The sequence below is a fragment of the Mytilus trossulus genome, chromosome 11 (assembly GCF_036588685.1).
Source record: "Mytilus trossulus isolate FHL-02 chromosome 11, PNRI_Mtr1.1.1.hap1, whole genome shotgun sequence".
NCBI lineage: Eukaryota > Metazoa > Mollusca > Bivalvia > Mytilida > Mytilidae > Mytilus > Mytilus trossulus.
Window position 1 is genome coordinate 53,537,151 of NC_086383.1, and position 72,089 is coordinate 53,609,239.

A 72,089-nucleotide genomic window follows, 5' to 3' on the forward strand; every position below is an offset into this window, starting at 1 on the left:
TAACAAGATCGGCCAAATCAGCCCTATGGCACTTAGGAGGTTAAGTTTGCCTCAACCAAATGTTATGAAACTTAAAATGTATACACAAGAAGCTTCTGGCCTTTGTTAGTCTTGTATTATTTTTAATTCTAGTTTCTTGTGTACAATTTGGAGTTTAGACGGTGTTCATTATCACTGAGCTAGTATATATTTGTTTTGGGGCCAGCTGAAGGACGCCTCCGGGTGCGGGAATTCAAGACCTGTTGGTGACCTTCTGTTGTTGTCTTATCTATGGTCAGGTTGTCTCTTTGACACATTATCCATTTCCATTCTCAATTTTACATGACTTATTACTACAAAACACAGATTCCATGGAGATTATTTGGCCCTGCCCCCTTAGTAATGGTCTATTGACGTTAAAACTTTTGCTTAATTTACATGTATTTGTTTGTGATTTGGTCAGTTCAAGCGGACCCACAAGTGGTAGGCCAATGTTAATTGGTATGCATATATATAAGCGTAAGAACATCTCATTTTCATGGAGAATATTTTTTTTCAGCACAAACAAAATTTTTATGTTATTTAATATACTCAACTCAATATACATGATATACTCTTTTTTTTTTAGGTCTAAAAAGTAGTGAGCGCTGAAGAAAAGAGAATAGAAACATAACAACAATAATGTCCTGTTAGATATATACATGTGGCCTACATAAAAAGTTATATAGAAAGAAGGAAAGTGATTCAGGTAAATTGTGTCCTGTTAGATATATACATGTGGCCTACATAGATCTGTTATATATATAGAAAGGAGGAAAGTGATTCAGGTAAATTGTGCAGTTAATTCAGAGTATTATGAACCTTTATATAAACAGTATTTAGCTATAATGAAATCAGCGATTAATGATTTGATATACTACAAATCAGAGAAAAGTGGCATATATAAAAACTATTTAAGCCTTTGACCATGCAAAACCTTTTTAATGATAAATCTATTAGCTGTAATTGGGTTTTGTGTCGAGCATAAAGCAATAAACTATTGCATATCCATGTTGTTGAAATAATCATACACTGTAGCTATACACTCATAGTAGAGAAGCTATAAATGTGATGAATTACAAAATGTCAGAGTCTGAAAAGACCATATTTTTTGCTCAACCAATAATGTTGAGCACAGCCACAGATTGTACTTGACAAGCTCGGCATTATCTTGACAGTACCTAACTAGTCTTGACCTTAAAATTTAGTAGGGTTTCGACTGGCGTTCGCCATTTTTTGCATTTTGCGAAAAAGAATAATTGTGGCGATTAAAAATCATGATTGGCGACAGAATTAGGCGCAGTGCTTTTATTAATTCTTTAAGAACAGGATTAATATTTTTCACTCAGTAACTTTTGTGATGGTATACAATAGATAAAATGACACAATTACAAAATTAATTGCATTTAAGAGCTGAGACTAACAAAACATTGCAAACATTACAAATAGAGTTGTTAACTTAGAACATGTAGAAATCAACTCTGTTCTTTATAAATGTAAGATGGAAGGTCTATGTCAATGAGACAGCAACTAATCAACAAAAGAGGTCAACATTTTATTTAAAAATAGACCAGCTTTGTTTTTTCATTTAAATAGATTTCAGTTTGAAAATCTATAATGTTTAAATTATTTTCAGTTTTTATTTGATAATTTTCCAGTCCCTGTGAATTTTCCAGTCCAGACAATTTAATCCTTGTCCAGTTGAGTTGCTAGTATAGGTAAGTGTACATTGTATGTGAACTATATCATGTATATAGGATCAATTCCTGCTGAAATTTGTTTTTAAAGAGAGGCGAATGTACAATTAAAACTCTGACAGGGGGAGATCATTAACCAATATACATTCAAAATATCACAACACCTGTGTTTTTATACAATAAACAAGACACTAAAAACAAACAGTGTTTCTTGTAAAAGTGAAATATTGAAACAACACATTATTATTTCTTGCGTCCGAAGCGCTTTTCTGCATTTACCTTCATCAGGAACGCTCAAAGCCAAACATTTGAAATCCAAAGATGTATAAGTACCGAAACCGTTGAAGAGCTGTATCATGTGTATGTCAAAAATACCTAAAATAAATAGCCAAATTCATCTAAAACCAACTTTGCCTGAATGCCTGAGGGAGTTGAAACCTTAGTTTCTTAATAATTTATAAATTTATAAACGGACAAATTTTAGAAAAGTTTGTTAAATCATGTCAGTACTGAAATACTGACTACTGAGCTGATGATACACTCGGGAACTGATAGTCCACCAGCAGAGGTATCGACCCAGTGATGAAAAAAATATTGAAACAACACGTTATTAATTTCTTGCTTCCGAAGCGCTTTTCTGGATTTACCTTCATCAGGAACGCTCAAAGCCAAACATTTGAAATCCAAAGATGTATAAGTACCGAAACCGTTGAAGAGCTGTATGTCAAAAATACCTAAAATAAATAGCCAAATTCATCTAAAGCCAACTTTGCCTGAGGGAGTTGAAACCTTAGTTTTCTTAATAATTTATAAATTTATAAACGGACAAATTTTAGAAAAGTTTGTTAAATCATGTCAGTACCGAAATACTGACTACTGAGCTGATGATACCCTCGGGGACTGATAGTCCACCAGCAGAGGTATCAACCCAGTGATGTAAAATATTGAAACAACACGTTATTAATTTCTTGCGTCCGAAGCGCTTTTCTGGATTTACGTTCATCAGGAACGCTCAAAGACAAACATATGAAATCCAAAGATGTATAAGTACCGAAACCGTTGAAGAGCTGTATGTCAAAAATACCTAAAATAAATAGCCAAATTCATCTAAAGCCAACTTTGCCTGAGGGAGTTGAAACGTTTAGATATCTATATTAAGGCCAATTAAAATTAATTGATACATTTTCATCCCCGCCCGCCCTCTTCTTCGAGTAATTTAAAATGATTCTACAGATCTATGATGACATCATCTACCGAGAATAGAGATTGATTACGGGGAGGCATAACATATTCGGCTTACGATTAATACCGGTACGCTGTTTCCAAGAATGCAAATTGCTGCATGACACAAATTACTATGATTAGAAAACCGTGGATTTTTTTTTATTGATACTGTACAATGTCAATGACTTTGTGTCAGGAATTTTGGACTCAATTTCAGAATGATATCCAAAGCGAAAGAATCGTGGAACTCATTGGTACAAAAAATGACTGACTATAATAAATTGACTCAAGCATGAGTTCAAAAAGTCGGCAAACAGACTATGCGGTATGAGCTTTGCTCATTGTTGAAGGCCGTACGGTGACCTATAGTTGTTAGTGTCATTTTGGTCTCTTGTGGACAGTTGTCTCATTGGCAATCAAACCACATCTTCTGTTTTATATACACCTACATGTAGATTTACCCACGTATATTATTTTTGTTGACAAACAGCAAGCACCCTCTGTCCTTATACCCTTAATTAGGGTTATTAAACACTTCTTTTTGTTAAGTTCATGTTTTACAGTGTTGCTAGCCTATGTTTGCATCCTGCAGAAGAATCTTTAAAGCACAAACCCTTATATTTTCAACACTGTTCGTGGTTTCATTTTATTCTGTACTCATAATTCTTGTGTTGCATACCATGAATGCATATTTGCTTCATTTAATCATGTTTATAGGGACAACAAGAAAGCAAAATTAATTTGGTTTAGTAAGTCCAGCTGAAGAGAGCAATTCTACACATGGTTTTTCCATTTAATAAAATTAGGTTTCTAAAGCGACAATAACATCATATAGAACAATGGTTGCCAATAAGAGATATTTAAGAAATATGTATGATTCCTTTAATGCATGTACATACATGATATAAGCTTATTATTACGCTTGCATACATGTTTGTTAAGAACACGTCACAAAATTGTTTGATATGAAATAAAAAAAAATATCCTCTTACCCGCCCCATTTAAAAAAAATTTGGATGAAAATCTACTAATTAAATTTAGTTGGCCTAATGAGACATCAACCAATCAATAAAAGAGGTCAAATTTGTATCAAACAATAGACAAGCATCTTTATAACATGCATGATGTTATTATTTCAACCTGAAATAAAAACATTTATATTCTCATTTTATACATCTATTATCAGTATTTATTTGATCCCTGTCCAGTCAAGTTGATCCTTGTCCAGTCAAGTTGATCCTTGTCCAGTCAATTTGATCCCTGTCCAGTCAAGTTGATCCTTGTCCAGTCAAGTTGATCCTTGTCCAGTTGATTTGATCCCTGTCTAGTCAAGTTGATCCTTGTCCAGTCAAGTTGAACCTTGCTCAGTGGATTTGATCCATGTCCACTCAGGCTGTTGTTATAGGTAAGTACATCATATTTGAACTATATAGGATCATTTTTATACTTCTGAAATTTGTTTCTAATGTAAATATTCAAACTCTTAAAGGGCAGATAATCAACAAATAGTTTCAACATTAAAAATACCCAAGACCAATATTTTATAGTGAACAAGACACACAAATCAAATTGTATTGGAACATTTTATGATTTATTTAATCAAATAAAACTCAGAAATATATTGAAATTTTAATTGTGAAAATTGTTAAAGGGGAGATAATCCAGAGCTATTGGATTCATTCTAAATAGCATTAGACCAGTGTTTTTATACCCCATGCAACAAGTTGCGGAGGGTATAATGTTTTTGACCCGTCCGTCTGTCAGTCCGTCCGTCCGTCAGTCCGTCCGTCCGTCAGTCCGTCCGTCCGTCTGTCAGTCCTGTTTCTTGTCATCGCAACTCCTCTCAAACCACACAACAGAATTTCACGAAACCTTTTCAGATAGTAAGGACATACTATGTAGTTGTGCATATCGATGGAAAATTGCGATTCAATTTTTTTTCTAGGAGTTACGCCCCTTTGAACTTATTTACTATAATGTACTACTGCAACAGTTTGTCATCGCAACTCCTCTCAAACCACACAACAGAATTTCACGAAACCTTTTCAGATAATAAGGACATACTATGTAGTTGTGCATATCGTCGGGAAATTGGGATTCAATTTTTTTTCTAGGAGTTACGCCTCTTTGAACTTATTTACTATTTACTATAATGTACTACTGCAACAGTTTGTCATCTCAACTCCTCTCAAACCACACAACAGAATTTCATAAAACCTTTTCAGATAGTAAGGACATACTAGGTAGTTGTGCATATCGACAGGAAATTGTGATTCAATTTTTTTTCTAGGAGTTCTACCCCTTTGAACTTATTTACTATAATGTACTACTGCAACAGTTTGTCATCGCAACTCCTCTCAAACCACACAACAGAATTTCACAAAACCTTTTCAGATAGTAAGGACATACTATGTAGTTGTGCATATCGACGGGAAATTGGGATTCAATTTTTATCTAGGAGTTACACCCCTTTAAACTTATTTGCTTCAATGTACTTCTGCAACAGTTTGTCATCTCAACTCCTCTGAAACCACACAACAGAATTTCATGAAATTTTGTAGATAATAAGGACATACTATTAAGATGTGCATATTGGCAGGAAATTAATTTTTCTTATACAATTTTTTTTTCTTTCATTTATTTAATGTCTCCAATGACAATGTGGGGACGTGGGGTATGTGAGCGTGCTCACTAAGGTTCTTTAATTATTAATTCTTTTAGAACAAGGTTAACATTTTTGCACTTAGAAACTTTTGTGACGGGATACAAAAAATAAAATGACACAATTACAAAATTAATTGCATTTGGAAGTTGAAACTTATTAAACATTACAAGCATTACAAATAGAGATGTATTAAACATTACAAGCATTACAAATAGAGATGTATTAAACATTACAAGCATTACAAATAGAGATGTAAACTAAGAAATCAGATTGTGCTTTATGATTGTAAGATTGGAGGTCTATGTCAACGAGGCAGCAACCAATCAACAAAAGAGGTCAAAATGGTTTTTAACAATAGATAAGTGTCTCTATAAATTGTTGTGTTAATTGCATTTATATTTTCAGTTTGAACATCTATAATGTCTAAAATCAATATTTATTTGATAATTGTCCAGTCCTTTTGATCATTGTCCAGTCCTGGGGATCATTGACTGTCCAGTCAATTTAATGCTTGTCCATATAAAAAAGAAGATGTGGTATGATTGCCAATGAGACAACTATCCACAAAAAAAAAATGACACAAACATTAACAACTATAGGTCACCGTACGGCCTTCAACAATGAGCAAAGCCCATACCGCATAGTCAGCTATAAAAGGCCCTGATAAGACAATGTAAAACAATTCAAACGAGAAAAGTTGAGTTGTTATTATAGGTAAGTGTACATTGTATGTGAACTATGTAGGATCAAAAGAGTGAATGTGGAATTTTAATTGTAACGGGGGTAGATAATTAACAGATATAGTTCACATTCAAAATATCACAAGACCCGTGTTTTTAGCTCACCTGGCCCGAAGGGCCAAGTGAGCTTTTCCCATCACTTTGCGTCCGGCGTCCGTCGTCCGTCGTCCGTCGTCGTTGTTAACTTTTACAAAAATCTTCTCCTCTGAAACTACTGGGCCAAATTGAACCAAACTTGGCCACAATCATCATTGGGGTATCTAGTTTAAAAAATGTGTGGCGTGACCCGGTCAACCAACCAAGATGGCCGCCACGGCTAAAAATAGAACATAGGGGTAAAATGCAGTTTTTGGCTTATAACTCAAAAATCAAAGCATTTAGAGGAAATCTGACAGGGTAAAAATGTTTATCAGGTCAAGATCTATCTGCCCTGAAATTTTCAGATGAATCGGTCAACCCGTTGTTGGGTTGCTGCCCCTGAATTGGTAATTTTGTGGAAATTTTGCAGTTTTTGGTTATTATCTTGAATATTATTATAGATAGAGATAAACTGTAAACAGCAATAATGTTTAGTAAAGTAGGATTTACAAATAAGTCAACATGACCGAAATGGTCAGTTGATCCGTTTAGGAGTTATTGCCCTTTATAGTCAATTTTTAACCATTTTTCGTAAATCTTAGTTATCTTTTACAAAAATCTTCTCCTCTGAAACTACTGGGCCAAATTGAACCAAACTTGGCCACAATCATCATTGGGGTATCTAGTTTAAAAAATGTGTGGCGTGACCCGGTCAACCAACCAAGATGGCCGCCACGGCTAAAAATAGAACATAGGGGTAAACTGCAGTTTTTGGCTTATAACTCAAAAACCAAAGCATTTAGAGGAAATCTGACATGGGGTAAAAATGTTTATCAGGTCAAGATCTATCTGCCCTGAAATTTTCAGATGAATCGTTCAACCCGTTGTTGGGTTGCTGCCCCTGAATTGGTAATTTTGTGGAAATTTTGCAATTTTTGGTTATTATCTTGAATATTATTATAGATAGAGATAAACTGTAAACAGCAATAATGTTTAGTAAAGTAGGATTTACAAATAAGTCAACATGACCGAAATGGTCAGTTGATCCGTTTAGGAGTTATTGCCCTTTATAGTCAATTTTTAACCATTTTTCGTAAATCTTAGTTATCTTTTACAAAAATCTTCTCCTCTGAAACTACTGGGCCAAATTAATCCAGACTTGGCAATCATCATCTTTGGGGTATCTTGTTTTAAAAATGTGTCCGGTGACCCGACTATCAAATCAAGATGGCCGCCACAGCTAAAAATAGAACATAGGGGTAAAATGCAGTTTTTGGCTTATAACTCAAAAACCAAAGCATTTAGAGCAAATCCAACACGGGGTAAAATTATTAATCAGATCAAGATCTATCTGCCCTATAATTTTCAGATGAATCTGACAACCCATTGTTGGGTTGCTGCCCCTGAATCGGTAATTTTAAGGAAATTTTGCTGTTTTTGGTTATTATCTTAAATTTTATGATAGATAGAGATAAACTGTAAACAGCAATTATGTTCAGCAAAGTAAGATTTACAAATAAGTCAACATGACCGAAATTGTCAATTGACCCCCTAAGGAGTTATTGTCCTTTATAGTCAATTTTTAACAATTTTCATAAAATTTGTAAATTTTTATTAACATTTTCCACTGAAACTACTGGGCCAAGTTCATTATAGATAGAGATAAATGTAAGCAGCAAGACTAGTAAAGTAAGATTTACAAACACATCACCATCACCAAAACACAATTTTGTCATGAATCCATCTGCTTCCTTTGTTTAATATTCACATAGACCAAGGTGAGCGACACAGGCTCTTTGGAGCCTCTAGTTATATAGTAAATAAGACACTTAAAACAAAGAATGCATCCTGTATGAGTAAAGGTTTAGAGGTCTATATCAATGAGACAGCAACCAATCAATGAAAGAGGTCAAAATGGTATCAAACAATACACAAACATCTTTATAACATGTTATCATTATTTCAACCTGAAATAGAAACATTTATATTCTCATTTTATACATCAATTATCAGTATTTATTTGATCCCTGTCCAGTCAAGTTGATCCTTGACCAGTCGATTTGATCACTGTTAAGTCAAGCTGTTAAAGGTAAGTGTATATTATATGTAAACTATATTTTCATATAATATAGGATCATTTTCTATTGAATTTTTTAAAAAGAGAGGCGAATGTAGAATTTTAAACTCTTACAAGGGGAGATAATTAACAGATATATTTTACATTCAAAATATCAAAGCATTGGTATATCAATGAGACAGCAACCAATCAATGAAAGAGGTCAAACTGGTATCACACAATAGACAAGCATCTTTATAACATGTAATTATTATTTCAACCTGAAATAGAAACATTTATATTCTCATTTTATACATCTATTATTAGTATTTATTTGATTCCTGTCCAGTCAAGTTGATCCTTGTCCAGTGGATTTGTTCCCTGTCCAGACAAGTTGATCCTGTCCAGTGGATTTGTTCCCTGTCCAGTCAAGTTGATCCTTGTCCAGTGGATTTGTTCCCTGTCCAGTCAGGTTGATCCTTGTCCAGTGGGTTTGATCCCAGTCCAGTTAGTCTGTTGTTATAGGTAAGTACATCATATGTGAACTATATAGAATCATTTAAAACTGAAATTTGTTTCAAATGTAAAATATTCAAACTCTTAAAGGGGAGAAAATCAACAAATAGTTTTAACATTCTAAATACCCCAAACCAATATTTTATAGTAAACAAGACACTCACAAATCAAAGAACATGACATCATTTCGAAATTATTCTCCTCCAAAAATTGATTGGTTAAACTAAAGTGTGTACTTGGGTTAAAGGATAAAAAAAATTGGAGGTTTTTGCCGTAGCTAAATCAACTATCCTATTAAATAAAGAGTGCAGAAAACTCCCATACTGTTAAAAACGTTTACTTCATCTAAATTGAGTGCTTATTATATAAGGCTACATCCCACACTGACATTGACCCTGTATTAAAAGTAAAAAGCAACATCATAACTCACATGATATTTTCAACAGTATATGTCATTCATTAAATGTTTCAGAGATGCTTTAGATGGTGGCACTGTCTTACTGACAAATTTCGTTGACTTCAGATGTACTTTCATCAGTTTTAATCAATTAAGTATGTATTGTATAATATATGTTTTTAGCTCACCTGGCTTTTCTCATCACTTGGCGTCAGTTGTCCATGGTTGTAGTTGTTAACTTTTACAAAAATCTTCTCCTCCAAAACTACAGGGCCAAATTTAACAAATTTGGCCACAATCATAATAAGAGTATCTAGTTTAAAAAGTGATCAACTATATTTGGTGTATGTAATGAGTGTAGGATGTACATGTCTGTCTGGCTTGGTTTATCTGACCTTGACCTCATTTTCATGGATCATTGATAATGTTAAGTTTAAAATTTATTTTATTGTAGTAAAGCTTCATTCATCTTTATGTCATTATCAACATAAAGTAAATCATAAAAAGTAAAGCATGCAGGACATTTCAGCATGTGCATTCTTGCTGTATTAACAAAATCGTGTGTTTGAGGAGGGAAAGGGGTCAGCAGGGGGATAGTCATTTATTACATGAATTAATAATGTGATTCATATATGTATTCCTTTTAAATGCCCTACCGTATCAGAGGGGGCATTAAGTTTAACCCTTGTCCGTCTGTCCATCCTTACATCCATACGTCCAGAAATTAGTTTCCGTTCTCTAATTTTTGTTTGCCTCAAACAAATGTTATGAAATATACACAATGCTTATTACCACAAAACACAGATCAAGATTGAATTTTGGTGGCGTCACTTTTACCATTCTAGAGTTATGCCCCTTTACAATTGGAAAAATTGCTGAATTTTTCATTTCCTTTCACTAACTTAAGTTTGCCTCAAGTCTCAAAAAAATGTTAAACTTTTACACAATGCTTATTACCACAAAACACAGATCAAGTTTGAATTTTGGTGTCGTTACTTTTACCATTCTTGAGTTATGTCCCTTATAACATTGTATGCATGCAGGGGCATCATCTGTGTCCCTTGGACACATTCCCCAATTTTTTATTTTACTTATGCTAATAAATATAGATTAATGTTCAGTGCAATTAATAGTACCTATAAATATTAAACTATTTCTTGCAATTGTTTTGTTTGAAAATTTATAAAGATTGGTTCAACAGATTTTATTTCACTTTATTTTTGGTAAGTACATTTTTTATGTCTTTTTATGTTAAGTAAGTATGTTTGATTTAAGACTTAAATTATTTATTTATTAGCAAAGCAGTGAAACGTTTATTTTTACACTTCAGTGATCACACTTGTTTGAACTAGAATTTTATTAGTATACTCTTGCATTGAACTCTATTTAATAGCTATTTTCACTCTTGTTATTGGATATGTAAATTTTCTGGGTTGTAAAATTATTATTTATACTATTGCAAAGTTTGATCATTACCTTTTAGTCGGCTAACGACGAAGTTGAAGGGGACTTACGGTTTGCACTCTGTCTGTCTGTCTGTCCATCCGTCAGTCCGGCAAATCAGCTTTCCACACTTTTTTTCTTCGTTCTAAAATATATTGATTTGATATTTTTGTTATATGGTTTTATCAGGAAAAGTTACAGATCAAGTTCGAACTTTGTTTCATCCTGATGATTTAGTCTTGATCTATGGTCCATAACAAAAATCCATATCTAATGTAAGAGTACTATGTTAAACCATTTGTCTATACAAAGAGAGAAAACTCATTTTTTTAAAGATTTTTTTTAGTAAATTGTTTGAAACATTTGTGCCAGTTTGTGCGTTTGTTATTTTGTATTAACTAATTTTCTGAATGCTATATATATTAAAAAAATATTATTGAGTGATATTGATTGATAATTGGTATATAGTTTTAACATGACAAGTTCCAGATCAAGTTCAAATTTTTGTTTTGATCTGATAATTTTCTGCATGTTATGGTCCATGGACTTGAAAAATTCACTCATATAATCAGTTATTCACACTGTTTTTAGTCATGCTTAAATAAAATGACTTGATATTTACTTTTTGTTTACACCAAGACAAGTTATAGAACAAGTTAGAATTTTGTTCCATTATAATGTAATTTTTACCCAGTAGGGGACTATGTATTGCCATGCAATACTCTCAGAATGCTTGTTGAATTAAAAATGTAAGTATTGATTCAATAACAAGACTATGTGGTATGATTGCCAATGAGACAACTTTCTTACAGAAAAGTAAATGTCATGTATGACCTCCAGTCACAAAAATGAGGTTAAACATTACATATATATTATTATTCTTCACTTAATTCATAATTAGTCCCCTATCAAAAAAGTCAAATTTTGACGGGACGTATTATGGTATACAAATGTCCAGCGTCTGTCCGTCTTCAACATGTTGACTGTACCTTGAGAACGACTTATCCAAATTTCATGAAACTTGACATAGTTGTTTCTTATGATGGTCAAACGATCTGTATACTTTTTGGTGAAAATAAGATTAAAACTTTTTTAGTTACAGGACTTTGTAACTAAAACAGGGGGTGTTTTTTTTTACACGTAACGCTGTGTCTCAAAAACAATTTATGTTTATTGCTTAAGACTTTACACACTTTTTAGCTACATTAATCTAAAACTCTGTATACTTTTTGGTGATGATTCAAAATTTTATTTTAGAGTTGTTGAGTTTTTTGTAAAAAAAGGGATAGGGGTTACACATGTTGCGCCATATCCCAAAAACTAGTTTTGATTATTGCTTAAAACTTTACACACTTCTTAGTTATATTAATCTAAAGATCTGTATACTTTTTGGTGATGATTCTAATTTTTTTTTTAATTAAGAGTTATTGATTTTTTTATAAAAAAAGGGGGTTTTTCACATGTCGCACCGTAATTTCTGAAACTATTTATGATTATTGCTAAAAACCTCACACTCAAGATGACCGGCGTATCATGCGCTCCGGGCGCAGCTGTTTATTAGCTATTAGAATGTGGTCTTCTCAATTTGATTCCGACTTTTATGATTGTGAAAAGAATAGCCATCAAATAAAACTGGTTGAAATGATTTATTGTACATTACAGTGCAGTGTTTTTGATGCATGTGAGGCTATGCATCAAAGGTTTATATATAATGATTATGCAATAGTAGCACCTTCACTATGTTAACATTGGAAGCTTATTATAATGATGTAATGAATGAGAATGTCTAAAGTCAGGATCCCGTTATTCAGTGGTTGTTTATTGTTTTTGTATATATCATATTTCTTTTTCATGTATTTTTTGTACATAAATTTTGCAGTTAGTTTTCTCGTTTGAATTGGTTTACATTTGTTATTTCAGGGCTTTTTATAGCTAACTATGTTTTTAAATTTTTTTAAACATAGCATTGGTTAAGTTCCATTGACATTTATCCTCAAGAGTTATGTCCCTTTAGAGGATAACTATGCAGATATTGGTTGACGACATGATTTGGTTTTGTATATATCTGAAAAGATTGGGTCAGTAGTTACATGTTCAAAAACAGAATTTGTTTTTCAGTTGCATGTAACAGTAACAATAATTACTCTAGATTTGACAAAAGTTTATAAATATGTTTTTTTCTATTTTAGGAAATAATGGAAGATTGGAATCATGTAAGATTTTTTCTTCTTTAAAGTCAATACAGTCTAGTGCTTTTTGTTTATCTGATAGAAAATATAAGCATGTGATAATTTGTAGGGATGTCAACTAGTACTCAAATCAGGCGCGGATCCAGCCTTTTTAAAAAGGGGGGTTCCCAACCCAGAGTAAGGGGGGAGGGGGGTTCCAACTATATGCTCCCATTCAAATGCATTGATCGGCCAAAAAAAAGGGGGGTTCCATCCCCGGGGTTGATCCGCCACTGCAAATACTCCATACTTCAAAATGATACTCGATTAATCGGTTTCCTGGACCAGCACTTTTGGCTTATAGAAAAAAGAAGATGTGGTATGATTGCCAATGAGACAACTCTTCACAAGAGACCAACTGACACAAAAATAACAACTATGGGTCACCATACCGCCTTCAACAATGAGAAAAGCCCATACCACATAAGCAGATTGGAAGGCCCAAAAATTACAAAAGAAAAATAATTCAAACGAGAAAACTAACGGCTTAATTTATGTACAAAAAAATTAACGAAACACAAATATGTAACAACTGACAACCACTGAATTACAGGCTCCTAACTTGGGACAGGCACATACATACAGAATGTGTCTGGGTTAAACATACATCTGTTTTGTACGTTTCCGCAGCAAAGGTTAAGTCAGAGCAAAGTCAGAGCAAATAGTTTGGTTTGTATAGATATAGGAAGATGTGGTGTGAGTGCCAATGAGACAACTCTCCATCCAAATAACAATTTAAAAATTAAACCATTATAGGTTAAAGTACACGGAGCCTTGGCTCACACCGAACAACAAGCTATAAAGGGCCCCAAAATTACTAGTGTAAAACCATTCAAACAGGTAAACCAACGATCTAATCTATATAAACAAAACGAGAAGCGAGAAACATGGCTGTTTATTACAAAGTTGCAAAACAGAATTTCCCCTGAAAACTTTGACAAGATAATATTTTTGAATACACACAAAATGTAGCACTCTTTGATATCCCTCAGTGAATAATTGAAATATCTGTGACCTGTCTTTTGTTTACATTGAAAGTATAACATCTATAAGTTTGGTATTATTTCAAAAATGTCCTCTTCTTCAAATTGAAAATTGAAAGTAATTAACTATGATGTCATATACATAACATTGTTACAGTTATTTAAAAAAAAAAAAAAAAATGAAGCAAGATGTCTTTTTATACGACAGCAAATTTTTTTTTAGCGTTGTATAATGGTTTCATGTCGTCGTCGTCATCGTTCGAAGACACATATAGTTTCCGGACAATAACTTTAGATTTAGTGAATGGATTTCTATAAATTTTTACCAGAAGGTTTAATACCACTAAACGAAGGTTGGGATTGATTTTGGGGGTTATGGTCCCAATAGTTTAGGAATTAGGGGCCAAAAAAGGGGCCCAAAATAAGCATTTTTGAAGTTTTTAAACAATAACTCGTGTTTAAGTGGATGAATCTCTCTGAAATGACACCACATGTTTCCATACCATGAAGTGATGGTAATTAATGATTTGGGGGAGGTGGAGGGGTTATGACTCTAAATGTTATGGAATTGGGGGCTAAAAAAGGGATAAACTAGATTTTCCAGACTATCTCAGATTTGCTGAATGGATCTCTATTTATTTCTACCAGAAGGTTCAATACCACTTAAGGAAGGTTTAGATTGATTTTTGGGGTTATGGTCCTAAGAGTTTAGGATTTAGTGGCCAAAAAGGGTGTCCAAAATAAGCATTTTTGTAGTTTTCAAACAGTAACTTGTGTTTAAGTGAATGAATTTCTCTGAAATTATACCACAAGTTTCCATACCATTAAGAGATCGTTATTTATGACTTTTTCTTTTTTTTTTTGGGGGGGGGGGGGGTATTCTTAAAATGTTTTGGAATTAGGGGCAAACAAAAGGGGAATTAGGTGCCAAAAAAGGGGGAAACTAGGTTTTTCTGGTCAATGAACAATTCAGTTTGTTTTCTTTTAAATTATTGATGTTTGATTGATCTGCAGGAAAAAGTGACATTCAAAAAATGGTCCCCAGTTGAGCCATGGGATAGAGTAAAATGTCTCCCTTGTTTAAACCAATAAAAATCTGTAATTTTAAAGTGTCCGATAATTATTGTCTGTGAAAACCATTTCAGTTACTACACACTATACATTCTGTTATATGTAAAATCTATTTTTTACTTACAGAAACTTATTAAAGCTGCTAGAGATGGAAGCGTAGAGGACTTAAAGCTTTGCCTAGAGAATGGAGCAAACATTGAATTTAAAGTAGGTAAACTTGTAACATAAAATATCAAGTAAGTAAAGTTGTAACATTGAATATCAAGTAGGTGAACTTGTAACATTGAATATCAAGTAACTTGGTAAACTTGTAACATTGAATATCCAATAAGAAAACTTGTAACATTGAATATCAAATAGGTAAACTTTTAACATTGAATATCAAATAGGTAAACTTGTAACATTGAATATCAAGTAGGTAAACTTGTAACATTGAATATCAAGTAGGTGAACTTGTAAAATTGAATATAAAGTTGGTAAACTTGTAACATTGAATATCCAATAAGAAAACTTGTAACATTGAATATCAAATAGGTAAACTTATAACATTGAATATCAAATAGGTAAACTTGTAACATTGAATATCAAGTAGGTAAACTTGTAACATTGAATATCCAATAAGAAAACTTGTAACATTGAATATCAAATAGGAATACTTGTAACATTGAATATCAAGTTGGTGAACTTGTAACATTGAATATCAAATAGGTAAACTTGTAACATTGAATATCAAGTTGGTAAACTTGTGACATTGAATATCAAGAAGGTAAACTTGTAACATTTAGTATCAAATAAGTAAACTTGTAACATTGAATAGCAAATAGGTAAACTTCTAACATTGAATACCAAGAGGGTAAACTTGTAACATAGAATATCAAGTAGGTAAACTTGTAACATTTAATATCAAGTTGGTAAACTTGTGACATTGAATATCAAGAAGGTAAACTTGTAAAATTCAAGACAACTTTGAATAAGTACTACAAAACATCAGGTCAGACTATTTCTTTGTACATTTACAGTAAAAACAAACAACAATACAAACATAGAAGAATGTACATAGGCAGTATAAAACATGCAAATACAAGGTACTTCAAAACACAGCAGATTGTACATAAACAGTACATGACACACAAATGCAGGATACTTAAAAAAATAGCTAGGCTTGGTGAACGAGTTTTCATATCATGACAAAACACTGATGTTCAGCATGGAACATGAGACATACCATGAGATACATGACACAACACTGGTGTTCAACACAGAACACGAGTCATATCATGACACAACACTGATGTTCAACACAGAACATGAGACATATCATGACAAAACACTGATGTTCAGCATGGAACATGAGACATATTATGAGATACATGACACAACACTGACGTTCAACACAGGACATGAATCATATGACAGAACATTGATGTTCAACACAGAACATGATAGACAACAGGACACAACACTTATGTTCAACACAGAACAAAACACATATTGGGACACAAAACTGATGTTCAACACAGAACATGAATCAAATGACACACCACTGATGTTCAACACAGGACATGAGACATATCATGACAAAACACTGATGTTTCGCATGGAACATGAGACATACCATGCGATACATGACACAACACTGGTGTTCAACACAAAACATGAGACACATCATGACTTAACACTGATGATCAACACAGAACATGAGACATATCATGACAAAACACTGATGTTCATATTATGATGCGTCATTGACAACCAACACAGAACATGAGACACATCATGACTTCACACTGATGTTCAACACAGAATTTGAGTAACATCATGACAAAACACTGATGTTCAACACAGAACATGAGACATATCATGACACACCACTGATGTTCATCTCAACACATGAGCCACATCATGACACATCATTGATGCTCATCACAGAACTAGAAAAACATCATGACTTAACACTGATGTTCAACACAGAATTTGAGTAACATCATGACAAAACACTGATGATCAACACAGAACATGAGAATCATGACAAAACACTGATGTTCATATTATGATGCGTCATTGACAACCAACACAGAACATGAGACACATCATGACTTAACACTGATGTTAAACACAGAACATGAGACATATCATGACACAACACTTGTTTTCAATACATCATGAAACAACATGCATTTAAAAACAACATGTGACATATCATGACACAACACTGATGTTCAGCATGGAACATGAGACATATCATGAGATACATGACACAACACTGACGTTCAACACAGGACATGAATCATATGACAGAACATTAATGTTCAACACAGAACATGATAGACAACAGGACACAACTCTTATGTTCAACACAGAACAAGACACATATTAGGACACAAAACTGATGTTCAACACGGAACATGAATCACATGACACAACACTGGTGTTCAACACAGGACATAAATCATGACACAACACTGATGTTCAACACAGAAAATCAGACACATCATGACACACCACTGAAACATACTTGTAATCAGAGTACTGCACTAAATGTGAAACCTACCATTTTTTAAAACATAACACTGACAAAATAATACTAACATATGTTCTACACCTGACTACTCAGAGTAAATAGGCAAACAAATATAACAACCCACAACACATGGTCTGGACCTGACTACGTTTACTCAAGATTAAATAGACAAACAAATATAACAACACACAACACATGGTCTGGACCTGACAACATATACTCAGAGAAAATAGACAAACAAATATAACAACACACAACGCATGGTCTGGACCTGACTACTCAGAGTAAATAGACATACAAATACAACAACAAACAACACATGGTCTGGACCTGACTTCTCATTGTAAAAGACAAATAAATACAAAAGATAACAACGCATGGTCTGGACCTGACTACTCAGAGTAAATAGACATACAAATATAACAACACACAACACATGGTCTGGACCTGGTTGCTGAGAGTAAATAGACAAACAAATATAACAACACACAACACATGGACTTGACCTGACTACTCAGAGTGAATAGACAAACAAATACAACAACTAACAACGAATGGTCTGGACCTGACCTGACTACTCATAGTAAATAGACGAACAAATAAAACAACAAACAACACATGGTATGGACATGACTACTCGAGTAAATAGACAAATATAACAACACACACCACATGGTCTGGACCTAGCTGCTCAGAGTAAATAGACAAACAAATATAACAACTAACAACACAAGGTCTGGACCTGACCTGACTACTGAGAGTAAAAAGACAAACAAATATAACAACACACAACACATGGTCTGGATATGACTACTCATAGTAAATAGACATACAAATATAACAACTAACAACACATGGTCTGGACCTGACTACTCATAGTAAATAGACATACAAATATAACAACTAACAACACATGGTCTGGACCTGACTACTGTGAGTATATAGACAAACAAATATAACAACTAACAACACATGGCCTGGACCTGACTACTGTGAGTATATAGACAAACAAATATAACAACACACAACACATGGTCTGGACCTGACCTAACTACTCAGAATAAATAGACATACAAATATAACAACTAACAACACATGGTCTGGACCTGACTATTGTGAGTATATAGACAAACAAATATAACAACACACAACACATGGTCTGGACCTGACCTGACTACTCAGAATAAATAGACATACAAATATAACAACTAACAACACATGGCCTGGACCTGACCTGACTACTGAGAGTAAATAGACAAACAAATACAACAACACACAATACATGGACTTGACCTGACTACTCAGAGTAAATAGACAAACAAATATAACAACACACAACACATGGTCCGGACCTGACCTGACTACTCAGAGTAAATAAACATACAAATATAACAACAAACAACACATGGTCTGGACCTGACTACTGAGAGTAAATAGACAAATATTACAACAAACATCACATGGTCTGGACCTGACCTCTCAGAGTAATAGACAAACAAGTATAGCAACCAAACACATGGTCTGGACCTAGCTACTCAGAGTTAATAGACAAATATTACAACACACAACACATGGTCTGGTCCTGACTATATATATAGCTACTGAGAGTAAATAAACAAATATAACAACACACAACCAAGGTCTGGACCTGACCTGTCTACTCAGAGTAAATAGACATACAAATATAACAACTAACAACACAAGGTCTGGACCTGACCTGACTACTGAGAGTAAAAAGACAAACAACTATAACAAGAAACAACACATGGTCTGGACCTGACCTGACTACTCAGAGTAAATAGACAAACAAATACAACAACTAACAATGAATGGTCTGGACCTGACCTGACTACTCAGAGTAAATAGACAAACAAATATAACAACTAACAACACATGGCCTGGACCTGACCTGACTACTCAGTAAAAATAGACAAACAACTGTAATAACAAACAACACATGGTCTGGACCTGACTACTCAGAGAAAATAGACAAACAAATATAACAACACACAATACATGGACTTGACCTGACTACTCAGAGTAAATAGACAAACAAATATAACAACACACAACACATGGTCCGGACCTGACCTGACTACTCAGAGTAAATAAACATACAAATATAACAACAAACAACACATGGTCTGGCCCTGACTACTGAGAGTAAATAGACATATATTACAACAAACAACACATGGTCTGGACCTGACCTCTCAGAGTAATAGACATACAAATATAACAACATACAACACATGGCCTGGACCTGATCTGACCACTGAGAGTAAATAGACAAACAAATATAACAACACACAACACATGGTCTGGACCTGACCTGACTACTCAGAATAAATAGACATACAAATATAACAACTAACAACACATGGTCTGGACCTGACTACTGTGAGTATATAGACAAACAAATATAACAACACACAACCAGGGTCTGGACCTGACTACTCAGAGTAAATAGACAAATATAACAACAAACAATACATGGTCTGGGTTGTCTGATTTGGTACAGGCACAAAATTTGGAGAGATTAAACCATATTTGCTTTCGTACAATTCCCCCTTGGCCTATCTAGACCATTGGTATTAAAAATAAAACACAGAATAATAAACCCTGCACTGTTCAAATACCATTGGTCTGTATGTTAACTGATACTTAATTATTATACTGAATCAGCATTAAATCAAAATTCTAAATTTGAATTGACAGTTTTAATGGAAAAAAAATGTATGCAGGGTTTGATTTTAAAATATTTTTGTTTGTGTTTAAGTTATGGATAGTGAAGTTCTTATTTTGCTTCTTGACAAGAAACAATTGTTTACACTAAGGTTTTACTTGGTGTTGTGTTAACAACTTTGATCAGATAGTGATATGTATAAAGATCTAATGTAGAAACATCTTTTAAAAAGGACAAATAGTCGTTAGAGTCATTTAAATGTGTATTCTGTTTTACTCATATAATTGTTCTGAATCTGAAAATACTACTCTTTTATTTTTATTTTAAGATTAATGATTATTCTGAACCTGCACTAAATCCTGTTGTTAATTAGGCATATTTAATGAACAACAAATGTTTGTATGAATAATAATAATGATAATAATAATAATAATAATAATAATAATAATAATCTTTATTTAAAGAGGGTCTCATTTTCTTTATGTTGTACTAAATAAGGAAATAAAACTTGTTTCATGCTTTTTTGAATAATTTATTTTATTAACATTAATGATTAAATGGAATCTACACTAAATCCTTTTTACACACAAAATCATGTTATTAATTAGACAGGTTTAATGGACAACAAATATTTGTTAGAATCATATAAAGTGGGGTCTCATTTTACTCATAGTATTGTTCTGAATCAGAAAATATATCTTTTTTCATATTTTTTTGAAAAAAATATTTTTATTACAATTAATGATTTTACTGAATATACACTAAAATTCTAAATCCTGTTGTTAATCAGACAGTTTTAATTAATGTGACTATTTATTTTTGTTAATATTTATTACACAACATTGTCTAGTTTATCAGACAAGTTTTGATGTCAGTTGTATTATTCCAGTTTGGTGGATGGACAGCATTAATGTGGGCTGCCAGGGAAGGACATGTGGAAGTGTGTCAACTTCTCCTGGAGAACAGATGTAAAACAGATATCACAGATGTATGTTATCTACTAAATCTGATCACATTACTTTTAATCTACACAAAATCATGTTGTTAATTAGACAGGTTTAATGGACAACTAATGTTTGTAATAATTATATAAAGTGGGGTCTCATTTTACTCATAGTATTGATCTGAATCAGAAAATATAACTTTTTTTCATTTTTCTTTTAAAAAAAATATTTTCTTAAAATTGATGATTAAACTGAATCTACACTAAATCCTGTTGTGAATTAGACAGTTTTAATTAATGTGACTGGTCATTTCTGTTTATATTTATTACACAACATTGTCCAGTTTATCAGACAAGTTTTGATGTCAGTTGTATTATTCCAGGATAGAGGATGGACAGCATTAATGTGGGCTGCCGTGAGAGGACATGTGGAAGTGTGTCAACTTCTCCTGGAGAACAGATGTAACAAAGATATCACAGATGTATGTTATCTACTAAGTCTGATAACATTACTTTTAATAAACACAAAATCATGTTGTTAATTAGACAGTTTTAATGAACAAATATTTGTTATAATTATATAAAGTGGGGTCTCATTTTACTCATAGTATTGTTTTGAATCAGAAAATAAAACTTTTTTTCATTTTTCTAAAAAAAAATTGATTTTATTAGAATTAATGATCATACTGAATCTACACTAAATCCTGTTGTTAATCAGACAGTTTGAATTGATGTAACTACTTATTTTTGTTTATATTTATTACACAACATTGTCCAGTTTATCAGACAAGTTTTGATGTCAGTTGTATTATTCCAGGTGTTAGGATGGACAGCACTAATGTTGGCTGCCAGAGAAGGACGTGTGGAAGTGTGTCGACTTCTCCTGGAGAACAGATGTAAAACAGATATCAGAGATGTATGTTATCTACTAAATCTGATCACATTACTTTTAATCAACACAAAATCATGTTGTTAATTAGACAGTTTTAATGGACAAATATTTGTTATAATTATATAAAGTGGGGTCTCATTTTACTCATAGTATTGTTCTGAATCAGAAAATACAACTTTTTTTAATTTTTCTTTAAAAAAATTATTTTATTAGAATTAATGATTAATCTGAATCTGCACTAAATCCTGTTGTTAATCGGACAGTTTTAATTAATGCGACAGTTTATTTCTGTTTATATTTATTACACAACATTGTCAAGTTTATCAGACAAGTTTTGATGTCAGTTGCATTATTCCACACAAAATCATGTTGTTAATTAGACAGGTTTAATGGACAACAAATATTTGTCAGAATCATATTAAGTGGGGTCTCATTTTACTTGTCTCCTCGTACTTAATCAGGAAATGTAACTATTTTTCATATTTCTTTTAAAAAGTTATTTTTTTTTAAATTGATAATTATTCTGAACCATGTTGATCAGACAGATTTCATTATTATATCAACAAATACTTGCTAGAATTATATAAAGTGAGATCTCATTTATCTCTGTGCATTACACTGAATCAATTGATATAAATATTTTATGCATTTCATGAAAAATATTTTATTTTGTTAACATGACATTTCTGATGGAAGGTCTGACATCCCACAAAAAAACTTGTTGTTTATTTGTTGTTTATGTACAATATGAATACAAGTTTGACTGGTCATTTTGTTCAGTTTTGACCACTGATTCATGTGATATACATTTTGTTTATATTTATTACACAACATTATCCAGTTTATTAGACAAGTTTTAATGTCAGTTGTAGGATATGTTGTATATTATTGATATTGATAACAAAGAATGATCCACAATATTTACATGTTATTTGGTATTATTATAGGTAGATGGAAGAACAGCTTTACATCTGGCTGCTGAGTGGGGATATCTACAGACCACAAGATGTCTTGTAGAAGAAGGAGATATCAGTCCCTTGGTTAAAACACATCAGGTAATATTATATAGTAAATGCCTAATATTCAACTATTGCTACATGTAGTAAATAATGCATCATTAAAATGATGTTTAAGATATTTTTGGTCAAATGGATTTTTTTTCTCAAGGTTATAGTTACACATATGTCATATGATCCTTTAAATTGAACTAAAAATATTAAAGTGTTTTATAGACTTGGATGGCTTAGTTTTACTATAAAACACGTGAACATAGATGATCATATAAAAGAAATCCAGTATTTGTTTTCAAAATCTTCAAAAATAAAACGATTTTGTGTATAGACCACTAACACTTTTTGGGTAATTAGTTATACTAAAAGGAGATTATTTTATTATTCCATAATTTGTTAGCCAAATTATGTGAATATCTCAGTTTTAGGGAAAAGAAGCAATAGTAATAACCTATAAGTAAATGGATAAAATAGTTTTTGATATCAAAAATAATCATTTGTATTGATTCAAAATTAGACCTCGCAATATCCTGAATATGACACTTGTTGTCATTAAACCCAATGTAAACAAACAAACTGTCAAAAGACACACACACCAATCTGTTGTTGTGACAATGATAACAAAGTTATTAGATAGTATCAAAATAGTCTTAAGCAATACATTAAAATAAGTTCATCGTATATTGATAATTAAATAATTAAAAAATCATTCTATTGTAAAAGTTACTTTCTCTGAGTTATCTCCCCTTATATGGCAAAGTTTTAAATAAATTATTAAAACAACACTAATCTGTTTTTTTTTTGTAAAATATAGCCGTAAATATGATAAAACACATAATTTTCTATATCAACATAAAAAGTCTTACACATAAATTACATACAACTTTCGAAATTTGCACATTTCACTAAAGATTTAGACTGTTTGTTGTCTGTTTTTTCAAAATCAAGATAGAGGAAGACACCCCAGCCTCCTCAAGACTGCAAATTTCTTCATATTTTTGTATTTAAGCTATCTAGTTGGAATAGTTGCAGAAAAACCTTTCATCTTTGCCATAATTTATGTATTTCCTTATTTATACGGTGTCAGTGATAACACTTAAAACTATGAAATCTGTACAATAACAATATACAGTTATAGGAGGGTATGGATAGGATATACAGAATAGAAAATCATGAATGATAGAAAAAAAGTTCAGGAATAGAGAGAATTGGGCAAAAAGATGACGAATAGAAAATAATATGGTGCAAAAATATGAAGAATAAAGAAAAATGGGGTGCTAAAATTTAAAAATAAAAAGTTAAAAAGACCCCCCAAAGCCGACAACCCTCATCTAGACAAAAGGATGCATTAACCGATTTAAAAAAAAATGCGAAAAAAAATTACAAAGACCAAATGCTGACAGACTGAGATTATTTCAAATGCTTTAAAAAAAAAAAGGGTAAAATTCTTCTTAAAGGCTACAAAAAAAGTTTTAAAAATAATCAGAATGTTGTTCATGAGTTATATTTTATAAATGAACATGATATGGTTAGCACCTGTAAAAACAAAATAAGACACCACTCAGCTGCTACTGGTCTTGTTTATTGTATATGTGTAACAAAAGTCTTCTTTGTACACAATGTAATAATCAGATAAAGGCAATATAAAGATTTGTATTTCAGGGTAAGACTCCATACGATCTGGCAGCCACAGAAGTATTTGGGCCAAATAAAGAAGTGATGGAATACTTACAGGTACACATACTTTTAATTACAAATGCTTACACTTAGAATAAATCAGGTACAAAACCAGGATACTCTAGGGGACATTCTTAATGACTTGAAATAAAAATTTGAAATTCTAATGCAATTTATTTGTTATTACGATTTTGATTGGCCAAATTCATATATTTGAGACGCTAAATTCAACTCTTTACCAGCCTTTCACAAAGTTAAGCAACCGTTTTTAATTCAGGAAATTATTGGTTTGTGATTTCTTCAATATTAAACAAAATAAGTAGATGTCTTTTATTTCATTGAAGAGTGTTTAAGGCGAAAACAAGCTTTGCAAAATTCTATTTGAGATTCTTACACCAACAGTGTCTATAACCTCCTTTTCATGGTTAACTAGTCTCATCTCAGATCAGGTTTGGGGTAATTGTAATTGTAATCATTAGTCAGCTATAATTGATTTCAATTTTTTAAGTAATCATTGTAATCATTAATCAACCAAAAATTACAAGTAATTTAATTTAATCAATTATTTTTCAAAACATCTTTTAATCCTGATTTTTTTTACAGTATTACATTCTGATTAAATTGATGAAAAGTTCTTAAAACTGCCTTTATTTTCAATATGAAAAAATAAAATATTTCATGTTTTGGATTTTTTCATTTAAAATACATAGGATGACTTTATTTAGTATATGCATACATGTACCTTGTAAGGTCCCCATATCTTTCAGACAGTTTTCATTTGACCTCAATCTTATTTCATTGTTCAGTGAACAAGGCTAAGTCTTCATGGTCAGGTCTATATATCAGATACAATAATCAAAAAGTCTACTATAAATTTCTATAATTGATGTATGAAATGATTGTAAGGTGTACATGTCCAATTGACAGGTGTCATCTGACCTCATTTTCATGGTTCAGTGGTGTAATTTGATTTTTTGTGTTGTTCTTTTTTTCTTATATTATATGCAATAGGTCAACTATATTTGGTGTATGGAAGTAAATTAGGATGTACATGTCAGTCTGGCAGGTTTATTTGACCTTTTTTTAGTCATAGGAAAGACTTCTGGTTTGAAACATGCACAAGTACAACCAATCATATGATAGATAACAAAACTGAAAAATAAATAAGCTAATCAGAGCGTTCTCCATATCACATATCATGATGTTTAGGTCGCAAGAACCATCTCCTTTAAAGAAGTGGACAATTATTTTTCGTGTTTATCTACATGTAAACTACGATTATATGATTATACTACTTTCAATTGATAAATAGAGCATCTCTGTATTCTGTCTACTGATTTCTTTGAAATGTTTACTATTTAAGGGATCATACCAGTTGCATATATATATTAAAATAAGTAAAACATGTGGAAGTAAGAATGTGTCCATAGTACACGGGTGCCACATCAGCACTTTATTTACTACTGAAGTTGATTGGACTTTAACTTCACCAAAAACTACCTCGACCACAAACTTTAATCTAAAGCGGGACGGACGGACGAACGAACGAACGAACGAACGAACGCATGCACCGACCAGACTTGAAAACATAATGCTCATAAATGGGGCATTACAATTTATTGGTGAAAGTGGTGATATGGCAAAACAAAAAGTAGGGTAGAGATTAGAAGGAGGCAGGACCTTTTTCGGGAAGTCGGGATCGGGTGTTTTTAAGCTCAGAATTTGGGTATTGATCCTCACAGGATCCGGGCACATATTTTATGATTTCGAGATATGAATTTCTTTAAATTCTGCATCTCTTGATTTCATTTTTTAAGCCCAGGATTTTGTGATCAGGACCCCTCCGACCACCCCTCAATTAGGCCTCAGTCGGTATTAGTCATTTATACAAGAATCATATTCTACCATTGGCATGTTAATAAGGCTCTCAAAAGAAAAACCACTGATGGATTGTCCTAGAAGCATATTTTACTAGACTAATAATGGTCTATATATAAGCAGTTACATTTATTTCATGTTCAGTTGAAGCAGTGCAAATTTTGAACTTAATTTGACTTTTACCAAAAGTTGCATTTTAGCAAAGGAGAAGAATAATTGTGGTCTGAGGCCAGAAACATGTAAATAATTTAATTTAACAGAAAGGAAACAAATATCGGACTTTGGAAAAAGGGAGAGGGCTTTTGATACCTTTTATGAAATTCTCCATACATAATATCTTTTTCAAAAAAATCATCCTACAACAGTTTACAAGCTGTATATGCCCGTGATTTTGCGGGTGTGTTCTAGTGTATATATATTTTATCATAAATATAGCACTTAATTTGCTGAAACAAAAAAGAATAGAATATACATTCACGTTTTTCTACAATATTTTAACAATTTGATTACTTTGCAAAACAAAAATGTTCATAAATTAGAAACCACTTATAACAGCACTACATGTAAATATACATTTCTAAATAACAAATTGTTGTGGTTTGTTCCAAGAAATAATCTTCTGAGTAGTCTTTATATGTATATATGGAGTAACTAGGTAGCAGATAGATCCTAGGAATTGCATGTTGGGTTCTTGGTCAAATCTCTACTATAAGATTGGTGACGTCTGATCACAAATATGTAGGTTAGTTCCGATTTATTTGACCTTGACCTAATTTTCACGGTTCATTGCTCAGTGTTAAGTTTTTGTGTTTTGGTCAATTTCTCTTGAACTATAATCAATAGGTCAACTATATATTTGGTGTTTCAAATGATTGTAAGTTGTATATGTCTGTCTTGTAGGTATCACCTGACCTTGACCTCATGTTCATGTTTGATTGGTCAATATTAAGTTTTCATGGTTAAGTTTCTTTCTTGGATACTATAGGCAATAGGCCAACTATATTTGGTGTATGGAATGATTGTAAGGTGTATATGTCTGTCTGGCAGGTATGATCTGACCTTGACCTCATGTTCATGGTTAATTAGTAAATATTAAGTTTCTTTCTTACATATCAAAAGCAATAGGTCAACTTTATTTAATGCATGTATTTATTGGAAGGTGTACATGTCTTGTATAGTTTATCTGACCTTGATCTTCTTCATGTTCTTCTCATGGTTCATTGGTCAATGTTCAGTTTTCCTGGTTAATATGTTTCTTAGAAACTTTAAGCAATAGATCAACTATATTTTGTACATGTATTTCCGGTTTACTTTATCTGATCTTGACCACTTTTTCTTGGATCATGTAAAGTTTATGTGATACTTGAAGTAAAGCTTTATATTTAGGAAAAGCAACATAAAATCAGTAGCCAGTAAAGGAGGTGAGACATTTCAGAGTGTGCACTCTTGTTACGTGTTGGTCTGTTTTTCAAATAATTATAGCAACATGAGCAATAAGTCAGCTTTATTTAGTATATGGAATAATTTTAAGGTGTACATGTCTGTCTCGCCTTATTGGTCAATGTTAAATTTTTGTGTTTTGATCTGTTTTTCAATTACCATAAGTAATAGGTCAACTATATTTGGTTTATACAAAAAAAAATGTCTGTCTTATAAGATTTATCTGACCTTGACCTCAATGTCATAGATCTTTAAAAATGTTAAATTTGTGTAATACTTTTAGTTAAACCCTTAACTTTAAGACTTTCATTTAATTAATGGTCAGTAAAGGAGGCAATACATTTCAGCGTGTGCACTCTTGTTATGTTTTGGTCTGTTTTTCAAATACTTATAGCAATATGAGCAATATGACAGCTTTATTTTGTATATGAAATAATTGTAATGTTTGCATGTCTGTCTCGCATGTATAATCTGACCTTGACCTAATTTTCATGGTTTATTGGTCAATGTTAAGTTTTTGCTTTTGTCTGTTTTTCAATTACCATAAGCCCAAAGGTCAAATATATTTGGTGTATAACAAAATTTAAGGTGTATATGTCTGTCTGTTATGATTTATCTGACCTTGACCTCAATTTCATAGATCTTTGATGTTTAATTTGTGTAATACTTTTAGTTAAACCTTTATCTTTAAGACTTTCATGAAATTGAAGGTCAGTAAAGGAGGCAAGACAGTTCAGCGTGTACACTCTTGCTGAAGACATTTTACCTCTTATTTTTGGAAATTCAGCAATTTTTATAGGACCACGCAATTTTTTGGTCGTATATTGGTATCACGTTTGCGTTGTCGTCGTCCGAATACTTTTAGTATTCGCACTCTAACTTTAGTAAAAGTGAATAAAAATCTATGAAATTTAAACACAAGTTTATTACCACAAAAGAAAGGTTGGGATTGATTTTGGAAGTTGTGGTCCCAACATTTCAGGAATTAAGGGCCAAAAAGGGCCCAAATAAGCATTTTCTTGGTTTTCGCACTATAACTTAAGTTTAAGTGAATAGAAATCTATGAAATTTAGACACAAGGTTTATGACCACAAAAGAAAGGTTGGGATTGATTTTTGGAGTTTTAGTTTCAGCAGTGTAGGAATTAGGGGCCAAAAAAGGGCCCAAATAAGCATTATTCTTGGTTTTTGCCCAATAACTTTAGTATAAGTAAATAGAAATCAATGAAATTTAAACACAAGGTTTATGACTACAATAGGAAGGTTGGGATTGATTTTGGGAGTTGAGATCTGAACAGTTTAGGAATTAGGGACCAAAAAGGGGCCCAAATAAGCATTATTCATGGTTTTCGCACTATAACTTAAGTTTAAGTAAATAGAAATCTATGAAATTTAGACACAAGGTTTATGACCACAAAAGAAAGGTTGGGTTTGATTTTGGGAATTTTGGTCCCAACAGTTTAGAAATAAGGGGCCAAAAGGTCCAAAATTATTATATTAAGTATTGTGCAATAGCAAGAAATTTTCAATTGCACAGTATTCAGCAATAGCAAGAAATCTTCAATTGCACAGTATTGTGTAATAGCAAGAAATTTTCAATTGCACAGTATTCAGCAATAACAAAAAATCTTCAATTGCACAGTATTGTGCAATAGCAAGAAATTTTAAATTGCACAGTATTATGCAATAGCAAGAATATCTAATTGCACAATAATTGCCTCAAAATTTTAGGAATTAGGGGCCAAAAACAGGGGCAAAAAACAAGATTGTTTCTAGTTTTATGACAATAACTTGTGTGTAAATGTATGGATCGTTCTGAAATTGTACTACAAGGTTCCATATCACAAATGGAAAGCTGGAACTGAGTTTGGGGGTAGTTGCCCGAAGTTATTAGAAAAAAAGGGCCAGAAATAAGCATTTTACTAGTTTCCAGACAATAACTTGTGTTCAAGTGTATGTGTCTCTCTGAAATTGTACTGCAAGTTACTATACCACAAAAGGAAGACTGGGATTGATTTTGGGGGTAATTGCCTCAAAATGTTAGGAAGTAGGGGCCCAAAAGGGGCAATAATAAGCATTTTTCTAGTTTCCAGACAATAACTTGTGTTCAAGTGTATGGATCTCTCTGAAATTGTACTGCAAGGTACCATACCACAAAGGGAAGGCTGTGATTGAGTTCGGGGTGATGAATCATAAGGGGGTTCCAAACATTTGGGGGGGGGGGGGTTTCCCCCTTTTTTCCTATTTTTTTTCTTAAAAATTTTCCATTTTATGTTGGTTATTTCTGATTTATATATAAAAGCAAATAATAATGGTATGGCAGAAGATACACACCAAACAGGATGTGTAAATTATTGTATTAAGTATTGTGCAATAGCAAGAAATTTTCAATTGCACAGTATTGCGCAAAAGCAAGAAATCTTCAATGGCACAGTATTGAGCAATAGCAAGAGATTTACGATTGCACAGTATTGCACAATTGCAATAAATCTTCTATTTCACAGTATTGCGCAATAGAAAGGAATCTTTAATTGAAATTTAACCCATTTAAATTTTTTAAGATAATTCACCACATTTATTTTTTGTCAGAAACCTATATTATGTCAAAAATTTGATCACAATCCAAATTCAGACAGTATCAAGCTTGAATATTGTGTCCAAACTTGCACCCATTGTTCAGGGTTCGACCTCTGTGGTGGTATCAGGCTGCGCCCAGTGAAGCATTTTATTCCATTTGTAAAGGGGTATAATTTTTAAAGTGATGCCACCAAAATTCAAACTTGATCTGTATATATTTTGTGGTAATAAGCATTGTGTATAAGTTTTATAACATTTGGTTGAGGCCGGAAACCAAATTTGGGATGTACGGGTGGACAAACGGACGGACGGACGGAGGAATGAACGGATGGACAAACAAACGAACCAACACAGACAGATGAACACTATTATAAGTCTAAATTTGTCATTTTTAAAGGTCAATAACTCCTGTTGTTAATTGCTTTTTGTCATATTGACATTTTTGTAGATCATGTACAGCTGATAAGTTTATCACGATGGAAGCCAAGTTATTAGTAAGCCTGTTTATGTTGACATGAATTATTATTGATATTATGATTATGGTCATAATTACAAATTAGCTGTTTACAAAACTTTCAGTTTTGATGAATACTAAGAATTTTCTACCACAGGAAAAGATAGTTTTAGCTGTATTTGGCAAAAACTCTTTGAATTTTGGGTCCTCCATACTTTCAACTTTGTACTTTATTTGACCCTTTTTATGCCCCCGCTGTAGCGGATCCGGAGGGGGCATTAAGTTTTAGCCTTGTCCGTCTGTACATACGTCCGTCTGTACGTCCATCCATACGTACGTCCGTCTGTACGTCCATTTGTTTCCCGCTTCAGGCTAAACTTTTTGGTCAAGGTAGTTTTTGATGAAGTTGAAGTCCCATCAACTTGAAACTTAATACACGTTCCCTATGATATGATCTTTCTAATTTTAGTGCCAAATAAGAGTTTTGACTCAATTTCATGGTCCATTAAACATAGAAAATGATAGTGCAAGTGTGGCATATGCCATTTACTATGGACACATTCTTGTTGTCTATTATCTTGAAAACTATTTTAGATAGATAGAAAATGTTATTTGAAAAAAAAATCAAGCATGCAAGATCCACAAAAATGTCAATACTAACAAAACAATTAGATCACTCCTTAAGCCATTTGTAAGCAGTAATAGCCTTAAACAATAATTTTTGACCAAATTTCTTTGTCCATCTTATAATTTTTCAAATATCATCTCCTCTGAAACAAATGTCTGTCATAGTTATTTAAGTTAGGCTGTTGGTTTTCTCAATTGAATATTTCATATTTTTCATGTCATGCCTTTTATTGCTGACTTTATGGTACAGGTTTTTATACGACCGCAAAAAAAAATGTGTTCTTATAATGCTATCATGTCGTGGTTGTCGTCCAAAGACACATTTGGTTTCGGGACAATAACCTTTAGTTTAAGTGAATGGTTCTCTATGAAATTTTACCAGAAGGTTCAATACCACAAAAGGAAGGCTGGGATTGATTTTGGGGTAATGGTACCAACAGTTTAGGAATAAGGGGTCAAATAGGGGCCAAAAACAAGCATTTTTGTAGTTTCAAGTGTTTTATAAAGTATATTTTGGGGGGTTGATATATTTTAGAATTTTTATAGTCATGATAGTGCAACAAGTGACATGAGTAAAGATATATTCACAGTGCATATTTCTAATTTTCAGACTGTCATGTCAGAGAAATCTTCAGGCGTGACTGCTGGACTAGTGATAGAAGGTAATTTTCTTTAACTTTATTTCATTATAAGTTTATTATTACTCTAGGAATTGCAGAATAACAACATGTTTTTTTTTTATAGACGTCATGCAATTAACTGCAATGTATTGATGAGATTAATCACTATTAAAGATAACTTGGAGCTATAGCTTTCCAATATATATATGAAATACATGACATAGCATTAGTACCATCAAATATATGGTCTTCTATACAATGCAATAATACAAGTTTATTCATACTTTGCAATTGCAAGCAATATTCTACTTTGCTTTAATATTTCCCCAAGAAAAAAGGTAGCCATTGTACAGACGACATGCTGACATAATAGCTGTTAGAAAACATTTATTTTTGTCTCACCTGCGACCTAAGTCATAGAAAGTGAATCATGGAACAAACACTCCAATCATGTTGTGCATCAGTTATCAAGGTAAAGCTTCTGTTGTCAAGTCCGTTTCTCAGATACTATAAACACTATGTAAACTATATTCAATGTATAGAATTATTGTAAGATAAACTTGTCTGTCTGGCAGCTTTCATCTGACCTTGTCCCTTTCTTAGATACATATTGTACTTTAAGCAATAAATTAACTATATATTTGGAGTATGGAATGATTTCAAGTTGTACTTATCATATATCTGTTCATGTGACCCTCACTTCATTTTCACGGTTCACTGGTCAAATTTTAGTTTTCATAGTAAGACCTGTTTCTCAGGAACTACTAGCTGTAGGTGATCTTTTATTTGGTATTTAAAATGTCACAGTGTATGGTGTTCATTAATTTCATTGCAGTAAGCGAGACAAAGGTAATACTATCTAGCGGCGGTGGCATAAACTATTTGTATCAAGATTTATATTTCAGAAGGCAGAAGACCTAAATGCTTTATACCTTGTATGCAGACACCTTATGTTGCCGTCTGTTATATGCCCATTGTCCTTGCCCTCATTTTCATTGTTCAGTGACTGCTTGAAAAAAAATATTAGCTTTTTTTGTCGTTTGAATTTTTCACTTATTTTTAGTAATAGGATAACTATAGGTATACAGTCAGGGATATAACTCTAGAAAATAACTTACATTTGTTATTGTGGACTAAAAAATCAATGAACTGTGATAAGATACGTATGTTACATGTTTCATACGGACACTATACATCTCAAGTTTAGTTAAAATGTATACAAGTTCTATTGATATTACTATTGTCTTTATGTATACTTAACTATTTAAGGATGTAACAGTTGATAGTATTCCAATTTTGAATAGTACACCTAGATGTTATTACAGAAAAAATATGCCTGTAATAACTAAAGGGTGTTATCACAGCTTCTCTATATCACTTCAAAGCATTTGCTCAGACATAAAATATGCTTAATTACAATGTATTTTAATTTATTGTAAGAAGTAATGCCCAGAGCATGTAATGAGGTTCTGCGCAAGTTTCTCAGTAATTCCCAATGGTCTTATATAATAAGTTACATTCCTTTAATAACTAAGCCATGTTATTACAGCTAAGTTAATTCGTAAATAGCCTTGTCTCATTGATTAACCATAGTTAGTCTAAAATGTATTAATTCAATTTAAAAATTAATTATTAAGGCTATGCATTTAGTTTCTGCGCAAAGTCTCAAGAGTTTCCTTGATTCCACTTTAGATTAAATAATTTTACAAATAACAAACATATATGTTATTACAGATTTAGAGAATTTAAGGAAAATTATCTGTAATAACACATGTATGCAAGTTATTTTCTGTAATAACCCTAAAGAGTTATATCTCTGACTGGTATATGGGTTCCTTCTAACGTCTTCATGTTTGTCAAACAGGATTAACCTGACCTCGACCTCAATTCATGGAGCAGTGATCAATGTTAAAGTTACATGATTAGGTCCATTTCTCAGATACTACAAGTAGCAGTTCAACTATATGTGGTGTATGTAATGATTGTAAGGGGTATATGTCAGACTTGCAGGTTTTCATTTGATCTTGACCTCATTTTCATGGTTCATTGGTCATTGTTATTTTCGTCTCGCCTTGACGGCGTCAAAAAGCGAGACATAGGTATGCTGTTTCTGGCGTTGGCGGCGGTGACGGCAACGGCGACTGTGTTAACAATGTATTAGTTTGTGATTAGGTCTAGTTAATATGGTGAACGGCAAGTGGTAGGTCACTCATATTTGGTATGCAGTTGTGTAGGCATTGGCACATCTCATTTCCATGGAGATTATTTGGCCCTGCCCCCTCAGTCATGGTCTATTGACTTCGAAACTTTTGCTTATTTGTAATGTATTAGTTTGAGATTAGGTCAGTTATGGGGAACCATAAGTGGTAGGTCAATGATATTTGGTACGCAGTTGTATAAGCTTTGGCATACCTCATTTCCTTGGAGATAGTTTGGCTCCGCCCCCTTAGTCATGGTCTAGTGGTCGGGAAGGACATGCACCCTGCGCCTATAGCACATATCGATTAGAAATGTTGCATAGAGTGACAAATGTACCCCCCCCCCCCTCCGCAAGGGTGACTTGGGTATAGAAATATGGTCACTTGGTCTTCTCCCGACCAGCAGTAAAATGCTTGCCGAAGTGGGGCGTCCGTTTGGCTGTGCGGGATGTGTCAAGTTCGCAGTCACGACCGGTCAGAAGGGGGACGTTAAATCCGATGCCTCGTGTACAGAGAGTGCCACGCTCTTTGCACGTTAAGAACCCTTGCAACAACTCTTTGAGGGGTCCGTAGGTGGCCTGTTGCAAGGCAAAATTTCTGTCCCTATCCAATATACCCTACTTTTCCGGTGGCAGTCCAAATTTCTCCGAACATCATCCCAGATGGCCTCTATTGTATCAACCTACCTATTGTATTTATTGAGAACTTGTTCTCGTCCTGAATATGCATGAAATATTTGCCACTGGACGTTAAGCAACCAACAATCAATCAATCAATGTACACAACTGTGTAATGTTCCTCTAATGCTAGGAGCACCTATATATTTTTGGGACGTCTCGGGTTTTCCTATGGTAATAATAGAACCATGCGGTATATCTGATTACCCAAAACAGGTAATTGACCATCATTCATAATGTATTTTTTTATAAACAACTTTAAATTTGTGAAATTTGGCTAGTACAGACAAATGACAGACGAGATTTATCTCTAATTATAATCTTTGAAGTAAGTTTAGCTTGCTATTATTTCGATCGATTTATGAATATAGTTTTTGTCTCCTTGACTCCGTATGAGCCTCCTTTAAATAGGAGCACCACCATGAGTTATGGCGTATAAAGGAGGACATTTGGAGCCTGTTTTGGTACAGATTAATGTGAGCATTTGCCCACCCAATTGCCCAGCCAGGCCATGACGGGTCTTATTATCAAAAAGTTAACCTTCCCCAACCATAATACAATGCAATAAAATTAAACATACTAAACTCACACTCACAAAGTATAAAAAAAGTGCAAAACTATATATACATAAAATGGAAACATGATCACCCCGGATGCCCCACAAATGCTGTAGCAAAATAGGCTATGGTAAAAACGAGAAATCTGTTAGGACAAAATACATATCAAAACCGAGACTGCCAAATGCCCTGCTTTATCAATGGTAGAGGAAAGCAGAAAATCCTACTGAAAAAGGATCTCGGAAAGAAACTACCGATCCATTAGCAGAACAGCAAGATTTCTCAGACTTCAAAAGATAGGTCTAATAGTTTCCACAGGAAACTACGAATGGATCCCAAATGGGGAGAGCACATGTCTCAAACAAACCTAAAAATATCTGCAGAGGTTTTCCTCCATGAGAAAATAAATGACCGAAAATGAAAGTATATAATACATGTATATGGGTGATAAAATGCATCCAGGAAAACAATTTTGAAAAACTAATGATGTTGATGGATCCTTCTGCAAAAATTTCACGTCCGTTATCATTGACATCTGCCTGCTCTTCACACTGTCCTTGTCGGTTTTTTTTGTCTTTGGCTCATTTTGACATTTTGTAAACATGCCTTCAGTGATTTTTTTTTCTATCAATTAATGATACTCTCTACTGTTATTCTTGTCATCGTGATGAAGTAATAATAATACAAGAAGTGCAGAGGAAATGCCAGAGACGTCCTCTAATACAGGACGTCTGGAATAAGTATGGTTTCTCCGAAGACCCAAATTTAATGTAAAAAAAATATGAGCATGAACAATTACGGCAACCGTTACTGTAACAGTTTAAACATTGTAAATGAAGGTTATCTTAAATATTGTCCGGTTTGGAAAAAGTTATTGTATATTCATTGAAATTGAAATTACAAAATCACAGGAACAATATCCATGATATTATTTAAAATCATAAAGATAAGTACCAACACCTCTTTGGTGAAATATACACTTTTTATTTTTTTTCTGTAGTCAATTCAAATGGCCCACTCATTTGAAAACATGGCCCATCATTTTTTAGCTCACCTGACCTGAAAGGTCATTTTGGATATAGTTTCTTAAACTGTTCGTAAAAACCGTTCTCACGGTTGTAGAACAAATCGCAATCAAAGAAAATTCAATCATACCAATATTTCGGACCTAATTTCTATTTCAAAAAACAACGGCAGACATTATCTGTTAACAAAACTCTGTTCGTTACCGGTTAATAAGTTAAATAAAATTTTGGAGGATTGCAACACAATTTCCTATAGCAGTTCTTAGTATGAAATTGTTCAAATTATTATCATGATTATGGCATATTGTTATTCTAAATTATTTCTCACAATTGATCGCCCTGAAGATCATAAAAAACATTTTATTAAAATTAAGTATGTCAATAAAGGCTTTGATTTTGTAAATATTGCCGGTATATTTAACGACCATTCTGTCAAAGAACAAATTCCTGGATATTCTGACAATACTGAGCTAGGGTACCTCTTATTTGTTATATTTACAAGAAATCTACCCGGAAATTTGTGTTTAATTATAGTCAATTGTGTAAAGATGTTGATATCAGTGAAAATACACCTACTTCATGTAATTGCAGTGATTCCGAATATATTTATGGACCCATTTTCCATGTTATAACAGGAGATCTTAACATCGTTCAAGACCGAGAGATTAAATCATTTCTCAGTAAAGGACCTAAATATCGTCCCCCGTCAATTATTAATTGGAATGAGTGTCGTAATATCATCCACGACTCACTCCATACTTACTGTATGAAATGGATAAAACGGGAAAAAGCTGACAAACAATCTTTGGACTCTTTTTTTAATTCAGTAATGAAGATAGTTGATATACGTATTCAACATTTTAAAGAACATTTTACTATTCACAATAACCACAATAAACCTATTTCTCGTATCAAACATAAACTAAAAGACCTAGCCAAGGAATTTGTTTTTGTCCTGGCCGATAAAGCTGCTAATAATATTATTATTGTTTGACGTAAATTTTACATTGAGGTTCTGAAAAAGGAAATCACCAATTCACCAACTTCCAACTGACTCCATTTTCAGAAAAAGAAATCTGTAACAAACAAAAACTTTTAGCCACTGCTTTACAAGCAGAGCCAAATACAATGAAAGTCCCAACTATGTATTGGCTTCCAAAGCTACACAAAACCCCTTACAAATATAGATTTATTTCGTCTTCAAGCCATTGTTCAACTACTAAATTGTCTATTATTCTTACCAGCACACTTGGTACAATTAAAAACCTTATAATAAATTGTTCAAATAAGGCCTTCGAAAATAGTGGAATAAATTACTTTTGTGTCAAGAACTCGTTGGAAGTACTTGATAAATTGCATGCTTATATTGGTGATTTTGAATCTGTTCAAAGTTTTGATTTTTCTACCCTGTATACCACATTGCCTCACATTCTCATTAAGAAAAAATTCACACACCGAATTAAATGGGCATTCAAAAAATCAGAATGTGAATATATATGTTCAAACTCTTTTCGGTCATTTTTTAGTAGCAATAAACAAAAAAACTATGTTAATTGGACATGCTTTGATACTATATATGCCCTTGAATATTTACTAGATAACATTTTTGTTCGCTTTGGGGATTCCGTATATCGTCAGATTATCGAAATTCCAATGGGGACTAACTGTTCACCACTTATTGTGGACCTCTTTTTGTATTGTTATGAGTTACAATTTATGACAAAAATTAGCAAAGACCCATCAAAACAACATCTGATAAACAAATTTAATAATACTTTTAGATATTTGGATGATATTTTGGCTCTCAATAATGACGACTTCAGTATGTATATTAATGAAATTTATCCTGGTGAACTTACTTTAAATAAAGCTAATACTAACAATGACCACTGCCCTTTCCTCGATCTTGATATCTATATCACTAACGGAAAGCTGAATACTAAAATTTATGATAAAAGGGATGATTTTTCATTTCCTATCGTTAATTATCCGTTTTTAGATGGTGACGTTCCCTTGTCACCATCTTACGGTGTTTATATATCTCAACTTGTACGATTCGCTCGTGTATGTAACAATGTTTTAGATTTTAACAAGAGAAATTTATGTATTACTGAAAAATTATTACTCCAGGGTTTTCGATATCACAAACTAGTCAAAACATTTACTAAATTTTATTATCGGTATAAAGACATCATTCGTAAATATAGCTCAACATGCAGACTTCTTATACGTTCAGGTATTTCACATCCAAAGGGCCAAGTGAGCTTTTCTCATCACTTGGCGTCCGTCGTCCGTCATTGTCGTCCGTCGTTGTCGTCCTGCATCCGGCGTTCACTTTTACAAAAATCTTCTCCTCTGAAACTACTGGGCCAAATTTAACCAAACTTGGCCACAATCATCATTAGGGTATCTTGTTTAAAAATTGTGTCCGGTGACCCGGCCAACCAACCAAGATGGCCGCCATGGCTAAAAATAGAACATAGGGGTAAAATGCAGTTTTTGGCTTATAACTCAAAAACCAAAGCATTTAGAGCAAATCTGACATGGGATAAAATTGTTTATCAGGTTACGATCTATCTACCCTGAAATTTTCAGATGAATCTGACATTCCGTTGTTAGGTTGCTGCCCCTGAATGGGTAATTTTAAGCAAATTTTGCTGTTTTTGGTTATTATCTTGAATATTATTTTAGATAGAGATAAACTGTAAACAGCAATAATGGTCAGCAGAGTAAGATCTACAAATAAGTCAACATAACCAAATTATAGTCAATTTTTCACAATTTTCACAAAATTTGTAGATTTTCACTAACATTTTCCACAGAAACTACTGTTTTATATAGAGATAATTGTAAGCAGCAAAAATGTTTAGTAAAGTAAGATCTACAAACACATCACCATCACCAAAACACAATTTTGTCAAGAATCCATCTGTGTGCAATGTTTAATATTAACATAGACCAAGGTGAGCGACACAGGCTCTTTAGAGCCTCTAGTTTATGGAAACATTCTTTATAAAGCACAAAGGTGTCAGTATTCACCTCATAAACTTACAAAACCTTTGAATAGACTTACAGAATGTATTAAAAAGGGATATAATTACGATACTGTTGTCAAGTCATGAAAGATTGCATATGTTGGCGTTAATATTGAGTCACTGATAAGGTCTTTGCGTCGGAACTAAACACATTTATTCTAAAAACAGTTGTTGGCATGACACGGGTTATGTTCTTCTCATATATGTTATGATGGTATGATACTAAACCCCTAACGGGAAGGATTGTGCCTGATGTTCATATGATGAAATCATAATCTTTCAGTCAGTTTAATTGAAGTCTGGAGCTGGCATGTCAGTTAACTGCTAGTAGTCTGTTGTTATTTATGTATTATTGTCATTTTGTTTATTTTCTTTGGTTACATCTTCTGACATCAGACTCGGACTTCTCTTGAACTGAATTTTAATGTGCGTATTGTTATGCTTTTACTTTTCTACATTGGTTAGAGGTATAGGGGGGGGATTGAGATCTCACAAACATGTTTAACACCGCCACATTTTTGCGCCTGTCCCAAGTCAGGAGCCTCTGGCCTTTGTTAGTCTTGTATTATTTAAATTTTAGTTTCTTGTGTACAATTTGGAAATTATTATGGCAATCATTATCACTGAACTTGTATATATTTGTTTAGGGGCCAGCTGAAGGACGCCTCTGGTGCGGGAATTTCTCGCTACATTGAAGACCTGTTGGTGACCTTCTGCTGTTGTTTTTTTATTTGGTCGGGTTGTTGTCTCTTTGACACATTCCCCATTTCCATTCTCAATTTTATTTGATTTATATCTTTGAAACCAAGTCATTTAGGGCAAATCTTTCAAGATTTAAATGTCCTTCAGTATAAGATATATCCCCTCACAAATTTTCAGATGAATCCGACAACTCGTTGTTGGGTTGCTGCCCTAAAATTGGTAATTTTAAGGAAATTTTGCAGTTTTTGGTCATTATCTTGAATACTATTATAGATAGAGATAAACTGTAAACAACAATAATGTTCAGCAAAGTAAGATCTACAAATATGTTTTGCATGATCAAAATTGTTAGAGGACCCTTTAAGGAGTTATTGCCCTTTATAGACAATATTGAACAATTTTTCGTAATTTTTGTAACTTGTACAAAAATCTTCTTTTTTAAAACTATGGGCAAAATTTAACCAAACTTGGCCACAATCATTACCAGGGTATCTATTTAAAAAAGTGTCTAATGACCCAACCTACCAACCAAGATGACATCAGTAAACACAGTAACAGGTGAGCGACACAGGCTCTTGAGAGCCTCTAGTTTAAATGGCCCATTGGGTTTATTTTTGGGGGGCCCTGGGCCCATAGAGAAAAAATCCTTCCAGATCAATGATGGTCAATTGACTTTGAAAACATTTCTTAGTTATCATAATCATGTTTTAGTTTGTGATTAGGCCAGTTCAAGGGGAACCATTAGTGGTAGGCCAATGTTAATTGGTATTCAGTTGTTTAAGCTTTGACACATCTTATTTCCATGTGGAATAATTTGGCCTTGCTTTCCAGTCACAGTCTAATGACTTTGAAACTTATCTCACTTTACATGTATTAGTTTGTGATTAGATCAGTTTAAGATGAACTGCTTATGTTAAGTCAATGATATTTGACTTTGAAACTTTTACATAGTTTACAAGTTAGGTTAATAACGTTTGTATTTACATTAACAACTGGTAATAAGTCAAAGGTATTTGGTATGCAGTTGTATTAGCATTGGCACATTTCATTTACATGGAGATTGTTTAGCCATATAACTCAGTCATGGTTCATTGACTTTGAATATTTGCATAACGTGTGTAAGATGTTAGAGTATTGCTATTTGGATTTCAACATTTGCATAATCAAAATTACAAAAAGGCGAGATATATCTCTGTGATAACAGTTTATTTTATCTTTTGGTCAGTTTTTCAAACACTGTACGCAATAGGTCAACTATATTTGGTGTGTGGAATGATTGTAAGTTGTACATGTCTGTCTAGCTGGTGTCATCTGACCTTGACCTCATTTTCATGGTTCATTGATCAATGTTAAGTTTTTGTGTTTCAAGTACTCTAAACAATAAGTCAACTATATTTGGTTTATGGAATGATTATAAGGTGTGCATGTCTGTCTGGCTGGTGTCATCTGATTTTGACCTCATATTTATGGTTCATTGGTAAATGTCAAGTTTTAGTGTTTTGGTCTTTTTTTTTCAATTACCATGATAGTAGATCAACTATAATTGGTGTATTGAATGATTGTAAGGTGTACATGTCTGTCTAGCCAGCATCATCTAACCTTGACCTCATTTTCATGGTTCATTGATGTAACTTAAAGTTTTTGTGTTTTTGACTGATTTTCAATAATCATAAGCAATGGGTCTAATTATGTGCAAGTGAAACATAATAAAGGGTATATTTTACAATTGGTCTTTGTTATGTAAGCTCTACAGCTGACTTAAGTACATTTGAATGCCAGTTTTCTGTTTTCAATATTTGACATTGATTGTTTTAATCTCTTTCAAAATTTTAAGATTCTATCTTGAATAATTTTTGAACACCAGTGAGATTGAGGTTCCAAAAATTGTCATTTTCAAACGTTATGCAGTTGCGCTTCAAACTTAACATTATCTTTATCTTTAAAATATTTTTAACTGTAAGTGTAATGATCCTTTCCCTTGTTATCATTTACAGATTATTAAATGGCAATTAAAACGATTCCAACATTACACAAATCTGAGCTAATTTAACACGCAGAATTGTAAAAGTGATGCTTAGTTATACACTTTTTTATACGACCGCAAAAATGTTGCGGTCGTATATTGGTATCACTTTGTCTTCGCCGTCGTCCGAAGACAGTTGGTATTCACACAAAAACTTTAGTATAATATAAAAAAGAAGATGTGGTATAAAATTATAATAAATTGTGTAAAATAGTATTTTTCTTCTTTAAAATAACTTTTTATCTTTGACTTTGTAGATGAAGTCCCAACTGAAATTAAATTAATGACTGACAAAAGATCTGTCGAATTGTACCTTAAATTACTTGAGTCAGGCTCTGAGAAAAAGAGAGACATACGTTTAGTAGTAGTTGGAAAGAAAGGGGCAGGAAAGACTTCATTGATTAAAAGATTGTTTGGTGAAGATAATACAGATGTTACCAGTACAAATGGAATAGAAATTCATAAAATAAAATGCAAAGCAATGTCTGATGATGGAATATGGAATAAATTAGATGGTATGTTTAAAGATAAAACAAATATTACAAAAGTTTTGCAACTTATATATAATGAATCAATCAATTCCAACATACTTCATTTTACATCAGATCTGTATTGACAAAATGTAACTTTAAATGTGGACACCTGTGGATGCAATTGAAAACAATAAGCCTTTGCAAGTCTTATGTCAGGTGAAGGTCTTATTGTACCTCAGACAGAAGGATGTTTACCGGGTGACAGTGTCCATATTAACTCTTATATAAAGCTCCAGATTTCAAAAGATTAAAGGACTGGTTTGTCATTATCTGGTTCACTGATGCCTAATCATCTGAGGTTTCAGTCCAGAATATATATGTTGTTTTAGGCTCTGAAGTTTCCTGATTATTTCCCTTTCTCAGATACTAAAGGTACCGTGCCATCTTTTTTTTTTGGTAGGGTTCAACTGACCTCCTTTTCTTTGGGTCACATAATTTTTAATGATTAGATCCATTCTTAGATACTTTAAGTAATGAGTCAACTATATTTGGTGTATAGAACAATTGCAAGTTGTACATATTCATCTGAATGGGTTAATATGACTTTGACCTAATTTTCATGGATTATTTATAGTGCTTAGCTTATTTTATACCTATATTATGACATTAACCTTAGGGATGACTGGGCTATAGAAATAAGCTCATCTCTAAAATTTGTCTACATCTGACGGGCATTGAAACCATGTGCCAAAGAGGGGTGTCCATTCTGCTATGTGGGATGAATACATTTGCAGCCTGACCAGTCAGAATAGTGACGTTAATTTTCAATAGTTCTTGTAGAGAGAATTTAAAGCCCTCTGTACATTCAATTTGTAACAACACTTTACTGGGTCTGTATGTGACCTGTTATAAGGTAAAATTTCTTGTTAATTTGTTCTCGTCCTGAACATACAACAATCAATCAGTTATAAATCTTAAAGACATTCAACGTCAAATTCAATCATATCAGTTACACAGGCTAGACATTTCAGTATATGCTATCTTTTAGGTTCATCTGTCCCTAAACTTAACCCTTTATGAATAGTTTGTGAAACTTCAATTTTTCTGTCAGACACAGGCTAGATATTTCAGTGTATGCAATCTTTTAAGTTCCTCTCTCCCTAACCTTGACCCTTTATATATAGTTTTTGAAACTTTAATTTTTCTGTCAGACACAGGCTAGACATTTCAGTGTATGCAATCTTTTAAGTGTATCTGTCCCTAACCTTGACCCCTATACATAATCTGTGAAACTTTAATGTTTCTGTTTTTTGTCAAGCCTGCAACTTTTGTTGTAGAAAGCTCGACATAGGAATAGTGATCCGGCAGCGGTGTTAGCTAACTTCATAAAAGCTTTATATTTTAGAAGATGGGAGACCTGGATGCTTCTTATTTTGTATATATATGCCTGATGTTACGAACTTTCCCTCAGTCACATGTCCAATGTCCTTGACCTCATTTTTATGGTTCAGTGACTACGTGAAAAAGAAGTTAAGATTTTTTGTAATGTTAAATTCTCCCTTATTATAAGTAATAGGATAACTATATTTGGTATGTGCGTACCTTCAAAGGTCCTCATGCCCGTCAGAAGTTTTCACTTGACCTCGACCTCATTTCATGGATCAGTGAACAAGGTTAAATTTTGGTGGTCAAGTCCAAATCTTAGATACTATAAGCAATAGGTCTAGTATATTCGGTGTATGGGAGAACTGTAAGGTGTACATGTCCAACTGGCAGGTGTCATCTGACCTTGACCTCATTTTCATGGTTCAGTGGTTATAGTTAAGTTTTTGAGTTTTGGTCTATTTTTCTAATACTACATGCAATAGGTCTACTATATTTGGTGTATGGAATGATTGTAGGGTGTACATGTCGAACTGACACTTGTCATCTGACCTTGACCTCATTTTCATGGTTCAGTGGTCAAAGTTAAGTTTTTTGAGTTTTGGTCTATTTTTCTAATACTATATGCAATAGGTCAACTATATTTAGTGTATGGAAATATTTTATGATCTATAAGCCAGTCGCACAGGTTTTATTTGACCTTGACCTCATTTTCAAGGATCATTGCTAAGATTTAAATATTTGTGTTTTGGTCTGTTTTTCTTAATTTGTAAGCAATAGGTCAACTACATTTGTTGTATGTAAGAATTGTTACCTGTACATGTCTGGCTGGCATGGTTCATATGACCTTGGCCTCGTAGCAGCATCCTGTTACAATTATTTCTTGTATAAAGTTGGGTTTTTTTTTAAGTTTGAGAAAAAGTTAACCACGCAATGTACACATTTACAATTACATCTATTTGAAATATTACAATCTACCGTTGCATACTTTCCACAGGTGCTTTCCAGCACTTTTATTATATGATAAAACACATTCTTAGGTGAAAAATCTCACAAATAAATTACAATCGTATCTCAAAATCGCATATTTCAATAAAGATATGAACCAATTGTTTGCTACACCCGATCTCCCTTAGACACAATATCAGAAAGAAAGAAAAAAAGCCAATTATTTTATTTTCTATTGATAGGAAACTATGAAGAAACTGAAATTCATGCAAGACTATTGAAAGAATACGAGGAAAAACTTCAGGACAAAGGAACAATAGAAGAACCAGTAGCATCCCACATTGCCATTAAGGACAACACACCAGCAACAAGTTTTGATGAATCAAAGAAATCAGGAACAGTATATCAGCAGCCTAAAATAATGACACCTCTAGTAACCACTGAATCTCAAGTTGAACATCCGGTAACCTCGCAGCAACCAAACCAATTATTAGAACAGGCAAAAAAGGATATTGAAACCATGCTTAAATCTAATGTAGATTTACATGACAAACAGAAGTATGCCACATTATTTTTATGGGATTTTGCAGGAGATGAAGAATTTTACCATACACATCAAACCTTTTTATCCCCAGACGCAATTTATCTTGTTGTTACAAAACTCAATGAGGCTGGCGACAAAGAAGCACAAGGTAAAATTTCATTTACAGATACGATAAGTGAGAATTAAGATGTTTAACATTTCAATTTATTTTTACTTAGCTTAAGATGCAAATAGATGTCAAGATGTATATACCCCCTTTCGCTCCAAGTAATATGAGTACAGACGAAAACATGTAAATAAAGGCAACAGTAGTATACCGCTGTTTAAAACTCATAAATCCATGGACAAAAACCAAAATCGGGGTAACAAACCAAAACCGAGAGAAACGCATTAAATATAAGAGGAGAACAACGACACAACACCGAAACGCAACACAAACAGAAACAGACCAAGCATCAGACAAAACACCACAAGAATAACAAATATAACATGAAAATCAAATACATGAATTTGAGATAGACAAGTACCGTGCCACGTCTTATCTCAATATCTCAAAAATAAGAGAAAACACAAACAACTCAACGTTAAAATGCAACACACACAGAAACGAACAATAATATAACAATGGCCATCTTCCTGACTTGGTACAGAACACTTTTAAAGGAGAATAAAAGTGGTGGGTTGAACCTGGTTTTGTGGCATGCCAAACCTCGCACTTTAATGGCAAAGTTAAAAATAACATTGAAATGACAACATAATATTACAGGACTACAATACAAATAAATAGGAGAACATATTAGACAAAGAAAAACATGATTAATAGATAACAAAAAGCATCAGGTTTAAAATTCAATACGCCAAAAACGCGCCTTGTCCACACAAGACTCACCAGTGACGCCCAGATATAAAAGTTCGAAAGTGAAAAAAGTACAAAGTTGTACAGCACTGAAGATCAAAAGTTGAAAAGGTTTCGCCAAATACGGCATTGTTTTTATGCCCGGGATAAGAACATTCTTATTATATAGAACAATTCATGCTACTGCCACCAGTAAATTTTATCAAATGAATATGAAAGAAATATACATAAAGAAACTGAAGTATTAAATAATTACAGAAAACTAAACCAAAATACATAACGCCCAGATGTAAAACAATCAGTCAATAAATTAGAGTTACTTTACCAATGCAAATCCAAATATGCATTACTTCAACAACGAATGTCTCTTCGGTGATCATGGTGATGCTTGATGAAAAAATTCTGAAAATTCAAAACCTAATACAAACATTAAAGAGGTAATTTAAGCTTTTGTTTAAAGAACAAATGATCAGTCGCACATCTGTTATATGTATATGATACTGGTCAGTGACTCTATATCTTCCATAAGGTAGCTTTATGTATGGACCAGTTGGACAATCCAAATCTTGTACACAAATGACTTATGGTTTAAAGTTTTCGTCTGGCATGACTACTGACATGACGAGAATGCCAGGTTTAATGGTTAGCTTAAGAAGGGTTTGCCTGTTCTAGATCTGTTATCATTGATGGTTCTGTCAAATGCCTAGTTTTTAGTCCCATACTGACGAAGTTGAAAGTGACTTAAGGTTTGCATTATGTCTGTCCGTCCGTCCTTCCATCGGTCCAACCGACCATGCTTGAAGATATTGATTTGATATTTGGTATATATTTCCATCATGACAAGTTACAGATCAAGTTCAAACTTTGTTCTGCTCTGATGATTTTGTCCATTAAATCAAATATTCAGTTTTCCGCTTCTTTTTCTTTCTTTTTGAAGGTATTAAATTGATAATTGGTATACATTGTTATCATGATCAGATCAACTGTGAATTTTGTTCGGATCTGATGATTATGTGCAGAGTTATGGTCCTTGGACTTGTTTGTTCTGGTCTAATGATTTGTGTAGAGTTATGGTCCTTAGGAAAATTGACCCAAATAAATCAGTTTCCACATCTTTTTTCATCATGCCTGAAGATATTAACTTCAGTGGTCTCGTTAGCCCAGAAAAGAAGGGCACCGTGCCCAGGGTGCCCTCAGCCGCGCCATGGGTCAAAAAGGACATTCAAACTTATAAGTCATAAATTATAAATGATGGCATTGACAAATTTGTACTCACATTTAATGTCTTATCAAGTTTTCTTAGAGTATGGTATTTATGGATTGTTATGTGTGATTACACGTCCAAATCATGATTTGTTTATAAATTAGATAATGTTGAGTGTTAAAAACCATTGAACTGAAACTGTTTTTTGTGTTAATTTCAGGGTTGACAGGGAATTAAAAATTCTAACTTAATTGTGTTACAATATTTGAAATCTTATTTTAAATTAACTTTTTTGCAATCATGTCAATTGTGATATACAAAGTTTTGTAAATACCTTTGCTAATAACGCAAATCAAAGGTTTTCGAAATCTTCTTTTTATTAAATTGATGTATTTTAGCAATTTTTCGAAAATTGTTCAGATACTTTAGACTTTAAAGTGTTAATGATGAAATTCTTAATCTGTCTTACATCAATTCTGGAACATAGTTCTAACACATTCAGAAAAAATGAGACATTTTCAAAAATTCTTAATTAAACTTGATGAAAAACATGATTTATAACTTTCCTAAGTGTTTTGATAAATTAAGAAATTATCAAGTTTCCATTTTCATCAATCAAAGTTCACCTTTGATGAAATTTTCTATTTATTATGTGCCTTTTAGCTCTAAACATGTTTAGGTCTAATACATCTTTGGCATTCAAATCTTTGAATTTGAGCATTCCTGATGAAGGTTAATCATGTGTATCTACAAAAGTGTCTCAGACACACCAAATTAGTAAGACAAACTCAAAAGAATTAAGACATTTTCAGACAAAAAGAGACAGTATATATAATACATAACTTGTTTGCCATCATGGAAAAATGCAATTAAAAGCCAATCTGCCAGAAAACCTTGATGGAACAATGGACTTTAATTACATTTGAAATAGTTATTTTTGACAATGATTTTGATGATATATATATATATATATATATATACAACTCGTCTAAACATCAACCCAACAATGTTAGATCTGTAAATTTGCTTTCGCAAATTTTTGGTTCTTCCCTCGCCGGGATTCGAACCCATGCTACTGTGATATCGTGACACCAAATCGCCTGCACTGCAGCCGTCCCGCTAGACCACACGACCACCTGGGCTCTCAGAGAGCATGAGAGCCCAGGTGGTCGTGTGGTCTAGCGGGACGGCTGCAGTGCAGGCGATTTGGTGTCACGATATCACAGTAGCATGGGTTCGAATCCCGGCGAGGGAAGAACCAAAAATTTGCGAAAGCAAATTTACAGATCTAACATTGTTGGGTTGATGTTTAGACGAGTTGTATATACATTATGTACACAGCCATGTATCACCATCATTGATGGCGATCCGATGGATACATCTGTTGTAGGGTTGTCACTGACTCAGACGTACTTATATATATATATATATATATAGTAAAATTAAAATGTCTGTATTTATTGGCGGATAATTTAAACGTCAGTTGTTCACAGAAGGTTTCTACTATCCAGATAATCTTGCTATTCACTGTTAGTGAGAGTTCAGTTTTATATTGTTTATTGACTCATTGGAAGATCTGATTGACAGGGGTCTTTCATTCATTTAAGGAATGACTGTAATATTTTCTTTGTCTATGCAGAAATAACATCAAAAATGTGGTGCACGCTGAATAACCGGCGTAGCGGGTTATTTTAAAGTGTGGTCCACATTTTTTTTTATGTTATTTCGAATAGGCAGACAAAATAGTACAGTCGTTTCTTATAATTTAATTCTTAATTCCATTTTAAACTGGAGTAAATCATGAAAAACCGTTGATGACATCACTGTCTCATGACAAAATTATGTCTATGAACTGATAAACAAAACAACGTCAGCCAATCAGAAGATGTGTTACATCCAAAATTAAATTATACTTAAATAAAAAGGTCAATAATCAATTGATAGATGGAAATGATTGACACAGATCATTTTAAAAGTTGAGAAAAGTTTGTTTAGCCAGACAGTTTGTTATCTTGTAATAACTATTATTTTGTGAATTGTATATCTTTTCTACATTCTTGTTATCTGTTAAAACCTGAAAAGGATGACTAGTCTTCTGGTCAGTTGTTCTTTTGTGAATTGTTGTCTCATTATCAATCATACCACATAAGACTTTAATGAATGGTGATAAGAATTCTTATACACATTTCTTTGTAGATTTATTCGAATTGTGGATGGATTCTATACATTGTTACAGTAGACTGGAAAAGGATGGACATAAATCTGATGTCAACGAGAAAACATCAGATGATCTTGATCCACCAATAGTTATTGTTGGCACTTGGAAAGATGCTTTGATCTCTGATGTACAAGAGGTATTGAAAATTGCCAATTTTGTCAGATGTTAGTGTTTACTAGAACACACCCGTGATATCGCGGGTCCATTGACTGAATAAAAGTATTTAACTATGCGCAAGCCTTATTTCAGTATTATTATTGTCATCTGATAAAGTCATGCTGATTATAAGATACAGAGTTTTCTCTGCTTTCAAATCTTTCTGTTTGAATCCCTCGAACTGGAACTGTGATTAGTATTCGTATTGTTATCTTAGAAAGTCTTATTGATCAAATTAAACATACTACAATAGGTAACAATTTGACAATCGTTGATGGAATTTAGTAGTGTCAACCCTGTGATTATGACCCGTATAAAGAGCATAGTCCTGAATACACCGTTTGGTGGTGCGCCTGTCAGATGCGGAACGTACAGATAAGGTATTAGGTAACAGGTGAATATACTATTGGTATCGGTATCGGACTCGACACGGAACTTCTTAATTATTGGCAATATTAATTACTTGGAAAACAAAAGGGCCTGGAATGGTGTAATTTTTAATCTACACCTTTGTACTATATAAGTTATATATAAAGTTGAATTCTTTGATTCATCGTTTTTACGTGATGACGGCTGACAAATTGGACCTTGTAATTTTAGTATTATAGATTTGTACAGGACCATGGTGAACTGATTTATATTATACCAGACCAACATATTGACAATATTCAAACAAAATAACTTTATCAGATTTTAAGGTTTAAAGTTTTTAAAGGATAACAATATTTTCTAGTAGTTTACAGAAACTTAGATCTTTCAATAATATCTGAAAAAAAAGTACAAGTAACTCGTTAAAGAAACAATGATTGAAATTTTGTATGCCAGACGGTGTTTCTTCTACACAATTTATAAATGATGTTCTAATAAAAATAATTAAAAGGCCAAATAAGGTACGAAGGGGAACAGCTTTGACGACCCATAATTTATATATATAAATTGATAATTTTTTAGTGTTTTCAATGTTTTGTTTTGCAAAGAGAAAGCAAACACAGTTAATTTTATCTTTTAGATTGATGATGCATGCAGTAAAAGTATATTAAAGTATACGGAGAATATGTCAGAAGATGAACTAAGACATATAAGGCAAGAATACTTTATCTCCAACACAGAAGATGATCCTAGTGTATTCCAGCAAATACGAGAAAACATCCTTAACTTAGCCAGAAAAATGAAAACATGGAACAAAGCATATCCTTTAAAATTTATTCAGCTGGAAAAACAACTTCAAGAAAAGAAGAAGGTGTTACCTATAATCTCCTTTCAGGAAATTCAGAAAATTGCTTTTGATTCGCCTCAGCCACTTAATGATGAAGAACTCAGATTGTTCCTGGAATTTCACCATGAGATCAGAGCTTTAGTTCATTTCAAAGATCTTCCCTCTTACATTATTTTAGACACACAGTGGTTGTCAAATGCTTTTAGATGTATAGTAACTGCAAAGAAATTTCGAGACATTAGTATCAGAAATATAAAAAAATGGGATGTATTGTACAGTAGAGGCAAATTATATAGTGAGGTTTTAGACGATGTATTCAGAAAGGAAAACAATTTTTCAAAACACAAGGGTCATATTCTGAATGTCATGGAGAAATTTGATATCATTATACGTCCGATCATATCAGATAGAGATGGTGCTGATCAAACACTTTGCTACTATGTACCTTGTATGATTAAATCAGAACCTGAGTATGACATATACGAAATGTTTAATGTGACAGAAAACACATGTACTAAGTCTACCTGGTTATGTTATAAGTTTAGGTTTCTACCACCTCATTTAATGAATCATTTAATTGCTTCTCTGTGCAGGAAATATACAGTTGCAGAATTTATCACTAAGGAACAGAAAAGACAGGTTGCTCTTTTCAGAGACTCAGCTGTCTTTGAGTTACAGAAAACGACAAAATTAACAAAATTACACGTGATGAAATGTCCGAATTTGATCCAAATTCAGGTTTGGCAATTTGGTAAAGAACGTGAAGGAGGTTTGTTTAAATTCATTGACGAATTTGTGACAGAGGAAATTGTGAAAATTATAAGCACAAGATTTAAGATGTCTAATGTGAACTTTGAGAAAAAATGGGAATGTGGCCATACAAAACCAGAGTCTGTAACAGGATCAAATGACTTTAGTGAAGAGCAGATTACAGAATATTACTGTGAAACATGTACATGCACCCATATATACATTGGTGAATGGCAAGATCTGCAAAAAGTAAGTGAAGCATTTTATCTATTTCATAGAAACTTTGCTAGAAGGAGAAGGGTATGTTGGTTAATCTCTGTGCATCCTTCCTGAAATTTGATAGCAAGCCTCGCGTAGGCATGCCAAACTATAGGTTGCTTTTATACCTGTTGCCTTTTAGTTATTCTGTTTTCTGGCTCTTCATTATCTACAACTTTGTCCGAGTCATTAATTGCTATCATTTAACACCATCTTACACACACCCTTTTTCAGTCTCAATATTAATAATGAAATATCTTTCTTTAAATTATTTTAGCTGTCCAAAAGTTGTGAAAATGATCCAGGATTTAATCCTACCACAGAAAGCATCAGTCTAGTCCGAACTACATCCTCTAAGGTAACAAGTAAAAGTCATCGTGTTGTCGATGATAGACTAGACAGATTATTACCATACATGTACATAAAGTTTTATTCAAGATGTATAGGTTTCATAAAAGTGGAAATTGGATAAATAAAGGCAACAGTAGTATACCGCTGTTCAAAACTCATAAATCCATGGATAAAAAACAAAATCGGGGTAACAAACTAAAACCGAGGGAAACGCATTAAATATAAGAGGAGAACAACGACACAAAACCGAAACGCAACACACACAGAAACTGACCAAGCATCAGACAAAACACCACGAGATAAACAAATATAACATGAAAACCAAATACATGAATTTGGGATAGACAAGTACCGTGCCACGTCTTATCTCAATATTTTATAAAGCTTGATTATGTTGTCAACTTGATATAACCTCAAATTATTTCAACGTGTAACATGGAAAATTTCGTGTATCGTTGTTCTTGACTTTGGCACCGTTCCATTAACATGAGTAAGGTGTCGTGGGTTCGCTGCCTATGTCAAGTGTTTTTAACATATGACGTCATTATGGTGACTTGAATAAGACCGATATCACTCAGATTACATTTCTACCTTGACAGGTTAGTTTGTATTTAGCCTATGAAATACTTATTTAGCCTTGAGAATTGAAAGGTCAGTTTATCCCATTCATACAATAGAAGTTTACCTATGAGGGTCAGAATGGGGTTTACAGAATAGAGAATACATGTAATAGCAACAAAGAAATAGAGAAAAAAGAAAATGAACAATAAAATAAAATATAGAGAATACTGCGGTGCAAAAGTTTAAATAATAAATGTGCAAAATAACTTGAAAAGGTAACTTTAGCAACTGTAATGCAATACTGATAATATAATGATCAATGCACATAATTGATAAATAATCTTGTAACAGAAAGACTATATATATTTATATATAAAAAACATTTTACAGAATGAGAGTTATTTTTAAGGCTTTTAAACATGTTAAAAGGAAAATGCCATAAAAATTTAAAGAATACAGATATTAAAAAACCCATGCAGGTCCTCATGTCATTTACATTGTCAATATATAGGACACATCTAGTCAAACTGGTTTTAAACTAACATCTAGTCAAACTGGTTTCTTGCCCTAGTTGTATATTTCACAGTGACCCTATGTGTTTGTGCTAAGAGTACATTGTAATGTCATATTTATTGATTTTCTGTTGGGACATGACCTACATATTGTTAAAGTCATAAGAAACCTCAAATAAAAAAAAAAATAATGCACATGTTTTTTATAACTCAATGGATAGTTTTCATTATAAAACTTATGTACATATACTTTTTTCTGAAGAAAATTCTTTAATTTATTCATATTTAGAAGAAGTTTACTTTATTTTAATTGCTTGCTTCCAGCAAACAATTCCCCCAACATATTTTCCGTATGCAAAGTGACCTCAGTGTAACCCATCTCGTAAAACTCCGGTGATCACAATACGCATGGATGTCCTTAAAATAAACTATTATCTGAATACACATGTTAAACACGTGCTCTCTTTCCATGCTTTTTTTGTTTATATTTTGTCGATTGTTGACAAACAGGTGACCATCGTTAAACTTCAGCTTCAAAACACGAACTTTAATTACCTGCCATATTTTCTCAACAACACTGGCCGATTGAAAAAAAAATTGACGATTATACGAAATTTATGCGAAAAAAATGATAAATTTGTGCACAGAAGACTAAGTTTATGATGTGTGTATGCATTGGTTCAAGAATTGGAAGAACATAACTTTTCACCGGTCACTCGTTTCTTATGACTTTAACATAAAAAACAGTGGCTTGAGATTTCAACTGATATTAGTATAATAAACAATGATAAATTAATATTTGGAATTTTATATCCTGGTTGATGATGTTTTTTGGGACCAAGATGTTTTCTTCATTCTAGTTTATATGATTATTCTAGCTAACCTTCAACATTGTTCAATGCACATTTAAAGATAGAAAAATTTCAGATCTCATTTAAAATATTTTGCAACTAAATAATTATTTGTCAGATTTGGTGTAAACTAAAAACAAGACAGTGTAATAGATAATCTGCAAGCATTGTCTTTTTCTATAACAGTCAAGCAGATAGTTTTTTTTTTATATATATCTGAAAAAAACCTACCATGTAGTTAAAAGAAATATATAATTCAAAGGCCTAAAATAACCCCTAAAACTCAACACTAACAGACTTTTAAAAATTAAATCAAGATGCACAACGTTTTAAGTATTGGTCAGAATATAGGATTCTTTTGTACTTTAACAACATCACAATAACAATAAAGTGACCTTAATTTTGGACAAGGTAAATGGCATGAAGCCAAATCTATTGTATGAATGGGAAACTGACCTTTCAATTCTCAAGGCTAAATAAGTATTTCATAGGCTAAATACAAACTTACCTGTCAAGGCAGAATTGTAATCTGAGTGATACCGGTCTTATTCAAGTCACCATAAGCTTTGTGTACATTAGGCATTACAGAATGAAATTACATTTGATAAAAAGAAGATGTTCATGTGAAAAATGTGAGAGTTGTATATATAAATATGATAGAACTCATACTTCTCCATTGCCACAGAGAAAAAGTAGTCTGATTGAGACCTTTGAAAGTCATTGTGACTTATGAATAGAAAATTGAAATGTTGGTGTTCATTAAATACTATACAGGATGAGCCTTAACAAAATTCATATTGTGTTTTACTCGTTCCTATTACCATACATAATAGTCTCTTAATAACGAAAAAGGTAAAAGGCAACATCCAAAGGAAAATATAGATTCCACCACTGTTACAAGTGTGAAATGAAATTTCTCCACTAGAGAAAGTAAAATTTTAATATCTTAAGCGCGAAACTTGCTGAGCTTTTAAATAATAAAAATTAAAATGTTGAGAGTGTCTTAAGTTCTCATCTAAATTAATATACGTATTACATGTTTTATTTTAGGTTTTCTGGTTTCAACTTTGTATTTGATTCGGTTTTCCAACTTTTTTGATACGAACCCTACTGATGAGTCTTACGTAGATGAAACACGTCTTTCGTACCATATTATAAGCCATGTATCTTTGTTGACTTGATATAACTTGTATTACTGTATAACTGATTGAACAATGTCAAAAATGTCCCATATTTTGGCTTTTTTCAAAAGAGAAACCATGACAGACATGACTAACGACAAAGACTGAATTACATACATGTTATAAATGTGGGTTTTTTTTCAATAGAACTTAGGATATAGTCTCGGGAAAAATATTTTAGAAATAAAATATATACAGAAGCCTCTTCATGATCAAGATAAATCATCTGATTGTTTCCGTAAATCTTGATATTTTGGTGATGTTTACTAAAAAGGTATTGGTTTAATTTTGATATGTCAAAAACTTACACTTTGTGACACTACTGTCTTTTTATTTTGATATAATCAATTTGTTTGTTAGTTGTTTGTTAATCGGAAAATATGCAAAACGCCTGCAGAAAGGAAAATTCAAGCACAGTAAATAAACACATTTGGGATAGCACATAAAACATACTCTCTAATATAATTAATCTGATCATATCAATTGTAATTAATTTGAGGGTAGATCAAAGTGCTATTTTCTTTTGAATTGGTCTGGTAATTTTAAGAAAGAATTAAAAAGATTATTTTCCTGGTACGTCAAATGATGTTTTGACCCACTAATTATATAATAAATTTCATCAAATGTTTATACTTAAACTTCTTTAGAGGATAATTGTAACTTATAAGTGTTAACATTTCTTATGGTGTTTTAAATTATGATTATCAAAAATTGTATTAAATGTTTCAATATAGTGTTTCATTATATAATTATGGCACTTTCATTTCAAGCACCAAATAAATTGAGATATCACTATAACCGAAATTTTACCATTTACGGTATTTATACATTTAGGAAATGTACTTTTATATATTTTTTTTGTTTTACTTCAATTGATGTCTAGTGATTAGTTGTCCCATTAACCATGTTAACAATCATATCATTCATCTTATTTTTATATCATTTAGTAATTTTTAGTAACCATAACAAAATTTACTTCTCTTAAACCATTGGGTCTAACTTTCCATCAAAGGTAAACTAAATCTAGTATATAATATGTGATTTCCCCTTGCTAAACTGCCATCATTGCCACTATAACTTGAAATAAAGCCTAAGGGTTAATACACGGTTTATGTACAATGTAGGAAAATATAAAATTCAGAAACCGTAAGAAAAGCAAGGGTTGCCTAACTTGTCTTCTGTTTAGTAGAGAGTACACAGATACTCTATATTTTTCGACAATACATGTACTAGTATATTATTTTCATCCTGCCATTCAGTATTGATGTTAAGTTTTAATTTTTTTTATCAATTAAAAGTCTCTAAGTAAAGAAATTGACATTACTTAGATGCAGTCAACATGAACTGTGACGTAAAATTGAATTGAAAAAGCTGTTCACTTGCAACAGCAACAGGATATCAGGAGACTATTTACGTAAACTATATAGTTTTTGATGGTTTTTTTTCTGTTTATATGTACACACGTATATGTACATGTATATTAAGTAAAATTGTCGATTGCAGGATAAATTGCAAATATTCGCCTAGTAACTTAAAAATTAAAAATTAAAAAATTATGATTTTGAAACGCCAATTAACTTTATATAGGGATAACTGTCCTCAAATGAGAAAATTGTTTCGTTAGTTTTCCTCAAAACTAATAATACATACACAAAGTGTAATAAGCAAAAAGCTATCAACGAATAATGAACTAATGCAACTGATGGTGTCTCGTTTGGCCAACAGGTCTAGTAGTTCATTACTTTCACAGTATCACTAGCCTGTCAAAATGGTGTGAGTTCGATCTTTGAACATTGAAGGTTTTTTCGACTCTGATCTCACTGAACTTTAACTAGTATTAGCAGTTTTCTTGCCGAAGGTCATTGGTTCTTTCCGAGCACTCCTGCTACTTCCTCAAATAATAAGAACCGACTGTTTGATAAAGCTGACTGTGGCTTTAAAACCAACAATCATCGATCATGGAACATTTGAAGAGAAATAATAATTTTATTGAGCGCGCCTGACCATGACATATCAAATATATTCTAGTTTTACGATAACAATGGTTATATAGTTTTTGATCTGTTGGTCCGTCTGTCTGTCCATCTGTGAGTCATTTTCGTTTCCAAATGCCAATACTTTATATCTGATTACAACCATTCCTGAATTTATCCTCACATTTAGTATGAGGAAGATCATTACTGATTTTGAAGTCACCACATTAAAGGCCAAGGGCAAAGTTACTAAATATAATTAAAACTCCCTGCAAATATTGCTTCCAGATGCTAAAACAAATATTTTAGGATTGCAACTGTACATGGATCATATGATCAGATATAATTAAGAAGATCCCTATTGAAAGTTTCTAACACATCTAGATATTTTGTCATAAAGTTACTGCCCGAAATTAAAGTAAACAGAAATGTCAATATAAGCTGTAGCCTTTTACTTATGGGAAGGAGTAGTGTTGGTATATGTAAGCTTGCTAACTAATGGTTCTTCAGTTTGTTAATTGCAGGTGTGTGTCCGTGTCAAGGCTGGTATCGGAGACATTTCAAATATCTATGGAGAGTCATCATCAGCAGCCAGTTTGACAGGGGTATGTTATATCACACTTCTAGTGTTGTTTTCATCTGCTAAGGAACTAGGATAAACTATTGTTTTGTTATTATTTTTTGGACAATATTTAGAGATTTTGGTTGTGAGAAAATATTCCTATTGATTAAAAAGTTTGTTTTTTTTTATTGCTAGCTGATTGGTTTTTTGTTGCAGCAAACTTTTTCAACCACATGAATATTTCGTCGACAGTTGATTCACCCAACAATTCTAATGCAATTTGTTTGTAACGATAATTTTCATTGGACGTTGACAAATATTTTGAGGGGTTAGATTCCACGCTCTACCAGTCCGTAACTAAGAAAGCCACCATTTTTAATTCCGATTTTTTTGGGGTATGTAATTTCTAAAAAAAATAAACAAGATAGTCACATTTTGAGCCTCAAAATCTTCTTTTTGTCTATATTGAAACCATTCTGAAGCATACGAAAAGTAAAGATACGTTAAGAATTCATGTTTGACATCCAGAGTATACATATGACGTCACATTGTTTAGATGCTAAAGACGATGTAACAGTTTCGCTGACTTTTTCATTTATGGCATTTTATAGCCAAAATATTTATCAAATGACATTTCTTTTAATATGTGACATTAGAATGGAGATAACTGTATTGTATTTTAAGCTTGGCCTTCGTAAAACTTGATTTTACTGTCGCAAGGTTAACTCAATTTGCGACAGTAAAATCTACGTTTTACGAAGGCCAAGCTTAAAATACAATACAGTCATCTCCTAATTCTATTAAGCCTTATTTTAACCTTTTACATCATAATTCTCTACTTTTATATGCATTTCAGTTCACAAATGAGGAAATAAATTTTACAAAGATGGGCATTATTGTACTGAATATTCTAGCTGATGCTTCATATGACTTATTGAAACAAGACAAACCAAATATACGTCCAAGGAGGGAATGTGATATAACAAACTTGTACAGTGAGCACAGAAATCTTAATAAACATATTCCAAGTAATTCATGGGGCGGTTCATGGCAAAGAATTCAAAATACAGACTTAGCTATTGGAGATGATATTGAGCGCATAAGACTGACAAGGAATGAATTACAACACTCTAGAATATTTCAATTGGATGATACACGTTTTAATGAATTATGTAACATATTGAGTGACCTTTTAAAAAGGTTTGATAACCATAACAAACCAGCTATATTGTATACAGATCAACTAAATAAGATTTTGGCGAAAACTGTTTCTGCGGAGGAAGTGAAATTAATTAAAAACGAAATATTCGGTAAATATACTTTAAATAGTTGGCCTTTTTCAAATGTTTCCTTGTTATGCTCAAATAATTTTTATGCAGACTTATTTGTCACTTACAAATTTAAGTAGTTAATAAATAGTTTGATTATGTCTGTTGACTGTGACCATATGTTGGGTTCTATTGTCTGATAATCACTTTTTGTAATGATCGGAATAATCATATCTGTAAAACTTAGATTTGAAGTAAATTTTAGACCAGGAGCGTTTTTATTATTGCAGTTATAATATATTTTCTTTTATTTCAGGAATGACTATTGAAGTTGACTTTGAACACCAAGTTAATCTTCCAGCACAATAAAGAAATTGACTCATTCCTACGATTTGTTTCAGCGAACAGAGAAATACCGGTATGCACTTTATTAAACAGATACATAATACCATAGCAACAGATGTGCATTAAACATTCCCTTTATGAACAGACGTCGATCGTCTTTCTTAGAGATGAAATGCTACTGATTTAAGTCAGACTCCAACTGATCATTCATTGAATCATTACCAAAAGTAACGGGCAACATTATAAAGTGGACCAAAGCTGAATTATAGTCTAAAGTTAAAATAGTACCAATTTCGTACTGTTTTTTTTTAAATTTAATTACCTGCAGCAAATATTATAATGTAAATATATTAGAATCGTTTCGAATACCAAATTATTTGTAAAGTATGTATATAAAATTAGCATTTGAGTACACATATGTATATATATGTAAGACTGAAATAAAGAAAATGTGTATAGTACATTCAGAAGCTTGAGACAAAACAAGAACGCATTGTCTCTGTGTTTGTTATCAGCAAGATTTGTATATGAATTATTTTTATGGGTTTTCTTAAAGGGGACTTATGCTTTTCTTTTCTTGGCATGACTAAATGATTCCCATATGTCCTAGTTATTTATCTGTACATAGCAAAAGAGAAAATGTGTTTGAACCTTCAAATCTCTTTCTGTTTTTAGTCATTGAGATCTGCTTTATTGATGTATAACCATCATCTTGTTTCGTACATATAAGGGAAATAATAAAAAAAAATATAAGAATCATATCGTCTGAATATTTTCAGGTATTGTTTAAAATATTTGTCTGTTGGTTAAAAAAAGTAGACGGTAATATATCAACTCTTAGTATATAAATCAAATAGTTATAACTAAATCCTTTCAAGCTTGTTTATTATTATATTGAAATTGAGTAACTCAAGTTTATACCAACATGATTAAGCAATTAATATTCAACTCTTGCTAGTTATGAAACTTACAATCCACCATTTTCTACATAAGAAAATGCCTGTACCAAGTCAGGAATATGACAGATGTTATCCATTCGTTTGATGTGTTTGAGCTTTTGATTTTGACATTTGTTTAAGGATTTTCCGTTTTAATTTTTCTCGGCACTCAGTATTATGGTGATTTTACTTTTAATAAGACAATTTATGGTCATCATGTTTAATTGATAGTTGCTTAATGTCCAGCGGCCAATATTAAATGCAAATTCCGCATTGTTCCCTAAAAAAGAAGAAGTTCACATGATAGCTTAGTACAGGTTATCAAAGGAATAGAGACAGTAACCCCAATAAACATCCCTGTAAGTGTCTTTTTTTACTTCAATTGTTTCAGTAAATATACTGTGTTTGTATTGCAAAATGTATTATTCTAATTGTATAACAATAAAAATTATATATCTGCTTTATTTATTAAAAATGTATGAGATCGAAATAGGAATATATTTTATATATTAAGTAAATATTCTAGAAATTTGTCTGTATCTTTTCAAATCTTATTTCATGCTTTCATATGCAGCGCCAGCCCTCGACCTTTGAAATTGTGTTTGCTTGTAAAAGTCGAGAATATGGTATATAAAGAACATTTCTGCAAATATGTTTCTGAGCATAGGGTGGCGCCACTGTAACTTTCTGTGAAAACTGACATAAAATTTCTAAAGTATGCAATCAGGTTTCTATTTTCATGACTTCACATATACATCACTAATTAGACAGTTGGTTAAATTCTTCTTTTACGATGTTTAATGAAACAACTAAACTTTCTAAAGAGGACATTTTAACATTTAAGTTTTTATCAAATTTAAACAACATTATTACAGTTAAAATTTTAATTTTTCCTGTTTGGACATAAGTATGTCTTGGAACTTCTGTTATTCCACATTACACATAATAATATCATTGTATAAATAGGAGAAATGGTATGATTTCCAATTCGACATACACATGTCACTGTAGAGTCTTCATTAGTGAGAAATATCCATACCAAATAGGAAGCGCTTCGTCCAGATAACAAACAGAAACCAACACAGAAATTAACGGTCTGTTCGTAGCTAATTAGAAAAATATTAAAAGGACGGAACATCAATGATAATGAAATGGATAGACTACAGGCATGATCTTTCCCTATTACAGGCACATAAAATGTTAATGAGTGGTTTACCTTCCTCCGCCCAAATTATGGATATGGTGTAAAAGGACAATTTAATATATATCTGTTTATATCCCTTTTTGAATGTACCCTTTGATATCCTTCGCCTCTCTATTTATATCGGCAAGAGAAGGCGTGATGCATTAGATCAGTTAAAACTGAGTCTTAACGACAGAATGTTCCATGATTATTAGAGTACTCGCAGTGACTAAAAACTTGTTCATCATCCAATTTCTCCCTAACAAGTTTACTTTTTACATGATTGTGTTCATATAAAGTGTGCATTTACATTGGAATGAGGATATTACACATTAATAGAATGACCATTTGATATTCTGTGGAGAGAGTCGGGCGGATTTTTACCAGATTTTCCTAATTTCACTTTTATACACATTTAATTTGTTTCCTGTAATTTTTATTGCAGTATATTGAATTTCATCCTATATTGTGCCTCTTATCTTGAAAATCATAATTAATAGAGAGAAAAATCATCAACAAGACAAGGTTTACAAAAAGGACAAATGGGCGAAATTGTCAGACGACTTCTTGGAATTATTTCCCGTTAAATAAGATTTTTAATATTTTTGTGCGTGTTTGCCTTATATCTATCTATACTTGTAGATAAAAAAAACTGTTATAGCAAAAACAATAATCAAGGCAAGATCTACAAATATGTCTAACTCAAAATCTTCACTCGACTCTGTCTTGGAAGTAGGGATCGAGCAACCACTTACTTTAATTGTACAAACAATATCAAAACGTTGCCAGCATTAGGACAGATCTCTACCTCCGTTCTTTTGCAATCTCTATCTTATTTCAGATCTCGATACATAAAATAATTTACAATTTTTATTGAGAATTTCACGTTCATTTTTATATCAAAATTTGGCCAAATCCATCAAACATTGTCAATGTTTATGCATCTTTAGAAGTTTATGATTTATGTTAAGATATACGACTTAACAGTTAAAGAAAACTCAATAGCTGTCACCAAGTTTCGAACGGTAAATTTAAGAAAACGACCTTTTCAACATTGCCCATGCGCACGTGTGAAACAGCCCAGAGGTTAAGGATGAATTGCCTATGTGCACTTGTGAAATAGATTCTTGATAAAATGTCTCTATTTTTTTATTAATTGATCCCCCAATTAAATAACCGTTACGATATTGCAAAATTGTGCTGAAAGTGGCGTTAAACATCAACTATCAATCAATCAATCAGTATAATGTGAACAATATATCGAGATTGTTTTGTAACAAACGAAAAGTTTTCTGTTTTTATTAACACCGCTGGGCTTACACTTGAAATTTCCACGGGAATTTATGGTCTTTACTTTAGTCTTGTGTTGTCATCCGTATCAATAAAGAGTTAATCCAAATTGCAGATTTGAAGTGAGATTCAAAAACGCCTTTAATAAGTGATTGATGTATATATGCCAGAAAAGTAGTATTAAATATACATTATAAATATTTAGCAAAATTTTGTATACGTATTTTCAAAATAACGAAAAGTCTTCATATATCATGCGTGCCTAAGTTGTAACATATATTGTTGGAAATAAACTCATCATAAAGATATCAGGAATATATTTCTGCTTTAAAAATGGCAGTGTCTGCGTGTACCCGCATGCGGGTACGAATAGTCAAATTGCCATTCGTAGGCTAGGCGTACCCACATCCGGTTTTATAATAGAATGCCATCGGATCGGGAATAAGACGTAAAATATATACTGAATTTGTCGCAATTAGTGAATAAATTGATTAAAACTACTCATAAGTTTTATAAATATTTATATATAGGTAAGTGAACAGTTTTTCTCCGTTAATAAATATTCTTAAAATGGAAGAGAGTGATTCACATGTGGGGAAGACATTTTAAAGTTATAATGAATTTATTTAATTTGCAAAGTTTTTTTATGTATCATGATCTAAAATTTAAAAACATTTTAAAAATATTATTTTTCATACTCTTTACTCGTTTTACACGAAATCCCCATATTATCGATAATTTCCATATATATATATCACATTTTATTCCCGATCCGAAGGCATCTAAATATAAAACCGGATGTGGGTACGCGTAGCCTACGAATGCCAATTTGACTATTCGTACCCGCATGCGGGTACGCGCAGACACTGCCTTTAAAATACGTATGAATGCGATCTGTGTTAAATCTGGTGATGAATCAGTGGTCAACGATTGTGACAGTGATTTTCCGTGTGAATTGGATTTGCAAATTTGAAAATAATATATTTGTTAATTCCTGTTCTCTAAGATGTCGTATTTTGTAAGTACACAAATCTTTATTCTTAATGCAAGCAATTAGCATCTGTCAGATGACATGTTACCATTACACTGTTTTGAAGTGTCCTAATCACTGGCAAAAATATGAAAAGATGATTTGCTGACTCGATCTGATTTGGCAAATCTAGCCAAAATAGTTGCATGCATTTTTCTTTGATTAAGAAATATGAAGATGTGATATGAGTGCCAATGAGACAACTCTCCATTTAGTATCAATTTATAAAAGTAAACTTAATAAAATTGCTATTGATGATTCCGACCACAAAAGTAGGCGTGTTATACACCATTGTGAAGATAAATGAAAATTCTCAATTTGATTGTATTTTTTAGGGTTTTTAAGCTACAAATACAAATTCATGTGATATTGAAATAAGCTTTTTGTGTAAAAGCTTATTTCAATATCACATGGATTTGTATTTATAGCTTAAAAATCCTTAAAAATACAATCAAATTTGTGTAAAAGCTTATTTCAATATCACATGGATTTGAATTTATAGCTTAAAAATCCTTAAAAATACAATCAAATTGAGAAGTTTCATAATACTCAAAATGTACATTCTACAAAGATACTCACATTTGTTCATATCAATGTTTGTTGTTTAATTACGGAATTTAACTGCATATCTCTGCCGCACATCATAAAAAACACCTAAAGTATGTTTATTTCAGTTATTCTTTGCAAGTGGTTCGAACACGGATTAACTGACACGTCTACATTCACCGTTCTGTTCTGTTTTGTTCAGGTAATTTCCTCCGTTATATATCGGAGCACTCCGACTTGGGGATATATGGTTTTAAAATATTTACAGATATTTGTAGTGTGGTGGGGTGCTCAAGTTTAAAAAAAAACTTATATACAGATAAAACTTTGAATTTTAAGAACAATTGTTTAAAATTATGTGCTATTTACATCATTTATGATAATACCTAAGTTAGAGTTTATGATTTTAAAAAAACGTTTTGATTCCTTTTTATGAGACATTTCTATCATATGATTAATAAATTAAAGGATTAAAATGTGAAAGAAAAATGATAAAATCAAGGGATAAAAGGTAAAAATAAGTTGATCAAACAAATCAATAAGAATGGGATTAATTTTGGCAGTATGATAATAGCTTTTAAGAGATAAAGTTACCAATTAAAACAAAAAATATCATTAACTTAAAAAAAAAAAAAGAAACCTTTCATATATCGTTAAATTTGAGTAAAAGGTGAACTCCTGCCAAGGTCTTAGCATATAATTAGATGTAAGCAGCTAATCTAGTCGTCGATGGAGGCAGTTAGCTTGGAATTCCATGCAGACTGCTTGGTAAATCTTTCCTTTTTAGCTCACCTGGCCCATAGGGCCAAGTGAGCTTTTCACATCACTTGGCGTCCGTCGTCGTTAACTTTTACAAAAATCTTCTCCTCTGAAACTACTGGGCCAAATTTAACCAAACTTTACCACAATCATCATTGGGATATCTAGTTTAAAAAATGTGTGGCGTGACCTGGCCAACCAACCAAGATGGCCACCATGGCTAAAAATAGAACATAGGGGTAAAATGCAGTTTTTGGCTTATAAATCAAAAACCAAAGCATTTAGAGCAAATAAGATATGGGGTTAAATTGTTTATCAGGTCAAGATCTATCTGCCCTGAAATTTTCAGATGAATCGGACAACCCGTTGTTAGGTTGCTGACTCTGAATTGGTAGTTTTAAGGAAATTTTGCTGTTTTTTGTTATTATATTGAATATTATTATAGACAACAGCAATAATGTTACAGCAAAGTAATACCGAATAATAAGTCAACATGATCAAAATGGTCAATTGACCCCCTAAGAAGTTATTGCCCGTTATAGTTTATTTTTTAACAATTTTCATAAAATTTGTAAATTTTCAATAACATTTGCCACTGAAACTACTAGGCCAAGTTCATTATAGATAGAGATATTTGTAAGCAGCAAGAATGTTTAGTAAAGTAAGATCTACAAACACATCACCATCACCAAAACACAATTTTGTCATGAATCCATTTATGACCTTTGTTTAAAATTCACATAGAGCAAGGTGAGCGACACAGGCTCTTTAGAGCCTCTAGTTTGTATATATGCAGTTTGTATAGCTGGATACAATAACAATGTTGTTGTTTAAATGTAAATTCACTTTGTTGAGGGTCTTGAAGAGAAGTACTTGGGTGTTTCAGCAGTTTCACTTCAGCCTCTACTTCGTGTATTATCGTGTTTGCATTTTGGTGCGTTTCTTGTGCATTTGGTGACAGAAATTTTGAGATTGTTTTTCTATTTCTATCAGGTCATTTGCTTTTAGGTGGGATAGGCTAGTTGTTGATAGCTTCGAGCAGTCCATTATAATTTGAAGCACAATCTCCTCTTTATTATTCATCACCTCCCCCTTTCAACTCGGTTAAAGATAGAAGTTTGTTCATCTGTTTTAGTCGAACACTCTCCAGAGACTCACATTCCAGTAGAAAGTGCGTAATGTCCTCCTCAGCTTTGGTACATAGCTCTCATATTTCCTGATATTTGATTTTTGCTAATTTTGCTTCAGTTGTTTGTAGCATGTATATGTTCCAGTTATTAGCCTACTTTTGACTTCTGCTTTGATCTTATGTGGGTTTTCAGTAGGATTTTCTTGGATTGTCAAGTACTTAATCGTTGTTTTTATCAGGCATTCCTCTCCCCAGATATTTTACCAGTATATATTTATGGCTTTTTTCAGCATGTTTTTCCATTTGTATTTTGATGGCGGGTTTTCTAAAATTTCTTTTGGATTTGGCAGACTGCATTTATTTAAAATTTTGTCTATTCAGTATATGAAGGATTCTGTGAAGTTGTTTCCAATTTCAAGTTCCCATTGTAGGATTTTCTTTTCTATAACATTATCTAGCCGAGAGATTGTAAGGAATAATGAAAGCATGGTTCCGCTCCTAGGAGAATATAGAGGGCAGAGGATGCAGCCCTTTCAGGTAGACTAAGGAATTGTCTAAATATTTTCCTCTGTAGTTTTTCCAGATCGTATATATCAGCTTTTGTGCAGATTTGTACTTCCAGACCATAGAGATATCTTGGGACTACATATGTTTTCCAGATTTTGCAGAGTACTAACGGGCACATTCCTGTACGTGCATGTAGGCCAGATCCTAAAAGTGCATATATGGTATGTCTACCAGTTTTTAGCCTTACATCAGTGTTTACTTTGCTTTTGACATTCCTAGTGATACCAAGATGCTTTAGCTTGTCTATTCTGTTGGTTTGTTTCTCACCGTGGGTGTATGCTTTTTGTTGGTAGTTCTTTCCTTTAGATGTTCATAGAACTTCTGATTTTTCTGGGTTTATTTTCACCATGTCTCTCTTTGTATGGAGTTCAATAATATTGAGCATTGCTTGTATATCCTGTGGTTCACCTAGAAGAGCAATGTCGTCCGCACAGTTTTGTGAAGCTACGCAGATGGTACCTATCTTTGCTCCGAGGTGACTGCCTGTGATTGTATTTAGGATAGTGTTGTTATACCTTTTGTACAGGAGAGTAGATAGTTGAGCTCCTTGACGTATTCCTTGTTGTATGTTGACATGTTGGGTTGTTTTGTCTCCCCATTTAACTTGCAGTGTCATATTGGTATAGATGTTTTTCAGTAATACCCAAAAATCTCCCCTTATCCCATTATGGAACATTTCGTTCAGCATTATTTCATGGGTAACAGTGTCAAAAGCTTTTTCTGCGTCCAATGTTAATAGTTCTAGTACAATCTTTAGGAACTTGTATAGCCTAGTTGTTTCGGAGACTATAAAAGTTGTAAATAGGCTTGATGCGCCTTCTGTGAATCCTCTCTGTAGAGTATTTTGTGATGGAAATAGCTCAGGTTCTAGTCTGTCTTTTATTATTGTTTCAAATATCTTGGAGAATATACTAGTGACTACAATACCTCTGTAGTTTCCAGGTATAGTTTTATCTTTTTTCTTTTTCAAGACAGGTGTCTAAATTCCATTTTTTAGACTCTGAATTGCGTCTAATTCTTCAAAAATTTGGTTTATAATGACAGTTATTTCATCAGTGATTACATCAATGGCATGTGTGTAATTTTAGATACGATGCCGTTCTCATCGGAAGCTTTTCCTAATTGCAGATCCAAATTTTTGTTGGTGTAGCTTTTGTTATTTTTGTTTCTTCATTGTTATGTTTAATTCCGGTATTATGTTATTTTGTAATTTTGATAATTTTAAAAACTCTTCAGGTCAAAAATATTTTCATCAAAGTTTGGTTTTCCCAGTGTTTCAAAATGTGTTTGCCAGGCTGATAGAATCTTTTTTTCCTTCAAATGCGTGGTTTCAAATATATAATATATCTGTGTTGGTATCATGTTTCGATATTTGTTGTTTGACAAGTTTATGAAAGGTTTTGCTATCTTTCTGGGAGGCTTGCATGATATTGTTGATAAATTTTTCTTTCTAAAGTGTCTTTGTAGCTGTTTTAATTTTCGCTTTTTGCTAGTGAGATTGATTTTTTTTTCAGCATTTTGATGACTAATAATTTTCCTTTTCCATAAAGTATGGGCATTCTTTGAATCTCTAGATGCTTCGCTTATTTTGCTGTTTCAAATACCCTTGCCTACTGTTTTTAGACTTTTGAGTTGCCTATATTTGGGTATGGATTTTTGTCCTGCCTTGTGAATTGATTTTTCGAGAAATTTGATACGTTCCTCCACGCTAGTTTCTTTTCTTCGGCTTTCGCATTCAAGCTCTTGTTTTAACGTTGATGTACATGTATATGTTAGTATCACATTTTGCCCAATTCGGTCTAGTGCAGATTTTGACTAGTTGAGTTGAGGTTTTGTCGATCTCCATGGGTATATTAGCCGTCACGAGAGTATCGTCTGAGGTGTTCGTAGGATGTCTGTCCTCTATGACTATATTGGAGTTCTGTATCCCAGTTGTAGTTTCGGGGAACATTATGTAGTCTATTTGGGAGGTGTACTTCCCATTATGATGGAAAAATGTAGGAGCCTTTGGATATCTGTTGTCTATAAGGATTAGTTGTTGTTGCTCATGAATTCCTTGAGATTGTGGTCGCGTATTCTGTTATCTCTTTTTAATAAAGCATTCATGTCCCCGCAAATAATTGTCTGGTAAGAATCTTTGTACTTTTCTATTATTTCTGAGATCTGATCTAATGTGTCTTTATAATCAAGATCTCCTGCTACTTGTAAGGATGACATATAGACATTAACTTTACATGTTTTCAGTGGACTGCTGTTGATTGTGATTACTTGGATATGGTTGTTACCATCAGGCATTATATTTATTGATTTCTCTAGATCTTTATTCCAAAAAATTGCTGTTCCTCCATACCCTCTGATTGCTTTATGATCTATTATGGGATCTGCATCAACAGATTTGACGTACGATATAAAGTCATTGTTGATATTTTTTATAATATTATTTTCTAGTGATAGAATCCAGTGCTCTTGGATACAGAGTATATCTAATGATTTCAAAATAGTTTGTAGATAAATAGAGTTGCCTTTTATTTTCTTGATGTTTAGAGTTACTATTGTGATGTTGGCGTTTTGGTTAGCCAGGTCACTGTCAAGCTCTGCCTACCCCTAAAAAACGCTGTTCAGTAGAGTGTTTGTTGGTCTCCTGGGTTTGCTTCTCTTTTTGTTTTTCCTAATTGATGGTAGTTGTAGAGTGCTGATTTGGTTCATTAGCCGTTGTAGGGATGCCAATATCTGTTGAGTTATAACCTTTGTCATTATTTGAATGATTTGTATTACGTACATAAATTTGATTACAGAACCTGTATTGATTTACATAGTCTTAAAACTTCATGTCGTTTAAAGACAATTTACTTCGTATTCTTCTATCTCAAAACATTCACGACAATGCTGTTTACTTTTTCAAGGACTCAATTGTTAGTAAGATATTTCTATACAAATCCTTGACTTTACAGAGTTTTGTCCATACGTTGTGTAGCTGAAGTACAATAATTACACACATATATCTCATTAATTTAGTACTCTGCTGTGACTAGGTTGTATTCGCGATACACGTGCGGTAATATTATCTGATCTTCGCTAGCCTGTAAAGAGGAGGGGACTGGTCGTTACTCTTGCCTTACGAAGATAAACAACAAAGAAAGAAAGGGGAAAAAAAGAAAGAAAGAAATAATTAAAATAAAATAAAGAATTGAATGAATGAATATAAATAAATAAATAAATAACAATTTATTTCAACAAATTGCTATTGAAGGCATATAAAAATATCTTCCGAACTGTACATGTGTTTGTAAAATTGTGTATCGAAGGACGTACCTTTGGACATAACTATGAACACAAAATATATTTTAGAAAGAAGGGATTTTAAAATATACTGCTTACTCAGGAACTTTAGGTTTTTAACCGGATTTTTGTGACAATAATGTCGGTTATTGAATTGGGGATGTACGGCGGGCGGGCGGTCGGGAGGGAGGGCGGCAATCAAATGTTGTCCGTGCATTAACTCATGAACCGTTCAACCAAAGCTTCAATGAAGGTCAAGTTCAATAATGACGATTTTGACTTTTACTGTTCAGGAGTTATGGTTCTTGAAAGATTGAAAAATGGCGTTTCCAGTCGTGTCCTTGCATTTACGCATTATCTGTTCTACCAAAGCTTCCCAAATTTTAATATGTTGTTACTGACAACTAAATGAAGGTCAAGTTCAATAATGACGATTTTACTTTTACTGTTCAGGAGTTATGGTTCTTGAAAGATTGAAAAATGGCGTTTCCAGTCGTGTCCGTGCATTTACGCATGAACCATTCAACCAAAGCTTCCCAAATTTTAATATGTTGTTACTGATGACAAAATGGAGGTTAAGTTCAATAATGACGATTTTGACTTTTACCGTTCAGGAGTTATGGTTCTTGAAAGATCGAAAAATGGCGTTTCCATTCATGTTGTTGCATTTACTCATGAACCATTCAACCTAAGCCTTTCAAATTTTAATATGTTGATACTGATGACAAAATGGAGGTCAAATTTAATATTGACGATTTTCACTTTCACTTTCACCGTTCATCAGTTATGGTTCTTGTGATATTGCCAGGACACAAATAAATGTTAATAAATCCGGTTTGCTGTCGTTGTGACAGCCTCTTGTTAATTATTACAGCTATTCTCCAACCTTTTTAATGACGACACAAAATTGCGGTTTTGCAATACCTTTCATGTTTAGGGTTATAACTGTGTCATTTGTAGTGTTCAGAAAGAAGCCATTATAATATTGTTCGAACCTTGAACTACACAGACTATGATAGATGTAATTGTGAAATAATCAATGACATGTAATTGCTAATCTTCTTTCATGCGTTATGGATTATTGGGTCTATTACCTGTTGA

At 32.7% G+C, this 72,089-nt stretch overlaps 3 protein-coding genes across 3 annotated transcripts; all 3 read left to right on the forward strand.

The window, feature by feature from the left end:
* The first annotated feature begins 12,573 nt into the window (after positions 1-12,573).
* LOC134690161 (inversin-like) lies at positions 12,574-24,348 on the forward strand. The gene is made up of 8 exons (XM_063550138.1): positions 12,574-12,603; positions 13,024-13,047; positions 15,243-15,323; positions 21,213-21,311; positions 21,650-21,748; positions 22,084-22,182; positions 23,106-23,213; positions 24,307-24,348. The coding sequence occupies exons 1-8, from the start codon at positions 12,574-12,576 to the stop codon at positions 24,346-24,348; spliced, it is 582 nt and encodes a 193-aa protein (XP_063406208.1).
* A 463-nt stretch (positions 24,349-24,811) lies between these two features.
* Positions 24,812-46,191, forward strand: LOC134690162 (uncharacterized). Its single transcript, XM_063550139.1, has 4 exons — positions 24,812-24,902; positions 32,431-32,482; positions 42,915-43,172; positions 45,704-46,191. Exons 1-4 carry the CDS (start codon positions 24,888-24,890, stop codon positions 46,189-46,191), a joined length of 813 nt encoding a protein of 270 aa, XP_063406209.1. The 5' UTR covers positions 24,812-24,887.
* A 4,076-nt stretch (positions 46,192-50,267) lies between these two features.
* Positions 50,268-61,665, forward strand: LOC134691312 (uncharacterized). Its single transcript, XM_063551763.1, has 6 exons — positions 50,268-50,419; positions 51,449-52,654; positions 52,941-53,021; positions 58,617-58,697; positions 59,511-59,964; positions 60,239-61,665. The coding sequence occupies exons 1-6, from the start codon at positions 50,279-50,281 to the stop codon at positions 60,289-60,291; spliced, it is 2,016 nt and encodes a 671-aa protein (XP_063407833.1). The 5' UTR covers positions 50,268-50,278; the 3' UTR covers positions 60,292-61,665.
* Positions 61,666-72,089: the final 10,424 nt, after the last annotated feature.

What these genes read in the sequence shown, in the direction of transcription:
- LOC134690161 (XM_063550138.1), top strand. Translation starts at nt 12,574, where the DNA reads ATGTTAACATTGGAAGCTTATTATAATGAT. An exon ending in GAGCAAACATTGAATTTAAA is followed by an intron (nt 15,324 to 21,212) that starts GTAGGTAAACTT and finishes GTATTATTCCAG; the next exon opens with TTTGGTGGATGGACAGCATT. An exon ending in GTAAAACAGATATCAGAGAT is followed by an intron (nt 22,183 to 23,105) that starts GTATGTTATCTA and finishes GTATTATTATAG; the next exon opens with GTAGATGGAAGAACAGCTTT.
- LOC134690162 (XM_063550139.1), top strand. An exon ending in TGCTGGACTAGTGATAGAAG is followed by an intron (nt 32,483 to 42,914) that starts GTAATTTTCTTT and finishes TTGACTTTGTAG; the next exon opens with ATGAAGTCCCAACTGAAATT. An exon ending in AATATGGAATAAATTAGATG is followed by an intron (nt 43,173 to 45,703) that starts GTATGTTTAAAG and finishes TTCTATTGATAG; the next exon opens with GAAACTATGAAGAAACTGAA.
- LOC134691312 (XM_063551763.1), top strand. Translation starts at nt 50,279, where the DNA reads ATGGATTCTATACATTGTTACAGTAGACTGGAAAAGGATGGACATAAA. An exon ending in CAGCAGCCAGTTTGACAGGG is followed by an intron (nt 58,698 to 59,510) that starts GTATGTTATATC and finishes TATGCATTTCAG; the next exon opens with TTCACAAATGAGGAAATAAA. An exon ending in AATTAAAAACGAAATATTCG is followed by an intron (nt 59,965 to 60,238) that starts GTAAATATACTT and finishes CTTTTATTTCAG; the next exon opens with GAATGACTATTGAAGTTGAC.